At 48.3% G+C, this 69,523-nt stretch overlaps 4 protein-coding genes across 6 annotated transcripts; 1 reads left to right on the forward strand and 3 right to left on the reverse strand.

Annotated features, from left to right (window-relative positions):
• Positions 1-760: 760 nt before the first annotated feature.
• myh6 (myosin, heavy chain 6, cardiac muscle, alpha) lies at positions 761-8,422 on the reverse strand. Its single transcript, XM_075459875.1, has 2 exons — positions 2,537-8,422; positions 761-975 (listed from the first exon to the last, which is right to left on the reverse strand). The coding sequence occupies exon 1, from the start codon at positions 8,353-8,355 to the stop codon at positions 2,557-2,559; it is 5,799 nt and encodes a 1,932-aa protein (XP_075315990.1). The 5' UTR covers positions 8,356-8,422; the 3' UTR covers positions 761-975; positions 2,537-2,556.
• A 2,118-nt stretch (positions 8,423-10,540) lies between these two features.
• LOC142375476 (serine/threonine-protein kinase PAK 6-like) lies at positions 10,541-31,569 on the reverse strand. Of its 2 annotated transcripts, none has more exons than XM_075459501.1 (10): positions 31,242-31,569; positions 26,181-26,245; positions 20,436-20,681; positions 19,828-20,355; positions 16,517-16,891; positions 16,250-16,383; positions 15,497-15,623; positions 15,160-15,285; positions 14,508-14,642; positions 10,541-12,098 (listed from the first exon to the last, which is right to left on the reverse strand). In XM_075459501.1, the coding sequence occupies exons 3-10, from the start codon at positions 20,640-20,642 to the stop codon at positions 11,931-11,933; spliced, it is 1,800 nt and encodes a 599-aa protein (XP_075315616.1). In that variant the 5' UTR covers positions 20,643-20,681; positions 26,181-26,245; positions 31,242-31,569; the 3' UTR covers positions 10,541-11,930. The 2 variants fall into 2 exon arrangements, with proteins under 2 accessions (XP_075315616.1, XP_075315617.1); XM_075459502.1 differs by lacking the exon at positions 31,242-31,569 and adding an exon at positions 27,533-27,808.
• A 1,032-nt stretch (positions 31,570-32,601) lies between these two features.
• On the reverse strand, positions 32,602-49,998 carry bub1ba (BUB1 mitotic checkpoint serine/threonine kinase Ba). 2 transcript variants are annotated; one of them, XM_075458994.1, is made up of 16 exons: positions 49,912-49,998; positions 49,033-49,081; positions 48,723-48,907; positions 48,479-48,567; positions 45,983-46,020; positions 45,782-45,879; positions 43,422-43,450; positions 43,277-43,304; positions 42,625-43,089; positions 41,727-41,864; positions 40,838-40,932; positions 38,084-38,236; positions 37,871-38,007; positions 36,864-37,017; positions 36,674-36,789; positions 32,602-33,306 (listed from the first exon to the last, which is right to left on the reverse strand). In XM_075458994.1, the coding sequence occupies exons 2-16, from the start codon at positions 49,044-49,046 to the stop codon at positions 33,189-33,191; spliced, it is 1,857 nt and encodes a 618-aa protein (XP_075315109.1). In that variant the 5' UTR covers positions 49,047-49,081; positions 49,912-49,998; the 3' UTR covers positions 32,602-33,188. The 2 variants fall into 2 exon arrangements, with proteins under 2 accessions (XP_075315109.1, XP_075315108.1); XM_075458993.1 differs by having other exon boundaries at positions 45,782-45,882.
• Positions 49,999-51,746: 1,748 nt separating this feature from the next.
• On the forward strand, positions 51,747-64,907 carry spint1b (serine peptidase inhibitor, Kunitz type 1 b). The gene is made up of 11 exons (XM_075458995.1): positions 51,747-52,362; positions 56,369-56,529; positions 56,727-56,868; positions 57,143-57,313; positions 57,443-57,478; positions 57,553-57,678; positions 61,349-61,399; positions 61,484-61,654; positions 63,836-63,907; positions 64,250-64,735; positions 64,778-64,907. Exons 1-10 carry the CDS (start codon positions 51,945-51,947, stop codon positions 64,429-64,431), a joined length of 1,530 nt encoding a protein of 509 aa, XP_075315110.1. The 5' UTR covers positions 51,747-51,944; the 3' UTR covers positions 64,432-64,735; positions 64,778-64,907.
• The last annotated feature ends 4,616 nt before the right edge of the window (positions 64,908-69,523 follow it).

The raw sequence follows: 69,523 nt of genomic DNA on the forward strand, positions 1-69,523 counted from the left end.
AGCGGCCCCCATCCAGGTGTGGTGGTCCAGACGGCACCCCACAGCCCCCTCTAGTGGGGGCCCTGGTGCAAGGTTTACATTTTTTACGGAAGCCCTGAGGGACCAAATTTACTTTTTATCTGGTGAAAAAACGCAAATATTTGTTCTAATACGACCGACGGGTTTGGTCTCAGAAACTCACGGATGCTTTCCAGGATGATCAGATATGATTCCATCACTGAGGAAATGATCGGCTGAGGCCATAAAAGCTTTTCTGTATTTATTATCCCTTTTTTTTAATCTTGTGCATCTAAGATCTTTCAAAGTTTATTTTTCTATGAGAGCTAGCCGACACTACAATCATTTATTTTCTTTATTATTTATATATTACTTTCAATTTGTACTATATGAGGAGGTGTGAATATGTTAAATATAAGTTAAAGCTAAATATACTTTTGAGTGTCATTGTTCTGTCATTTTTAAATAAAAATAATTAAAAAAATTAGATTTTTTATTTTATTTTTTTTTAAATAAAAAGTAAAAGCTTTTCTGGTCAGCTGTGTAAATCCTGCCCTGTGATTGGTTATCAGGTGTCCTGCAGAGGTCATAAATGAAAGCAGCAGCAGCTTTGTTTGGCTCTGTAGTTTAAAGCAGTTCAGCTACGGAACTTCCACAGTGACTCAACACTTTAATCACATCCAACCCTGGACTCACTGGAGTTTCCGCACATCAACAAACCGTAACTCTATGAGTAAAAAGTCAACAAAAACAACTTCACACAGATATTTGGAGGCGCTTTAATCAATCGTTAATTATGAAAACTCTTTGATTTTAAGCTTCATCAAATTTAAATGTTCACATGTGTTTTTTCTTTGTTGAGCCACTTAACTCTGAACACTTTGGTCAGCAGGATAACTACACAACAACTACATCTACAGCCAGCCGGGGTGCTGAAATAAGTCCTGGTTCTGGTTCCTCAGCAGCTCCCAGGAACACCTGTCAATCAAACAGATCCAGGAACACCTGTCAATCAAACAGACCCAGGAACACCTGTCAATCAAACAGACCCAGGAACACCTGTCAATCAAACAGATCCAGGAACACCTGTCAATCAAACAGATCCAGGAACACCTGTCAATCAAACAGACCCAGGAACACCTGTCAATCAAACAGACCCAGGAACACCTGTCAATCAAACAGACCCAGGAACACCTGTCAATCAAACAGATCCAGGAACACCTGTCAATCAAACAGACCCAGGAACACCTGTCAATCAAACAGACCCAGGAACACCTGTCAATCAAACAGATCCAGGAACACCTGTCAATCAAACAGATCCAGGAACACCTGTCAATCAAACAGACCCAGGAACACCTGTCAATCAAACAGATCCAGGAACACCTGTCAATCAAACAGATCCAGGAACACCTGTCAATCAAACAGACCCAGGAACACCTGTCAATCAAACAGATCCAGGAACACCTGTCAATCAAACAGATCACACATTTTAAACCCAACAGAAATATCCACAGAAAATAAACTGAAGCTCTAAAAGCTCTGAGCAGCTAAACGTTGGTTTAATCTGAGTTTTAATCTCAGTCTGTCTTCATGGAAAAGATTTCTGTCATCATGTGACCTAAAGATGGTGAAGAGCTGCTTCTCAGTAAGCTGAGTTATTATGACATTTTATCTCAGTTTATGAACATTAAAGGGGAACTCCGGGGCATTTGAAGCGTGTTTCCATTGCTAGAGGTTGTCAAATAGTGATAGTAGGACACAGAGAGGTGCAAATCTGCGCTCCCTGTGTGAAGATCGCTCTGTCCGCACAGCCTGTCATGCGAGGCTAATACGTGGTGGCTAGGGGCAAGCGCTAACCCTTCCACGTAAAACAACAACTTGCACACTGCAGAAACGTCACACCACTTTATAAACCATCCGACAATAAAGTCACAAGCCTATACTCCCATATACAAAACAATTATATTCTCTAGAAAAACTGCGTTCAAGTATTTAAAACATTACAACAATACATGCCCAGTAATATTGTTGTAATGTTTTAAATACTTGAACGCAGTTTTTCTAGAGAAAATAATTGTTTTGTATATGGGATTATTCTCCATCGACTCTTTTGGGCTTTCACGTGCGCGAGCCTACAACCAGCCGGTGAGTTACATGCTGTTTATAAAGTTGTTTGTAACGTCCCCATGCCAGTAATGTGAGAACCATGCATATGGTTTTGATGGTAAGGCTTGTGACTTTATTGTCGGATGGTTTATAAAGTGGTGTGACGTTTCTGCAGTGTGCAAGTTGTTGTTTTACGTGGAAGGGTTAGCGCTTGCCCCTTAGCCACCACGTATTAGCCTCGCATGACAGGCTGAGCGAACAGAGCGATCTCCACACAGGGAGCGCAGATTTGCACCTGTCTGTGTCCTACTATCAGTATTTGACAACCTCTAGCAATGGAAACACGCTTCAAATGCCCCGGAGTTCCCCTTTAAGACAGAGTTTATCTCAGTTTATCTCAGTTTCTGACCCACCCTTATCCTCCCGCACCCACCTGTGGCTCTCCGGGTCTCCTCACTCGTCCAGGACCTTCTTGGACGACCCGTCCCTGGTCTTGGCCCTCAGCTTGTTGACCTGCGACTCGGCGATGTCGGCCCTCTCCTCCGCTTCCTCCAGCTCGTGCTGCAGCTTGCGCACCTTGGCCATGTTGGCGTTGGCCGCCTCCTCGGCCTCCTCGGCCGCGTGCTTGTAGGATTTGACCTTCAGCTGCAGCTTGTCCACCAGGTCCTGCAGGCGCGCCATGTTCTTGCGGTCCTCCTCGCTCTGGTAGCTGAGCTCTTTGGCGCGCCGCTCGTACTTGCGGATCCCCTTGATGGACTCGGTGCCTCGCTTCTGCTCCGCCTCCAGCTCGTTCTCCAGGTCCCTGATGCGGGCCTCCAGCTTCTGGAGCTGCTTCTTGCCGCCCTTCATGGCGATCTGCTCGGCCTCGTCCAGGCGGTGCTGCAGATCCTTGATGGTCTGCTCCATGTTCTTCTTCATGCGCTCCAGGTGGGCGCTGGTGTCCTGCTCCTTCTTCAGCTCCTCGGCCATCATGGCGGCGTCCGTGATGGCCTTCTTGGCCTTCTCCTCGGCGTTGCGGTTCTCATGGATGGCGTCCTCCAGCTCGCTCTGCAGGTGCAGCAGGTCGGCCTCGTGCTTCTTCTTCTGGTTGATCAGGCTGGTGTTCTGGGAGTGCAGCAGCTGCATGCGCTCCGTGGCGTCCGTCAGCTCCTGCTCGGCCAGCTTGCGGCTCCGGTCCGTCTGCTCCAGGCCGGCCCTCAGCTCCTCCAGCTCGGCCTGGATCAGGTTGTTCCGGCGCTCCAGCAGAGCGATGTTCTCCCTCAGGTCGTCGTTGCCGTGCTGGGCGTCGTCCAGCAGCAGCTGGGCGTCCTTCAGGAAGGCTTGGAGGCTCTTCACCTGCTTCTGGGCGTCGGCCGCCTGCCTGTTGGCCTGGCTCAGCTGGATCTCCATCTCATTCAGGTCCCCCTCCATCTTCTTCTTGACTCTCAGGGCCTCGTTTCGGCTCCTGGTCTCAGCCTCCACAGAGGACTGCAGAGACTCCAGCATCCGTTGGTAGTTCCTCTTGGCCTGCTCCATCTCCTCGTCCTTCTCGGCCAGCTTGCGCTCCAGTTCGGCCTTCACTTGGTTGAACTCCAGCTGGCCTCGCAGGATCTTGCTCTCCTCGTGCTCCAGGGAACCTTCGGCCTCTTCCAGCGCCGCCTGGAGCTCGGCCTTTTCCTGCTCCAGCTGCTTCCGGATCTTCTCCAGCTCGTGGGCGCTGCGGCCGCCTTCTCCCAGCTGGTCCGTGAGGTCGGAGATCTCTTCCTGGAGGTTCTTGTTCTCTCTCTTGATCGTCTCGAGCTGATCCAGCGACTCCTCGTAGGCGTTCTTCAGCTTGAAGAGTTCGGTGCTCAGAGACCGAGCCTCCTTCTGGGACGCCTCTAATTCACACTGCGACTCCTCGAACTTCTGCTTCCACTCCACCAGGACTTTGTCGAAGGTTCTTTGCTTTTTGTCCAGCGCCGCTGAGGCCGCGTTGGATCTCTCCAGGTCCAACATGAGATCTTCGATCTCGTTTTGGAGGCGGTGTTTGGTCTTCTCCAGGGACGAGCACTTGGCGTTGACGGCCTCGATGGCCTCCTCGGCCTCCTGCAGCCTCTGGACCAGCTTCTTCTTGGCCTCCTCCAGCTCCTCCGTCCTCTGGATCCCGTCGGTCTCGTACTTGGTCCTCCACGCTGAGACCTCGGTGTTGGACTTGGACAGAGCTCTCTGCAGCTCGGCTTTGGCTTCCTGCTCCTCTTCAAACTGCTCTCGGAGCAGATCGCAGTCGTGGCGGGCGGACTGGACGGCGTGAGCCAGGGCGTTCTTCGCCTTCACTTCCTCCTCCAGCTGCCGCCGTAGATCCTCCACCTGCTGGTTGTAGGAGTTCTTCCCCCTGGTCAGCTGGGAGATCAGACACTCCTTCTCCTCCAGCTGACGCCCGAACTCGCCGTTCTCTGTGAGCAGTTTGGCCTTCTGGGTGGTCAGGTCGTTGACGGCCCGTTGGCCCTCCTCGTATTTACTCTTGTACTCGTTCATGTTGTCCTCCGTGGTGCGGCAGATCTTCTCGATGTTGGACTTGGCCTTCACCACGCTCTCCATGTTGGAGACCAGGTCGTCCAGCTCCAGCTTCAGCTCGCTCTTCTCCTTCTCCAGCTTCTGCTTCACGCGCTGCAGGTTATCGATCTGTTCGCCCAGTTCGGCGACGCTGTCGGCGTGCTTCTTCCTCAGCGAGGCCGCCGTGGCCTCGTGGTGGAGGGTCGACTCCTCCAGATCCCGGCGCAGCTTCTGGAACTCGGCGTCTCTCTTCTTGTTCAGCTCCACCTGGGCGGACGTCGCTCCGCCAGCTTCTTCCAGGCGCTCGCTGATGTCCTCCAGCTCGCGGGAAAGGTCTGAGCGCTGCTTCTCCACCTTCGCCCGGGCGGCGCGCTCCGCGTCCAGCTCCTCCTCCAGCTCCTCGATCCGAGCCTGGTTCTCCTTCAGCTTCTTCTGGAGCTGGACCGAGGCGACCTGCTCGTCCTCCAGCCGGGAAGTCGTCTGGGTGACCTCAAAGTCTTTCTTCTTGAGCCTTTCCTCCAGCTGCTGCTTGTCGTTCTCTAAGTCCATCACACTCTCCTGGGTCAGCTTCAGGTCGCCCTCCAGCTTCCTCTTGGAGCGCTCCAGGTCCATCCGGACCTTCTTCTCCTGCTCCAGGGAGCCCTCCAGATCGTCCACCTGCTGCTCCAACTTGGCTTTGGCTTTGGTCAGACTGTTGGCTTTGTCCTCCTCGCTCTGCAGGTCGTCCAGCGTCTGCTGGTGGGCCTCCTGAAGCGCCTTCTTCTCCTTGCTCAGCTTCAGGATGTTCTCGTCCTGGGAGGCCATCTCCTCCATCAGGTTCTTCACCTTGTTCTCCGTGGCGTGCTTCTCCTTTTCCACCTTGGCTAAAGTCAGCTCCAGGTCATCTATGTCTTTCTTCAGCTCAGAGCACTCGTCTTCCAGCTTGCGCTTCTTGGCCGTGAGGTCTGCGTTCATCTCCTCTTCGTCCTCCAGTCTTTCGGTCATCTCTTTCAGCTTGGCCTCCAGCTGAATCTTGCTCTTGATGAGCTGCTCGCAGCGTTCTTCGGCGTCAGTCAGAGTGTCCTGTTCAGACTGAATCTGCAGAGTCAGATCGTTCTTCTCCTGGAGAAAAGTCACTATTTTCTCCTCCAGCTCCTTCCGTCGTGCTTCGGATTTCTCCAGAGCTTCCTTCAGCTTGTTGAACTCGTCCTTTATGTTGGCCATCTCCTTCTCAGACTCAGCACTCTTCAGCAGGGGCTTGATCTTGAAGAAGAGCTTCATCCAGGGCCAGTTCTTCACACCCAGAAACGAGCGGAGGTTCCACTGGATGACCATCAGGGCGTCCCGGCGCTCCACCAGTTTGGCGAACTGCTCCCTCATAAGGAGCGCTCGGGCGTTAGCCTGAATCCTGGTGATGATCCGTGAGAGTTGCTCATCCCGCATCTCCTCCAGGGTGCCCAGCAGGCCGGCTTTAAAGAAGACTTTGGTATGGCCAAACCTGTACTGAGTGTGGTCGATGTCCAGCGATCCCAGCAGCTTCTCGGCGCTCTTCTTACAGTCGATGAACTGACCCTCAGGGATGGCCGAGGCGTTCAGGATTCGGTATCGCTGCTTGAAGTCGCCGTAGAGGACGCGGTTTGGGAACCCCTTCCTGCAGATCCGGATGCCTTCCAGGACACCGTTACAGCGCAGCTGGTGCATCACCAGGCAATTGTCCATGACTCCGGGAGTTTTTCTGTCGTTGGGAATCAGACAGCGGACAAAGTGGGGGTGGGTGGTCTTCAGGTTGGTCATCAGCTTGTTCAGGTTTTCCCTGTGCAGAGCGGACACCGTTTGGAAGGAGGAGCCCTTCTTCTTGGCTCCTTTGCCTCCTTTGTCTCCGCCGTCGGTTCCCGAGTAGCTTGAAAACAGCACACTCAGCAGCTTCAGAGAGGATTTCTGGAAGAGGCCAACCACAGTTTCATTCAGGGGGTCTTTGTTTTTTACAAGCCAGTTGCCGATGTTGTAGTCCACCGTGCCAGCATAGTGAACCAGGGCAAAATGAGCCTCTGACTTCCCCTTTGCTGCCCTCGGCTTCTCAAACATCTTGTTCTTCCCCAGGTGATTGTCGTAGAGCTTGGCCTTGAAGGTCTGGTCACTGGCTTTGGGAAACATGCATTCTTCTTCCAGAATCGACAGGATCCCCATCGGCTTCTCGATCAGGTCGATGCAGGCCTGGAGGTCCATCCCGAAGTCGATGAACTCCCAGTCGATCCCCTCTTTCTTGTACTCTTCCTGTTCCAGAACGAACATGTGATGGTTGAAGAACTGCTGCAGCTTCTCGTTGGTGTAGTTGATGCACAGCTGCTCGAACGTGTTGAAATCAAAGATCTCAAATCCAGCGATGTCCAGAACTCCTATGAAGTACTGACGGTGCTGCTTGGTGTCCAGAGAGTGGTTGATTCTCACCACCATCCAGTTGAACATCTTCTCGTACACCGACTTCGCCAGAGCCCCAATGGCGTAGTAGACTTGGTCCACGCTCTGGCCCTTGGTGACGTACTCGTTCCCCACCTTGACTCTGGGGTGGCACAGGCCTTTGATGAGGTCTGCGGGGTTCAGCCCCATCAGGTAGGCTGATTTATCCACGGCCTCGGTCCCGTCGGGCTCGGCCTGCTCCTCCCGCTGCTTCTGTTTGAACTTCAGGTTGCCGTAGTGCATGATGGCGCCGGTCAGCTTGTAGACGCCCATCTTCTCCTCGGGGGTGAAGCCGAGCACATCGAAGGCGCTATCCGTGGCTATCAGCTCCTCGGAGTCGTTGATGGAGGCGACCGTCAGCTCTCCCTGGGAGATGTAGGAGTAGTCGTACGGATTGTTGGTGATCAGCAGCAGGTCCAGCAGCTCTGGCTTCTGGTTGGACAGGATCTGGTAGAAGATGTGGTAGTTCCTCTCGGCCTTGAGCTGGAAGGTGACCCGGGACTTCTCCAGCAGGTACGTCTCCACGTCGGCGGATGACAGTTTGCCGCTCGTGCCGAAGTGAATGCGGATGAACTTTCCGAAGCGAGACGAGTTGTCGTTTCTCAGAGTTTTGGCGTTGCCGAAGGCCTCGAGCGCCGGGTTGGCCTGGATGATCTGATCCTCCAGCGTCCCCTTGCTGGCGTCTCTTTTCGCCCCCCCGACCGCGGCGATGCTGGCGAAGTACTGGATGACCCTCTTGGTGTTCACAGTCTTGCCCGCGCCGGATTCTCCGGTGATGAGGACGGACTGGTTCTCCCGGTCCGTCAGCATGTACTGGTAGGCGTTATCGGAGATGGAGAAGATGTGGGGCGGCGCCTCGGTCCTCTTCTTCCCCCGGTAGGCCGCCACCACCTCGGAGTCGTAGACCGGAAGCCACTTGTAGGGGTTGACGGTGACGCAGAAGAGCCCAGAGTAGGTGTAGATCATCCAGGCGGCGTAACGCTCTTTGAGGTTAAACAGCACCGCGGGCTCATGGAGGAAGGTGAACATCGCCATGTCTTCGATTTTATCGAACTTGGGCGGGTTCTGCGGGTGGACGTCGCACTCCTTCACGGTTGCCGTGGTTCCGTCCTCCTTCTTCACGGTCACCGTCGCTCCTTCTTTGCTCTGGATCTGGCCTTTCATGTATTCTACTTTATCGTCCACGACGAAACACTCGGTCTTTATGTCGAAGGCTCTGGTCTGAGCCTCCAGACGCTCCTTGTCCGACTTCCTCAGGAAAGGAGCCGCCTTCCCGAACTCGGCCATCAGAGTGTCGCCCATGGTGGAGGTGCACAGCGGTGAGAGCGACCGGAGAGGACGGGGTTTTCCTGCCGATGCCGGGGAAGAACTGCAGCCTCCTCCCAGAGGACGGACACTTATAAAGGCTTCGGGGGACCAAATTAGGAGATATCTGCTGAACTAAATCTGTCCCTGAGGGCAGATTCTGGACCTTTGGCTGTTACAGTCCATGTAAGGCGCAGCAGAGTTTCACTGCTTATCTTTCTGCTGATAGACTCCACATTTAGACCCCAACGCACCCTCACAGCAGCTCATTACCTCAACTGTCCAATCACTCATCTGAACGGGACACAAGTCACTCATTTATGTAGAATACACTGTTAGAGGTCAGACTGCGTGTGTCCTAAATGATCTGCAGTCTGCAGAGATGATGGTCGATCAGACAGAGGAAACGGTGGAAATCCTTTAGATGGTTAGGACACAAACAAGACCCGATGTGTTAAACTGATGTTTTAAAATGTTTTTTTCACGTTTTTCAATTTTCAAATTCTCAATTCTAAAATGAATGAAAATTAACTTTATTGACTTTCTGTGGTTAGGAGTCCAATTCTGTCTGATGGGAATGAAAACGATGTAAACATGCTGTAAAGATAATGAGCAGCAGATAGAAACCAGGTTCAAGAGAACTGGGTCGTCTTCACCATCGAAGTGTTCGTCCACCGACAAATAAAAAGCTGAAATCAGGATGTTTAGAAACTCCAAAGGCTCAGGGAGAGGCTCCAGAAGCGTCTCAGTTAGTTTTACATTCTCTATAACTGACTGGTTGAACTTTCCTAACTGCTGTGTGAAGGTCTGAGGGAACAGAGCTCATTGTGTATCCTGCAGAAACGATGCACAAAGCAAAGAATGACTTGTTGAGAGACTTTATCATCCAAAGATTCTTTAAGTGTGATGAAAACTCTCAGTTTAAAGGAAAGAAAAAGCAGAGATTCTCATCTACGGTGTGGGTTAGAGTTAGTCTGTGGAAGTTAAGTTTAGCTGTTTTAAACACAAAGGAGTGCTTAAAGGGAGATTAAATACGTTTATACTTTGGATTGCAGGTCGATTTGGTTGTAAACTCATTATTTTGTGTGTATTTTACTACATGTTTGAAATAATCAATTTCAAATTAAATCAAACTATCTAACAAACTTCTTCCTCTTGAATCTGGTAAAACTGATTTTTGTTATTGAATTATTTACCTTCATGTCGTCTCTTCTTTCATTGCATCATAATTCTGATCCACTTTACGTTGATATAAAACAGCTTCTACTTCCTCCACTTTCTTCTTCTTCACCACCCTGAACTTTTCTCTTCTTTTCTTCCCCTTTTACAGCAGAAACATGGCTGTTCTCCTGCAGTATATATATATAAATATATAACAGAAGCTGTGAGGTTAAACTCTGCAGAGTGTGCAGTGATGATCTGAAGTGTTTGTCTCTTTATCTCTGACACTCGGGCATCTTCAGCCTACAAATAGAAACCGTTTTTATCAGCTGCTGTGGAAGCTTCATCCTGCAGCTGCAGCCGTGCACGTGGTTAAAAAGCCTACAGCTGCATTCGTGCACGTGGTTAAAAAGCCTGCAGCTGCAGCCGTGCACGTGGTTAAAAAGCCTACAGCTGCATTCGTGCACGTGGTTAAAAAGCCTGCAGCTGCAGCCGTGCACGTGGTTAAAAAGCCTGAAATCGACTGACGGATTCAGGTTTTATGAGCCCTGGATGTTTGAGCAGGGAAACGTAGTCCTGTAGTCATGTTAAGAGCTTTTATTTTGTAGTTCTGTGGTGAACCTGTTACTGAAGGTGAGGATTAAAGGCTGTTCGAATGTTTCGTCTGGTTCTTTTGTGTCCCTCAGTCAGGAAGAGCCTTGGTTACCCTCGGTTACCTTCAGTTACCCTCGGTTACCTTCAGTTACCCTCAGTTACCCTCGGTTACCTTTGGTTACCCTTTGGTTACCCTTTGTTACCCTTTGTTACCCTTTGTTACCCTTTGTTACCCTCCGTCACACGGGTGTAGAACATGGATGGAAGTTTTTTAAGAGATGAAATGAAGCTGATCAGGAAACATGTTGAGTTCAGACTGACTGACAGGAAGTAAAAACTGGAAGAATCAGCTTCAGATTTAACTTTGTAGAATTAGAGAATCTGATTTTATGTTTTAGTTTGAATCAAACGGAAGAAGAAGAAACCGTTTTAAATAGATTGTTATTTATTCTGCATTTAAAAAACAAGAAAAGCTAAAACAGATCAAAATGTTTTTCAAAATGAAACATCTGTTGGTTTCAACATCGATTCAGGAGGAAATGATCAATACTTCTGATCAGATCAATAAAGAAAATGTGAGAACTTTAGTCTTTGATGCTTCACCTGAGTCTGCGGGCTGCGTTTCCACCTGTTGGGTTCGGGTTAACCCAGCTCCCATAAACCAGAACCAGAGTCTGTCGGAGCAGCTGGCAGGTAAACACGGGTCCAGGTCAAAGTTCACCTGCTGGTGGGAGGGGCTTCCTACAGCCAATCAGAACAGAGCAGAGGACTGATCTGAATCCTGAACTCAGGGGTGAGTCCCTGATGTAAACTCGGGTATGATCCTAGGTGAGTCCCAGCTGTAAACTCGGGTATGATCCTAGGTGAGTCCCAGCTGTAAACTGGGGTATGATCCTAGGTGAGTCCCAGCTGTAAACTGGGGTATGATCCTAGGTGAGTCCCAGCTGTAAACTGGGGTATGATCCTAGGTGAGTCCCAGCTGTAAACTGGGGTATGATCCTAGGTGAGTCCCAGCTGTAAACTGGGGTATGATCCTAGGTGAGTCCCAGCTGTAAACTGGGGTATGATCCTAGGTGAGTCCCAGCTGTAAACTCGGGTATGATCCTAGGTGAGTCCCAGCTGTAAACTCGGGTAGGATCCTAGGTGAGTCCCAGCTGTAAACTCGGGTAGGATCCTAGGTGAGTCCCAGCTGTAAACTCGGGTAGGATCCTAGGTGAGTCCCAGCTGTAAACTCGGGTAGGATCCTAGGTGAGTCCCAGCTGTAAACTCGGGTAGGATCCTAGGTGAGTCCCAGCTGTAAACTGGGGTATGATCCTAGGTGAGTCCCAGCTGTAAACTCGGGTAGGATCCTAGGTGAGTCCCAGCTGTAAACTGGGGTATGATCCTAGGTGAGTCCCAGCTGTAAACTCGGGTAGGATCCTAGGTGAGTCCCAGCTGTAAACTCGGGTAGGATCCTAGGTGAGTCCCAGCTGTAAACTCGGGTATGATCCTAGGTGAGTCCCAGCTGTAAACTCGGGTAGGATCCTAGGTGAGTCCCAGCTGTAAACTCGGGTAGGATCCTAGGTGAGTCCCAGCTGTAAACTCGGGTATGATCCTAGGTGAGTCCCTGCTGTAAACTGGGGTATGATCCTAGGTGAGTCCCAGCTGTAAACTCGGGTAGGATCCTAGGTGAGTCCCAGCTGTAAACTCGGGTATGATCCTAGGTGAGTCCCAGCTGTAAACTTGGGTATGATCCTAGGTGAGTCCCAGCTGTAAACTTGGGTAGTATCCTAGGTGAGTCCCAGCTGTAAACTCGGGTATGATCCTAGGTGAGGCGTTCAGCAGAGCGACATGTGTTTGCGGTGATGCTCAACCAGCGGCACCAGGCAGCGCGGCGGGCCGGCCTGCAGCAGGAACGGGTGCTCCAGCAGGTCGGTGGCGCTGCTGCGCCGCTCAGTGTCACAGGTCAGCATGGCATCCAGGAAGCCCTTCAACACCGGGGACACCTGAGCACAGACACAGGGACATCATCAGAACCTGCAGGGAACACTCAGAACCTCCCAATGCCACCTGCTGGCGATTCAGACGCATCATCAGATATTCATCATCAGCTCCATAAATGAAGCAACCTCGGACATCTGTGCAGACTAAACAGCCAGCGGGCAGAAAACCCGAAACCCGACACCCGATATCCGAAACCCGACTCCCGAAATCCGACTCCCGAAACCTGAGTCCTGACTCCCGAAACCCAACTCCCAATATCCGACTTCTGAAACCCGACTCCCGATATCCGACTTCTGAAACCCGACTCCCGATATCCGAAACCCGACTTCCGAAACCCGACTTCCGAAACCCGACTCCCGATATCCAAAACCCGACTTCCAAAACCCGACTCCCGATATCCAAAACCCGACTTCCGAAACCCGACTCCCGATATCCGAAACCCGACTTCCGAAACCCGACTTCCGTAACCCGAAAACCGACTCCCGAAACCCGACTCCCGATATCCGAAACCCGACTTCCGAAACCCGACATCCGAAACCCGACATCCGAAACCCGATATCCGAAACCCGATATCCGAAACCTGACTTCCGAAACCCGACTTCCGAAACCCGAAAACCGACTTCCGAAACCCGACTCCCGATATCCGAAATCCGAAATCCGAAACCCGATTTACGATATCCGAAACCCGACTTCCGAAACCCGACTTCCGAAATCCGAAACCCGAAATCCGACTTCCGAAACCCGAAACCCGACTTCCGATATCCGAAACCCGACTTCCGAAATCCGACTTCCGATATTTGAAATCCGACTTCCGAAACCCGACTTCCGAAACCCAACTCCTGATATCCGAAACCCGACTTCCGAAACCCGACTCCCGATATCCGAAACCCGACTTCCGACACCCGACTCCCGATATCCGAAACCCGATATCCGAAACCCGAAACCCAATATCCGAAACCCGACATCCGACTTCCGAAACCCGACTTCCGAAACCCGACTTCCGAAACCCGACTTCCGAAACCCGTCTTCCGAAACCCGACTTCCGAAACCCGTCTTCCAATATCCAAAACCCGACTTCCGAAACCCGACTTCCGAAACCCGTCTTCCAATATCCAAAACCCAACTTCCGAAACCCGATATCCGAAACCCGATATCCGAAACCCAACTTCCGAAACCCGATATCCGAAACTCGACTTCCGAAACCCGATATCCGAAACCCAACTTCCGAAACCCGATATCCGAAACTCGACTTCCGAAACCCGATATCCGAAACTCGACTTCCGAAACCCGATATCCGAAACTCGACTTCCGAAACCCGATATCCGAAACTCGACTTCCGAAACCCGATATCCGAAACCCAACTTACGAAACCCGATATCCGAAACCCGATATCCGAAACTCGACTTCCGAAACCTGATATCCGAAACCCGATATCCGAAACCCGATATCCGAAACCCAACTTCCGAAACCCGATATCCGAAACTCGACTTCCGAAACCCGATATTCCGAAACCCAACTTCCGAAACCCGATATCCGAAACTCGACTTCCGAAACCCGATATCCGAAACCCAACTTCCGAAACCCGATATCCGAAACTCGACTTCCGAAACCCGATATCCGAAACTCGACTTCCGAAACCCGATATCCGAAACTCGACTTCCGAAACCCGATATCCGAAACCCAACTTACGAAACCCGATATCCGAAACCCGATATCCGAAACTCGACTTCCGAAACCTGATATCCGAAACCCGATATCCGAAACCCGATATCCGAAACCCAACTTCCGAAACCCGATATCCGAAACTCGACTTCCGAAACCCGATATTCCGAAACCCAACTTCCGAAACCCAACTTCCGAAACCCGATATCCGAAACCCGATATCCGAAACCCGACTTCCAAAACCCGAAACCCGACTTCCGATATCCGAAACCCGACTTCCGATATTTGAAATCCGACTTCCGAAACCTGACTCGCGAAACCTGACTTCCGAAACCCGACTTCCGAAACCCAACTCCCGATATCCGAAACCCGACTTCCGAAACCCGACTCCCGATATCCGAAACCCGACTTCCGAAACCCAACTCCTGATATCCGAAACCCGACTTCCGAAACCCGACTTCCGACACCCGACTCCCGATATCCGAAACCCGACTTCCGAAACCCGACTTCCGAAACCCGACTTCTGAAACTCGACTTTCGAAACCCGACTTCCGATATCTGAAACCCGACTTCCGAAACCCGACTTCCGATATCCGAAACCCAACTTCCGAAACCCGATATCCGAAACCCGATATCCGAAACCCGATATCCGAAACCCGACATCCGAAATCCGAAACCCGATTTCCGAAACCCGACTCCCGACTCCCGAGTGTGTGTGTGAGTGAGTGAGTGTGAGATATTCTTCTGACCCGTTGGATGTTCTTGATGCTCGGTGCTGCCTCGTCTCTCAGCTTCTTCATGGCGATGATGGGTGTGTCGCTGAAATACGGCGGCTCTCCGTCCACCATCTCCACCACCATGATGCCCAGAGACCAGACGTCCACCTGGGAACACAGGACGCCGTTAGAGACGCTGTTCCACTAACGTCTTCCTTGGGCTCTGTGACGTTATATGTGGAGTTATGTTAAATCCTGCATGCTTCCCCGGCTCATCGTGTCCTCGGGCATCTGGAGTTAAACTTAAACTTAAATTATTTCAAAGGCGACATATTCTGCATTTTCTTTCTGAGCTCTTACTGAGATGTTTGAGATAGACTTTGGTCAAAGTACCTGTTGGTTTAAGCTCAGGTGCTCTCTGTCTCAGCCCTGTTTTAACATTCTCCCCACATGGCTCACACCTATTATCATCATTTCACCAACAACCCTCCAGCTCTACATACAGATACAGATAGTTCCACTGTTGGTCACAGAGGGAAATAGTTTAGCATGTAGCTGTAAGCTAGCAGCAGATGCTAGCAAACAATGCTTTCTCATCAGCAGTGATGGACCCAGCCGGGGAATGATCCTTTCTCATATGTGACCCAGGCTGCCGGTTTTATCATTCTGTAAATCTGGATCTCACCTCGGTGCCGTACGGTATTTTGGAGATGACCTCAGGAGCCATCCAGTACGGAGTCCCCACCAGAGACTTCCTCTTTGGGACGTCTTTACTGATCTGAGCGCAGAAGCCAAAGTCTGACAGCTTAATCTGCAGCAAGAAGATGGAGACACAGAGGGAATAAACTGTTTTATTCATTTATTCTTAGCAGCATGTTAGACAGCCATGCGGTTATTTCTGCACTCTGACTCTAATTCACTGTCGTAAACTAATTAAATGAAGAGTTTAAGGTTTAATCCTTAGAGTAATGTAACAGCATTATGCTGATGTCCTCATAAGGACAGAAGAACAGGGATGTTACCCTGCCATCCAGTGTGAGCAGGATGGAGTCGCTCTTGATGTCCCGGTGGATGACGCCCTGAGAGTGGAGGTAGGACAGCGCCTGCAGGACGCCTTCGCACACCGTTGCTATCTGCTCCTCGTCCAACCTGAGGATCACAAAGTGTATCAGACTGTAAAATAGAGCCAAAGTAAAGTGAAAGTACCATTTTAATGAGAAATAGTGTTTATCAGTACCAGCTGAAACAGCCAAACACTTCCTGTTAGCTGCATGAGCTAACGGCCACACACTTCGTGTTAGCTGCGTGAGCTAACGGCCAAACACTTCCTGTTAGCTGAGTGAGCTAACGGCCAAACACTTCCTGTTAGCTGCATGAGCTAACGGCCAAACACTTCCTGTTAGCTGAGTGAGCTAACGGCCAAACACTTCCTGTTAGCTGAGTGAGCTAACGGCCAAACTCTTCCTGTTAGCTGAGTGAGCTAACGGCCAAACACTTCCTGTTAGCTGCATGAGCTAACGGCCAAACACTTCCTGTTAGCTGAGTGAGCTAACGGCCAAACACTTCCTGTTAGCTGAGTGAGCTAACGGCCAAACTCTTCCTGTTAGCTGAGTGAGCTAACGGCCAAACACTTCCTGTTAGCTGCATGAGCTAACGGCCAAACACTTCCTGTTAGCTGAGTGAGCTAACGGCCAAACACTTCCTGTTAGCTGAGTGAGCTAACAGCCAAACATTTTAATTATCTGAAGGTATTGATTTGACTTAAATGAGCTAACCTGGCCTCGCTGATGATGTGGGTGAGAGCGCCGCCCTGCAGGTACTCCATGATGACCCACAGCTCCTCCTCCACCAGAGCGCTGCGGAACATCTCCACCACGTTCGGGTGCCTGTAGTCCCTCATGATCACCACCTGAGACAAACGAGTAGAGCAGTTTGGTCTGAGGTTCGGTTCCGGTAGGTCCACAAGCCCCGCCCCTCTCTATGCCCCACCCTCTCTCTACCCCGCCCCCTCTCTCTGTCCCCCTCTCTATGCCCCCCCTCACCTCATTAAAGAGCAGCTCCCTGCGCTGCTGCTTCCTCAGGTCCATCATCTTCACCGCCACCTGGCGCCCGCTCTGCCGCTCTCGGGCGATGCAGACCACCCCCGTGGACCCCTCACCGATTTTCACAAAGTTCTCCAGAGTCACTCTGGGGTCGCCCGGGTCCACCACCATCTGCAGCGCCGCCTTGAACTGCTCATGGGTCACCTTCTGAGGAGCTGCCTCAGGCCTGGTCTGAGGGGCGGGGCCTGGGGAACCGGCGGGGGAGGGGCGGCCATTGGAAAGACTCGGGTGGAGTGGGTGCTGAGGTAAGCTCCGCCCTGTGAGGGTGGGGGTGCTGGTGGTGTCAGGGGGGGGCAGCAGGGAGCGGGAGGCCAGCTGAGGAGGAGGAGCACAGATGAGGAAGCTGCCACGTGTATCAGGTGTGCCAGGTGTAACAGGTGTGGCAGGTGCAGCATGCGTGGCAGGTGCAAGAGGTGTGTGGCAGGTGTGGCAGGTGTAGCATGTATGGCATGTGTAGGTGTGGCAGTTGTGGCATGTGTAGGTGTGGCAGGTGTGGCATGTGTAGGTGTGGCAGGTGTGGCATGTGTAGGTGTGGCAGGTGTAGGTGGTGTAGAATGTGTAGCTGTGGTAGTTGTGGCATGTGTAGGTGTGGCAGGTGTAGGTGGTGTAGAATGTGTAGCTGTGGCAGGTGTGGCATGTGTAGGTGTAGCAGGTGTGGGAGGTGTAGAATGTGTGGCAGGTGTGGCATGTGAAGGTGTGCCAGGTGTAGCATGTGTGGCATGTGTAGGTGTAGCAGGTGTAGGTGGTGTAGAATGTGTAGCTGTGGCAGGTGTGGCATGTGTAGGTGTAGCAGGTGTGGGAGGTGTAGAATGTGTGGCAGGTGTGGCATGTGAAGGTGTGCCAGGTGTAGCATGTGTGGCATGTGTAGGTGTGGCAGGTGTAGCATGTGTGGCATATGTAGGTGTGGCAGGTGTAGTATGTGTGGCATGTGTAGGTCTAAGAGGTGTAGGTGTGGCAGGTGTAGGTGTGGCAGGTGTAGCATGTGTGGCATGTGTAGGTGTGGCAGGTGTAGCATGTGTGGCGTAACAGGTGTTGCAGGTGTAGAATGTGTAGCTGTGGTAGTTGTGGCATGTGTAGGTGTGGCAGGTGTAGGTGGTGTAGAATGTGTAGCTGTGGCAGGTGTGGCATGTGTAGGTGTAGCAGGTGTGGGAGGTGTAACAGGTGTAGCAGTTGTAGTTGTGGTAGGTGTGGCAGGTGTAGCATGTGTGGCATGTGTAGGTGTGGCAGGTGTGGCAAGTGTAGCATGTGTGGCATGTGTAGGTGTAGCAGGTGTAGGTGTGGCAGGTGTGGCAGGTGTAGGTGTGGCAGGTGTAGCATGTGTGGCATGTGTAGGTGTGGCAGGTGTAGCATGTGTGGCGTAACAGGTGTGGCAGGTGTAGAATGTGTAGCTGTGGTAGTTGTGGCATGTGTAGGTGTAGGTGGTGTAGAATGTGTAGCTGTGGCAGGTGTGACAGGTGTGGCAGGTGTGGCATGTGTAGGTGTAGCCGGTGTGGGAGGTGTAACAGGTGTAGCAGTTGTAGTTGTGGTAGGTGTGGCAGGTGTAGCATGTGTGGCATGTGTAGGTGTGGCAGGTGTGGCAAGTGTAGCATGTGTGGCATGTGTAGGTGTGGCAGGTGTGGCATGTGTAGGTGTAACAGGTGTGGCAGGTGTAGGTGTGGCAGGTGTAGCAGGTGTGGCAGGTGTAGGTGTGCCAGGTGTGGCAGGTGTGGCAGGTGTGGCATGTGTAGGTGTGGCAGGTGTAGCATGTGTGGCATGTGTAGGTGTGGCAGGTGTAGGTTTGGCAGGTGTAGCATGTGTGTCAGTTGTGGCATGTGTAGGTGTAACAGGTGTGGCAGGTGTAGGTGTGGCAGGTGTAGCATGTGTGGCATGTGTAGGTGTGGCAGGTGTAGCATGTGTTGCGTAACAGGTGTGGCAGGTGTAGAATGTGTAGCTGTGGTAGTTGTGGCATGTGTAGGTGTAGGTGGTGTAGAATGTGTAGCTGTGGCAGGTGTGACAGGTGTGGCAGGTGTGGCATGTGTAGGTGTAGCAGGTGTGGGAGGTGTAACAGGTGTAGCAGTTGTAGTTGTGGTAGGTGTGGCAGGTGTAGCATGTGTGGCATGTGTAGGTGTGGCAGGTGTGGCAAGTGTAGCATGTGTGGCATGTGTAGGTGTGGCAGGTGTGGCATGTGTAGGTGTAACAGGTGTGGCAGGTGTAGGTGTGGCAGGTGTAGCAGGTGTGGCAGGTGTGGCAGGTGTAGGTGTGCCAGGTGTGGCAGGTGTAGCATGTGTGGCATGTGTAGGTGCGGCAGATGTAGCATGTGTGGCAGGTGTAGGTTTGGCAGGTGTAGCAGGTGTAGCATGTGTGTCATGTGTGGCATGTGTAGGTGTAACAGGTGTGGCAGGTGTAGGTGTGGCAGGTGTAGCATGTGTGGCATGTGTAGGTGTTGTAGGTGCGGCAGGTGTGGCAGGTGTAGGTGTGGCAGGTGTGGCAGGTGTAACAGGTGTGGCAGTTGTGGCATGCGTGGCATGTGTAGGTGTAACAGGTGTGGCAGTTGTGTAGGTGTGGCAGGTGTAGGTTTGGCACGTGTAGCAGGTGTAGGTGTGGCAGGTGTAGCATGTGTAGGTGTGGCAGGTGTAGGTGTGGCAGGTGTGGCATGTGTAGGTGTAACAGGTGTGGCAGGTGTAACAGGTGTGGCAGTTGTGTAGGTGTGGCAGGTGTAGGTTTGGCAGGTGTAGCAGGTGTAGGTGTGGCAGGTGTAGGTGTGGCAGGTGTGGCATGTGTAGGTGTAACAGGTGTGGGAGGTGTAGGTGTGGCAGGTGTAGCATGTGTGGGTGTGGCAGGTGTAGGTGTGGCAGGTGTAGCATGTGTGGGATGTGTAGGTGTGGCAGGTGTAGGTGTGGCAGGTGTAGCATGTGTGGGTGTGGCAGGTGTAGGTGTGGCAGGTGTAGCATGTGTGGGATGTGTAGGTGTGGCAGGTGTAGGTGTGGTATGTGTAGCAGGTGTGGCATGTGTGGGTGTAACAGGTGTAGCATGTGTGGCATGTGTAACAGGAACAGGTGTGGCATGTGTAACAGGAACAGGTGTGGCAGGTGTAGGTGTGGCAGGTGTAGCATGTGTGGCAGGTGTGGGTGTGGCAGGTGTAGCATGTGTGGCATGTGTAGGTGTGGCATGTGTAGGTGTAACAGGTGTGGCAGGTGTAGCAGGTGTGGGCGGAGTCAGATAATCTGATCGGAGTCATTCATCAGAGCGTGGAACTTAACCTTTAATCTTACCTGGACGTCGTAGGAGGAGTGCGGCCTTCTGGGAGTCTCTCTGGAGGATGAAAGCAGGTCAGGCAGGTGAGGCCCACCTGGTCTCAGTCTCAGGTGACAGGACGTCGGCCTGTGCCTTAGCTCCGCCCCCTCACTGCGGGCACACTGTTCACCTGTGGCAGGTGTGAGGGGCGTGGCCTCAGGTGTGAGGGGCATGGCCTCAGTGCTCACCTGGCAGCTGGACTTGGCTCTGAGCAGCGCTCCGGTCAGTTTGGGGCTGCCGCTCTCGCTGCGCACCTGTCGGATCCGGTCCTGCCAGTAGGTGGAGCCGCCGCCGCCCTTCACGCTGTTGCCGCGGCGCCCGGCCTCCTGGTACTCATACGACTCCTCCGGCAGCTCTCCCAGACGACCCATGGACTGGGCCCGTTTCCGTGCCGACAGGCTGGTGCGGCGCAGAGAGTTGGAGCCGCTGACGGACAGACGACTCATCTCGGAGATCACGTGACTGATGTAGTCGCCATGACCGACGAAGCTGCCGCGGACGATGGTCTAAAGACACAAAGACCGGTCATGTGATCAGAGTCCTCAGGAAACAAACAATAAAACGGGATTAAAATTTGACCTCTGACCTTCTGGGGTTTGAGTTGAAAGTCGGTGATCCTGGAAGGGTCCACCAGGGGGCGTGGCCTCCTCAGCGTGTCGATGACGCTCTGCCACTGCGACGGCAGGCCCACGTAGCGCCCGGTGCTGACGTCGAACGAGGTGTGGACGCGGTGCTGGAAGTCACTCGGCGCAGAGATCTCCAGCCGGTGCTTCTTCTTCCTGCGGCGGAACATCGCCACGGCAACACGGCGGCGGAAGTCAGGTGAGGAGACCTGAGGGAAACAAGGGGAAGCAGAAAGCTGAGCGGCCAAAGAGCAGCAAGACCGACGCTGTTTTTCAGACATGATGAAAACACAGGGAGAGTCCCAGCTCCTCTTCCTGCAGAGCTGAGTCACCTGAGAAGTCACATGACCTCCTCCTGTCAGACAAAAACCCACCAAACAGCCCAGGTTAGAGCTCACCTGTGTGACACTGATCCTGTTTAGTTTCCTCCTCCAACCCAAACATAACATTCACACCTTTCTTTTTTCTTTAATAGTTCACAGACTTTTTGTTTTATTCAAATCCTTTGAAACTGTTTCAGTACAAAAGGATTTACAGAAACTTTGTCTTTGGGGTTAGCACTTCGACCTCCCACTGCAGATACCCTTACACAGGTTCTCCAGGTGTAGAAAGGTAAACAAAGGTGTAGAAAGGTAAATAAAGGAAAACAAAGATGTACGAAGGTAAACAAAGATAAACAAAGGTGTTCAAAGGTGTATGAAGGTAAACAAAGATGTACGGAGGTAAACAAAGGTGTACAGAGGTAAACAAAGATGTACGAAGAAAAACAAAGGTGTACGGAGGTAAACAAAGGTGTATGGAGGTAAACAAAAGTGTACGAAGGTAAACAAAGATGTACGAAGAAAAACAAAGGTCTACAAAGGTAAACAAAGGTGTACGAAGAAAAACAAAGGTGTACGAAGAAAAACAAAGGTGTACGAAGGTAAACAAAGGTATACGAAGAAAAACAAAGGTGTACAGAGGTAAACAAAGATGTACGAAGAAAAACAAAGGTGTACGGAGGTAAACAAAGATGTACGAAGAAAAACAAAGCTGTAAGAAGGTAAACAAAGGTGTACAGAGGTAAAAAAATGTGTACGAAGGTAAACAAAGGTGTACAGAGGTAAACAAAGATGTACGAAGAAAAACAAAGGTGTATGAAGGAAAACAAAGATTTACAGAGGTAAACAAAGGTGTACAAAGGTAAACGAAGGTGTACGGAGGTAAACAAAGGTGTACGAAGGTCAACAAAGGTGTACGAAGGTCAACAAAGGTGTACGAAGAAAAACAAAGGTGTACGAAGGTAAACAAAGGTATACGAAGAAAAACAAAGGTGTACGAAGGTCAACAAAGGTGTACAGAGGTAAACAAAGATGTACGAAGGTAAACAAAGGTGTACAGAGGTAAACAAAGATGTACGAAGAAAAACAAAGGTGTACGAAGGTCAACAAAGGTGTACAGAGGTAAACAAATATGTACGGAGGTAAACAAAGGTGTACAGAGGTAAACAAAGATGAACGAAGAAAAACAAAGGTGTACGAAGGTAAACAAAGGTGTACGAAGGTAAACAAAGATGAACGAAGGTAAACAAAGGTGTACGAAGGTAAACAAAGGTGTACAAAGGTAAACGAAGGTGTACGGAGGTAAACAAAGGTGTACGAAGGTCAACAAAGGTGTACGAAGGTCAACAAAGGTGTACGGAGGTCAACAAAGGTGTACAAAGGTCAACGAAGGTGTACGAAGGTCAACAAAGGTGCACGAAGGTCAACAAAGGTGTACGGAGGTAAACAAAGATGTACGAAGAAAAACAAAGGTGTACGAAGGTCAACAAAGGTGTACAAAGGTCAACAAAGGTGTACAGAGGTAAACAAATATGTACGAAGGTAAACAAAGGTGTACAGAGGTAAACAAAGATGTACGAAGAAAAACAAAGGTGTACGAAGGTCAACAAAGGTGTACAGAGGTAAACAAATATGTACGAAGGTAAACAAAGGTGTACAGAGGTAAACAAAGATGTACGAAGAAAAACAAAGGTGTACGAAGGTAAACAAAGGTGTACAAAGGCAAACAAAGGTGTACAGAGGTAAACAAAGGTGTACGAAGGTAAACAAAGGTGTACGAAGGTAAACAAAGGTGTACAGAGGTAAACAAAGGTGTACGGAGGTAAACAAAGATGTACGAAGGTAAACAAAGGTGTACAGAGGTAAACAAAGATGTACGAAGAAAAACAAAGGTGTACGAAGGTAAACAAAGGTGTACGAAGGTAAACAAAGGTGTACGAAGGTAAACAAAGGTGTACGAAGGTAAACAAAGGTGTACAGAGGTAAACAAAGATGTACGAAGAAAAACAAAGGTGTACGAAGGTAAACAAAGGTGTACGAAGGTAAACAAAGGTGTACGAAGGTAAACAAAGGTGTACGAAGGTAAACAAAGGTGTACAGAGGTAAACAAAGGTGTACGGAGGTAAACAAAGGTGTACAGAGGTAAACAAAGGTGTACAGAGGTAAACAAAGGTGTACGAAGGTCAACAAAGGTGTACGGAGGTAAACAAAGTCTGCCACAGTCTGGTTTTATTCTGGTTTTTGTTCTTAGAGTTTGTGTTCAGTTCAGTTTCCTGTTTTATTTTGAAAGTCAGCTTCCTGTTACTCCTCTTTTAGCACTTCCTGGTTGCGCTTCTCTTAGCTTTGATGTCCTGTCACTATTATTGTCCCTCCATCCTTGGTTTTCAGTCTGGTTCTGATTTTGGGTTTAGTTCATTTTGAGCATTTCTTTAGTTTCCTGCTGAGCAGAACTTTGATTTGGTGAGAAAAATAAAGACTTTTGGTTCCCTTTTTGAACCCTTTTGGGTCCAAACCTCACGCTTTGTTCTGGATTCTCTCAGTGTGAATAAAGCTGAAGCAAACTGGGAGACACAAAGATCAAAAATAGGGGACCAAAACAACCAGAACCGCCAGAACCGCCAGCAGAACACAGATGTTTAACTAACTGACCGGGGTTCTGGTTCCGGTAGGGGTTCTGGTAGAGGTACTGGTAGAGGTACTTGTAGGGGTACTTGTAGAGGTTCTGGTAGGGGTACTGGTAGAGGTACTTGTAGAGGTTCTGGTAGAGGTACTTGTAGAGGTTCTGGTAGGGGTACTGGTAGAGGTTCTGGTAGAGGTACTTGTAGAGGTTCTGGTAGGGGTACTGGTAGAGGTTCTGGTAGGGGTACTTGTAGAGGTTCCGGTAGAGGTTCTGGTAGGGGTACTTGTAGAGGTTCTGGTAGAGGTACTTGTAGAGGTTCTGGTAGAGGTACTTGTAGAGGTTCTGGTAGGGGTACTGGTAGAGGTTCTGGTAGGGGTACTGGTAGAGGTACTTGTAGAGGTTCTGGTAGGGGTACTGGTAGAGGTTCTGGTAGGGGTACTTGTAGAGGTTCCGGTAGAGGTTCTGGTAGGGGTACTTGTAGAGGTTCTGGTAGGGGTACTGGTAAAGGTACTTGTAGAGGTTCTGGTAGAGGTACTTGTAGAGGTTCTGGTAGGGGTACTGGTAGAGGTACTTGTAGAGGTTCTGGTAGGGGTACTTGTAGAGGTTCTGGTAGAGGTACTTGTAGAGGTTCTGGTAGAGGTACTTGTAGAGGTTCTGGTAGGGGTACTGGTAGAGGTTCTGGTAGGGGTACTGGTAGAGGTACTTGTAGAGGTTCTGGTAGGGGTACTGGTAGAGGTTCTGGTAGGGGTACTTGTAGAGGTACTTGTAGAGGTTGTGGTAGAGGTACTTGTAGAGGTTCTGGTAGGGGTACTGGTAGAGGTGCTTGTAGAGGTTCTGGTAGAGGTACTTGTAGAGGTTCTGGTAGGGGTACTGTTAGAGGTTCTGGTAGGGGTACTTGTAGAGGTACTTGTAGAGGTACTTGTAGAGGTTCTGGTAGGGGTACTGGTAGAGGTTCTGGTAGGGGTACCAGTAGAGGTACTTGTAGAGGTTCTGGTAGGGGTACCGGTAGAGGTTCTGGTAGGGGTACTGGTAGGGGTTCTGGTAGGGGTACTTGTAGAGGTACTTGTAGAGGTACTTGTAGAGGTTCTGGTAGGGGTACTGGTAGAGGTTCTGGTAGGGGTACCAGTAGAGGTACTTGTAGAGGTTCTGGTAGGGGTACCGGTAGAGGTTCTGGTAGGGGTACTGGTAGGGGTTCTGGTAGAGGTTCTGGTAGGGGTTCTGGTAGGGGTTTTGGTAGAGGTTCTGGTAGGGGTTCTGGTAGAGGTTCTGGTAGGGGTTCTGGTAGGGGTTTTGGTAGAGGTTCTGGTAAGGGTACCGGTAGAGGTTCTGGTAGAGGTTCTGGTGGAGGTTCTGGTGGAGGTTCTGGTAGGGGTTCTGGTAGAGGTTCTGGTAGGGGTTCTGGTAGAGGTTCTGGTAGGGGTTCTGGTAGGGGTTTTGGTAGAGGTTCTGGTAAGGGTACCGGTAGAGGTTCTGGTAGAGGTTCTGGTAGAGGTTCTGGTAGGGGTTCTGGTAGGGGTTCTGGTAGAGGTTCTGGTAGGGGTTCTGGTAGAGGTTCTGGTAAGGGTACCGGTAGAGGTTCTGGTAGGGGTACCGGTAGAGGTTCTGGTAGGGGTACCGGTAGAGGTTTTGGTAGAGGTTCTGGTAGGGGTACCGGTAGAGGTTCTGGTAGAGGTTCTGGTAGGGGTACTGGTAGAGGTTCTGGTGGAGGTTCTGGTAGATGAGTAGTAACTGTTTGATACTTATTGTTGGATTCTTTATTCAGGGTCCCTGTGCGTCTACCATCAGAATCAGAACCTCCAACGGGTCGGACCCTCAGTGAGAAACATCCCGACCCAAACACCCAGCGCCATGTGGACGAGGCAATGGGTGACGACCTGCCGACCTGAGGGCTGTCAGTGTTTCCCAGGATCAAAGGCAGTCGCTCATCTCGTTAACGAGGTCACGTGACCTGGTTACCCTGGTTACACAACGAGCCTCCGAGGAGATGAACCGACTGAGTGATCGGATCAGGTCATCAGCCAATCAGACGACCCCCCCGCTGTCCTACTTCCTGATCCAGGATCTGAGTTCCTGTTTCAGCCGGCTGGTTGGATCCCAGCAGAGACGGAAAGGATCTCATCCCGTCCTGAATTCTCTTCTTACTGCCCGAGCAGAACTTCTGACCCGCTTACAGGTGGCCCAGAACCTTCCAGAACTCAGCTACCAGCAGAACCTTCCAGAACCTCCCATATTCCACCAGTTCTGGTTCTCAGCCCGATCAGAACCAGGGGACTCTGAGCCCAGAGATCTGGCAACCGGTTTGACTTCAACTGGTTTAACTTTAACCGGTTTGACTTGAACTGGTTTGACTTGAACTGGTTTGACTAACTAGTTTGAATTGAACTAGTTTGAATTGAACTAGTTTGACTTTAACTAGTTTGACTTTAACTGGACGTTGTGATTTATTTCTGATCTTATTCTATTTTTCTTTCCTTGTTTTATTTGATCTTTTCTGAAGCACTTAGAGAGAGGTTCTGAGAGGTTCTGAGAGGTTCTGAGAGGTTCTGAGAGGTTCTGAGAGCTTCTGAGAGGTTCTGAGAGGTTCTGAGAGCTTCTGAGAGCTTCTGAGAGGTTCTGAGAGGTTCTGAGAGCTTCTGAGAGCTTCTGAGAGGTTCTTCCTGTTCATGTCTGCTTTACTGCATCTCAGATCAGCGTTAACAGTGACCTGCTCACCTGGTTCTGGTTCTCTGAAGGCCGGTCTCAAAACGAGGACCAAACACATCACTCACCTGTGTGGATCAGCACCTCCCGTCCTCAGGTAATCCAGGTCCAGATCAGCTGAGTTCACTTCCACCTGAAACCAAACACAGAGACGATGAAGCTCAGAGCGGCTCCCTCCTCCTCTTCATCACCCTTCATCATCTTCGTTTATCTTCCTCCTCCTCCGACCGACCGGATCAGATCGCTGCACATCCTCCTCCACTCCCACTGAGTAAACAGGAGGGGGAGGAGCCACAGGGAGAGGAGCAACAGGAGGGGGAGGAGCCACAGGGGGAGGAGCAACAGGAGGGGGAGGAGTCACAGCTGGACTTTAAACATGACTGATTCAGGAAGTCTCAGGTTCGGTCTGTCACTCCTTCCAGCTGCTTTCCAGCTGTTCATGTTTCAGCCAATCAGGGAGCAGCAGGTAGAAGTCAGCTGGTGTGATTGGCTGACGGAAAACTGACAACAAGGACCAATGATTATGACACGTCTGACTGTGATCACCATCTGTCAGAGTCAGGTTTCAGGTTAGTTTATGTTCCCCACTCGGCCCCCTGCAGGCTGGGAGGGTCCAAAGCCCCAGAACCGTCCATAAAACATCTAAACAAGTCCAGAATCAGTTAAATACTGGACTAAAATCAGATAGAACTAATGTAAAACTGGGCCAGAAGCAGTTTTAAACTGGTCCAAAACCCCAGAACCGTCCATAAAACATCCAAACAAGTCCAGAATCAGTTAAATACTGGACTAAAATCAGATAGAACTAATGTAAAACTGGGCCAGAAGCAGTTTTAAACTGGTCCAAAGCCCCAGAACCGTCCATAAAACATCTAAACAAGTCCAGAATCAGTTAAATACTGGACTAAAATCAGATAGAACTAATGTAAAACTGGGCCAGAAGCAGTTTTAAACTGGTCCAAAGCCCCAGAACCGTCCATAAAACATCTAAACAAGTCCAGAATCAGTCAAATACTGGACTAAAATCAGATAGAACTAATGTAAACTGGGCCAGAAGCAGTTTTAAACTGGTCCAAAGCCCCAGAACCGTCCATAAAACATCTAAACAAGTCCAGAATCAGTCAAATACTGGACTAAAATCAGGTAGAACTAATGTAAAACTGGGCCAGAAGCAGTTTTAAACTGGTCCAAAACCCCAGAACCGTCCATAAAACATCCAAACAAGTCCAGAATCAGTTAAATACTGGACTAAAATCAGATAGAACTAATGTAAAACTGGGCCAGAAGCAGTTTTAAACTGGTCCAAAGCCCCAGAACCGTTGCTAACAGCCGGTGGTTCCTGCTGGTTCCAGAGGACGCTCCACAGGCATGTTGGCCGCAGACCAGCTGCATGTTTTCAGGGTGTGACTCACCGACATACCTGAGGAGTCAAACACTACATGACCAGACAGCTCCGCCATGACGCCTCCGCCTGAAAGCTGCAGCGAGACAGGAGCCGGACTCACAGCCCATAATGAGTCAGGTGACCCAGAGACGGCGCCCTCAGGTGGCCCAGAAACGGCGCCCTCAGGTGGCTGCACCAACCATGTGTTAACGTCAGATCGTCAGAACGTCAGTGTTAACATCTGAAACAATTCCAAAGTTAGCCCAAAACCAACATCTGAAACCAGTCCAAAGTTAGCCCAAAACCAACATCTGAAACAATTCCAAAGTTAGCCCAAAACCAACATCTGAAACAATTCCAAAGTTAGCCCAAAACCAACATCTGAAACAATTCCAAAGTTAGCCCAAAACCAACATCTGAAACAATTCCAAAGTTAGCCCAAAACCAACATCTGAAACAATTCCAAAGTTAGCCCAAAACCACCGTCTGAAACTAGTCCAAAGTTAGCCCAAAACCAACATCTGAAACAATTCCAAAGTTAGCCCAAAACCAACATCTGAAACAATTCCAAAGTTAGCCCAAAACCAACATCTAAAACAATTCCAAAGTTAGCCCAAAACCACCGTCTGAAACTAGTCCATAGTTAGCCCAAAACCAACATCTGAAACCAGCCCAAAGTTAGCCCAAAACCAACATCTGAAACCAGCCCAAAGTTAGCCCAAAACCAACATCTGAAACCAGTCCAAAGTTAGCCCAAAACCAACATCTGAAACCAGTCCAAAGTTAGCCCAAAACCAACATCTGAAACAATTCCAAAGTTAGCCCAAAACCAACATCTGAAACTAGTCCAAAGTTAGCCCAAAACCACCGTCTGAAACTAGTCCAAAGTTAGCCCAAAACCAACATCTGAAACCAGTCCAAAGTTAGCCCAAAACCAACATCTGAAACAATTCCAAAGTTAGCCCAAAACCAACATCTAAAACAATTCCAAAGTTAGCCCAAAACCAACATCTAAAACAATTCCAAAGTTAGCCCAAAACCAACATCTGAAACAATTCCAAAGTTAGCCCAAAACCACCGTCTGAAACCAGTCCAAAGTTAGCCCAAAACCAACATCTGAAACCAGTCCAAAGTTAGCCCAAAACCACCATCTGAAACCAGTCCAAAGTTAGCCCAAAACCACCATCTGAAACCAGTCCAAAGTTAGCCCAAAACCAACATCTGAAACAATTCCAAAGTTAGCCCAAAACCACCGTCTGAAACTAGTCCAAAGTTAGCCCAAAACCAACATCTGAAATCAGTCCAATGTTAGCCCAAAACCAACATCTAAAACAATTCCAAAGTTAGCCCAAAACCAACATCTAAAACAATTCCAAAGTTAGCCCAAAACCAACATCTGAAACAATTCCAAAGTTAGCCCAAAACCAACATCTGAAACAATTCCAAAGTTAGCCCAAAACCAACATCTGAAACAATTCCAAAGTTAGCCCAAAACCAACATCTGAAACCAGTCCAAAGTTAGCCCAAAACCAACATCTGAAACTAGTCCAAAGTTAGCCCAAAACCAACATCTGAAACCAGTCCAAAGTTAGCCCAAAACCAACATCTGAAACAATTCCAAAGTTAGCCCAAAACCAACATCTGAAACAATTCCAAAGTTAGCCCAAAACCAACATCTGAAACAATTCCAAAGTTAGCCCAAAACCAACATCTGAAACCAGTCCAAAGTTAGCCCAAAACCAACATCTGAAACTAGTCCAAAGTTAGCCCAAAACCAACATCTGAAACCAGTCCAAAGTTAGCCCAAAACCACCGTCTGAAACCAGTCCAAAGTTAGCCCAAAACCACCGTCTGAAACCAGTCCAAAGTTAGCCCAAAACCAACATCTGAAACCAGTCCAAAGTTAGCCCAAAACCAACATCTGAAACCAGTCCAAAGTTAGCCCAAAACCAACATCTGAAACCAGTCCAAAGTTAGCCCAAAACCAACATCTGAAACCAGTCCAAAGTTAGCCCAAAACCACCGTCTGAAACCAGTCCAAAGTTAGCCCAAAACCAACATCTGAAACCAGTCCAAAGTTAGCCCAAAACCAACATCTGAAACCAGTCCAAAGTTAGCCCAAAACCAACATCTGAAACCAGTCCAAAGTTAGCCCAAAACCAACATCTGAAACCAGTCCAAAGTTAGCCCAAAACCACCGTCTGAAACCAGTCCAAAGTTAGCCCAAAACCAACATCTGAAACCAGTCCAAAGTTAGCCCAAAACCAACATCTGAAACCAGTCCAAAGTTAGCCCAAAACCAACATCTGAAACCAGTCCAAAGTTAGCCCAAAACCAACATCTGAAACCAGTCCAAAGTTAGCCCAAAACCAACATCTGAAACCAGTCCAAAGTTAGCCCAAAACCAACATCTGAAACCAGTCCAAAGTTAGCCCAAAACCAACATCTGAAACCAGTCCAAAGTTAGCCCAAAACCAACATCTGAAACCAGTCCAAAGTTAGCCCAAAACCAACATCTGAAACCAGTCCAAAGTTAGCCCAAAACCAACATCTGAAACCAGTCCAAAGTTAGCCCAAAACCAACATCTGAAACAATTCCAAAGTTAGCCCAAAACCAACATCTGAAACCAGTCCAAAGTTAGCCCAAAACCAACATCTGAAACCAGTCCAAAGTTAGCCCAAAACCAACATCTGAAACCAGTCCAAAGTTAGCCCAAAACCAACATCTGAAACCAGTCCAAAGTTAGCCCAAAACCATTTAGTAAAAGTCTGTTGCTCACAAGCTTTTATTTTGTAAAAGTCTGTTGCTCACAGGCTTTTATTTTGTAAAAGTTTGTTGCTCACAGGCTTTTATTCTGTAAAAGTCTGTTGCTCACAGGCTTTTATTCTGTAAAAGTCTGTTGCTCACAGGCTTTTATTTTGTAAAAGTCTGTTGCTCACAGGCTTTTATTTTGTAAACGTCTGTTGCTCACAGGCTTTTATTCTGTAAAAGTCTGTTGCTCACAGGCTTTTATTTTGTAAAAGTTTGTTGCTCACAGGCTTTTATTTTGTAAAAGTCTGTTGCTCACAGGCTTTTATTTTGTAAAAGTTTGTTGCTCACAGGCTTTTATTTTGTAAAAGTCTGTTGCTCACAGGCTTTTATTTTGTAAAAGTCTGCTGCTCACAGGCTTTTATTTTGTAAAAGTCTGCTGCTGTCTGCTGTGGAACAGGAAAAGAAAGTAAACGGCGGATCCACCAAACATGGAGAAGGGTACGGAACTTTTACTCGGCCATTTTCATTTTAAAGTTCTTCCAGACGGCGGAGTCGACAGAACCAAAGTCATCTGTAAACTCTGCCAAGTTGAATTGTCTTCTCAGCGTAGTAGTTCCAGTCTAAAATATCACTTAAAGGCAAAACACACAACTGATAGCAGCAAGTCATTCAAGGAAACAGACAGTGGAGCGAGGCTTCTACATAAAAACTACAGAAAGATGCTGATGTTAAAAGTGTGTTTGCACAACAAATGTTATGGCACTTTCATTCATATGGCAGCACATTTAAAATAAAGCTAAATGCTAAAAGCTATACGCTACTTTTGGATTCATTTTTGGATTCTGCGTTCAAATGAGATTAATCGTGATTAATCAGGGAAATCATGATTAATCAGATTAAACATGTTAATGGTTGCCCGGCTCTGGTTAAAAACTCTTCCTGTGAAACAGACTCTCTTCAGAACTCATCACTGAGCGGCAGACAAACACTTACCTGATGCAGGTGAGCCCAGGTGAGCCCAGGTAAACCCAGGTGAGCCCAGGTAAACCCAGGTAGCCGGTCCCTCGCGGCCCGCTCCTCTCCTGCTCGGCTTCGCCTCACCTGGCTCCAGGTGGAGGTGGGCGGAGCTTAGTCTGACGGAACATTTCAGGCTTTACGACTCAGAAACGGACCAGAACCAGAACCGGAGACTTCAGGGGTTTCCTCCCGGATTCCGGTCCCGGGTCAGAGGCTCTGAAACCAGAACAGAGTCACCGGGAGCGGCAGCACGCGCTCCTGCTTCCACGTAGCGATGAGCCGAAGCTGCAGGCTGCAGCACGCGCTGCCCGAGGGCTGCCGAGCACGTGACTCATCACAGGCAGAATGCCTCCATTTACCCCACCTTACCCCACTTTACTCACTTTACTCCACCTCTGATCCCAGCCACGGCTCCAGCTGCTTTAACCTGGAAAATAAGAAGAAGAAACTTATTGAATTTCTTTAACCCTCCTGTTGTCCTGCGGGTCCAAAGTGAGCCACCACCATGTTTAGCTGCAGAAGAAATACCTTAAACTATCTTTTATGACTTTTCCTAAAGGGACCCCATCATTAGAAAAAGTCAGACTTTATTTTTGTTCATGTTTCCATGTGGGCTGCACACCACTAGGGTACAAAGATTGTCTTATGGGGCATTTCTGACCCGTGAATTATAAAAACATTTAAACAGCAGAAAAAAGTTCACTGTTGTTTTTTTTTTACTTTATGTTTATTAAGATTTTCAATTTACAATATAAGTAGAAACAAGAAAAAGAAGAAAAAACAGAACAAAGAAGAAGGTGCACAGACGGAAAAATGTACGCATATATATAAATTACTCAGGGAAAGATGCAACAATATGTATATAAGAGGTAGGTACAGGGTTTAGAGATACTTTAGTTCTATTTATTCTTCATTAGTCTACTCTTCATACCAAAACAGGACGAAAGCATTCTCCCACCCAGCAGACCTGAGAGAGCACATCAGAGAGGGCAGCAGGGGCGCCGCACCCAGCCAGGAATAAAATGAGATGAGAGCAGAGCGGCACTCATTCAGGATGAGCCGTCCATTATAACTGTTTTTAAAACTTTTTTAATTGTTTTTTCAATATAATTAATTCAGAAGTAATTACTTCACATTTCTATAATAGCAATAATAAACCTTTATTATGTAAAAGAAAACTGAGAAAACAAGAAAACTGTTGGTCCAACTGACCAAAAAAAAAAAAGTGTAATCCTGAAAACTGCTGATTGTCTTTTTGTATTGTGTAACAAAAAATACATGATAAAAAATGTATTGAGTTGAGTTGAATAGATCAATAACAGGTGGTTTCATCATACTAAACAGATTTTGGATTTAAAATTCAGTTAAGTTGCTTTATTTTGGGGCTTTGGTAGGGCGGGGCATTTCTGACCCGTAGGACAAAGGGAGGAAACACAGACCGCACAAAGGGTTAAAGTCCCAAACTCAGCTGAACATCTGAGGCCAACTCCTTTATTTTGAGTGGAATGGTCCTTTTCTAAGGCAGGTGCAGAGCGCCCCCCGCTGGCTGGAGGCAGAACTTCAGTTTGGGGGACTCTGATCTCCACGGTCCATTAGACCCAAACATGGAGGACTCCTCCAGAGCACGAACAGATTCTTCCCCAAAGCACCTCACTGAACTGATGATTTTACAGTTATATGAATATATGAAAAAGTTTTTATGTTTTAATATTATTTATTCACGTGAGAGACAGCTGCCGGCAGAGAATTCCTATAATATAAATATGATTCTGATTTTATATTCCCTATAACTCCAAATAAGGAAAATGGGTCCAGGTTCAGACTTTATTTTACATTTTTCACAAACAGATCAGAGACAAAAGAAGGCAGAATATTAAAACAAAAAACAATTAAAACAAAGACAAAAAGATTGGACTGAATGTTTCAGAGAAAAAGTGAAGCGAGCTGCTCCGTCAGCTCCGTCAGCACCGCCGGCGCCGAGCGGCCGCCGGCGTTCAGCAGCGAGTGGAAGAACCTCCTCCACATGCTGGTGTGCAGGTCGCTGCAGGACAGCACAGGGTCTGATTCAGGGTTCAGTTTGAGATTAAATAAGCCAGATTATACAGGAAACATATCTGTTACAGCAGGAGACAATTACTATTTACCGGGCAGGATAAACCCGGTTTAACAGGCTAAATAAACCCGGTTAAACAGGCTAAATAAACCCGGTTTAACAGACTAAATAAACCCGGTTAAACAGGCTAAATAAACCCGGTTAAACAGACTAAATAAACCTGGTTAAACAGGCTAAATAAACCAGGTTAAACAGGCTAAATAAACCCGGTTAAACAGGCTAAATAAACCTGGTTAAACAGGCTAAATAAACCCGGTTAAACAGGCTAAATAAACCCGGTTAAACAGGCTAAATAAACCCGGTTAAACAGGCTAAATAAACCCGGTTTAACAGACTAAATAAACCAGGTTTAACAGGCTAAATAAACCCGGTTAAACAGGCTAAATAAACCCGGTTTAACAGGATAAATAAACCCGGTTTAACAGGATAAATAAACCAGGTTTAACAGGCTAGATAAACCCGGTTTAACAGGCTAAATAAACCCGGTTAAACAGGCTAAATAAACCCGGTTAAACAGGCTAAATAAACCTGGTTAAACAGGCTAAATAAACCCGGTTAAACAGACTAAATAAACCTGGTTTAACAGGCTAAATAAACCCGGTTAAACAGGCTAAATAAACCTGGTTAAACAGGCTAAATAAACCCGGTTAAACAGACTAAATAAACCCGGTTAAACAGGCTAAATAAACCCGGTTTAACAGGCTAAATAAACCCGGCTAAACAGGCTAAATAAACCCGGTTAAACAGGCTAAATAAACCCGGTTTAACAGGATAAATAAACCCGGTTTAACAGGATAAATAAACCCGGTTTAACAGGCTAAATAAACCCGGTTTAACAGGCTAAATAAACCCGGTTTAACAGGCTAAATAAACCAGGTTAAACCGACTAAATAAACCCGGTTTAACAGGATAAATAAACCCGGTTTAACAGGCTAAATAAACCCGGTTTAACAGGCTAAATAAACCCGGTTAAACAGGCTAAATAAACCTGGTTAAACAGGCTAAATAAACCCGGTTAAACAGGCTAAATAAACCCGGTTAAACAGGCTAAATAAACCCGGTTAAACAGGCTAAATAAACCCGGTTAAACAGACTAAATAAACCCGGTTTAACAGGCTAAATAAACCCGGTTTAACAGACTAAATAAACCAGGTTAAACAGACTAAATAAACCCGGTTAAACAGACTACATAAACCCGGTTTAACAGACTAAATAAACCAGGTTAAACAGACTAAATAAACCTGGTTTAACAGGCTAAATAAACCCGGTTTAACAGGATAAATAAACCAGGTTTAACAGGCTAAATAAACCCGGTTAAACAGACTAAATAAACCCGGTTTAACAGGCTAAATAAACCAGGTTAAACAGACTAAATAAACCTGGTTTAACAGGCTAAATAAACCCGGTTTAACAGGCTAAATAAACCCGGTTAAACAGACTAAATAAACCCGGTTAAACAGGCTAAATAAACCAGGTTAAACAGGCTAAATAAACCCGGTTAAACAGGCTAAATAAACCCGGTTAAACAGACTAAATAAACCAGGTTTAACAGGCTAAATAAACCCGGTTTAACAGGATAAATAAAACCGGTTTAACAGGCTAAATAAACCAGGTTAAACCGACTAAATAAACCCGGTTTAACAGGATAAATAAACCCGGTTTAACAGGATAAATGAACCAGGTTAAACAGACTAAATAAACCCGGTTAAACAGACTAAATAAACCCGGTTAAACAGACTAAATAAACCCGGTTAAACAGGCTAAATAAACCAGGTTAAACAGACTAAATAAACCAGGTTAAACAGACTAAATAAACCCGGTTAAAAAGGCTAAATAAACCCGGTTTAACAAGCTAAATAAACCAGGTTAAACAGGCTAGATAAACCCGGTTTAACAGGCTAAATAAACCCGGTTTAACAGGCTAAATAAACCCGGTTAAACAGACTAAATAAACCCGGTTAAACAGACTAAATAAACCCGGTTTAACAGGCTAAATAAACCCGGTTAAACAGACTAAATAAACCAGGTTAAACAGACTAAATAAACCCGGTTAAACAGGCTAAATAAACCCGGTTTAACAAGCTAAATAAACCAGGTTAAACAGGCTAGATAAACCCGGTTTAACAGGCTAAATAAACCCGGTTAAACAGACTAAATAAACCAGGTTAAACAGACTAAATAAACCCGGTTAAACAGGCTAAATAAACCCGGTTTAACAAGCTAAATAAACCAGGTTAAACAGACTAAATAAACCAGGTTAAACAGACTAAATAAACCCGGTTAAAAAGGCTAAATAAACCCGGTTTAACAAGCTAAATAAACCAGGTTAAACAGGCTAGATAAACCCGGTTTAACAGGCTAGATAAACCCGGTTTAACAGGCTAAATAAACCCGGTTAAACAGACTAAATAAACCCGGTTAAACAGACTAAATAAACCCGGTTTAACAGGCTAAATAAACCCGGTTAAACAGACTAAATAAACCAGGTTAAACAGACTAAATAAACCCGGTTAAACAGGCTAAATAAACCCGGTTTAACAAGCTAAATAAACCAGGTTAAACAGGCTAGATAAACCCGGTTTAACAGGCTAAATAAACCCGGTTTAAGAAGCTAAATAAACCCGGTTTAACAGGCTAAATAAACCCGGTTTAACAGGCTAAATAAACCCGGTTAAACAGGCTAAATAAACCCGGTTTAACAGGCTAAATAAACCCGGTTAAACAGGCTAAATAAACCCGGTTAAACAGGCTAAATAAACCAGGTTAAACAGGCTAAATAAACCCGGTTTAACAGGCTAAATAAACCCGGTTAAACAGGCTAAATAAACCCGGTTAAACAGGCTAAATAAACCCGGTTTAACAGGCTAAATAAACCCGGTTTAACAGGCTAAATAAACCCGGTTAAACAGGCTAAATAAACCCGGTTTAACAGGCTAAATAAACCCGGTTTAACAGGCTAAATAAACCCGGTTTAACAGGCTAAATAAACCCGGTTAAACAGGCTAAATAAACCAGGTTAAACAGGCTAAATAAACCCGGTTTAACAGGCTAAATAAACCCGGTTAAACAGGCTAAATAAACCCGGTTTAACAGGCTAAATAAACCCGGTTAAACAGGCTAAATAAACCAGGTTAAACAGGCTAAATAAACCCGGTTTAACAGGCTAAATAAACCCGGTTTAACAGGCTAAATAAACCCGGTTAAACAGGCTAAATAAACCCGGTTTAACAGGCTAAATAAACCCGGTTAAACAGGCTAAATAAACCCGGTTTAACGGTTAAACACAGATTAATACCACGGCTCGTCTCCACTGAAGCGCTCGGCCGTCCACCCGTCGGCGTCCCTCACCGGCACCATCCTGCTTCTGGTCAGGAGGAGATGGACAGTTTCGGCCACGCCCACCAGGTCCACCTGACAGATGGAGATGGTCAGAATCTACAGATCTAAGATGGCGGGGCTACTTTGTCGTGAGCAACAGGCTGTACCAGGTGCGGGGGGGCAGTTGGCTCCAGAAGCCCCAGACTGACGTAGGCTTCAGCTGACGGGAGCTGCTGGACCGACGTCACGTCCTGCTGGAGGTCCAAGTCCACCGAGCGGGACCAGTCCAGAGGGAAGACCCAGTTAGAGACCCGGAAACCTCTGCAGGGGGGACAGAAGAGTTAAAACCTGAGGGTGAAAACCACTGAAACCCCTCCCCCCTGAGGCCCCGCCCCCTGCCCTACATGCCGCAGCAGCTCAGGACTCCTGGGCGCAGCGCTGCATGCAGCAGCTTGCAGAAGCCCCGCCCCCCTGAAGCCCCTCCCCCTGAGGCCCCTCCCCCCTGAGGCCCCGCACCCTGACCTACATGCCGCAGCAGCTCAGGACTCCTGGGCGCAGCGCTGTGTGCAGCAGCTTGCAGAAGCCTCACCCCCATGAAGCCCCTCCCCTTGAAGCCCCTCCCCCTGAGGCCCCGCCCCCTGAGGCCCCTGCCCTACATGCCGCAGCAGCTCAGGACTCCTGGGCGCAGCGCTGCATGCAGCAGCTTGCAGAAGCCCCGCCCCCCTGAAGCCCCTCCCCCTGAGGCCCCGCCCCCTGAGGCCCCTGACCTACATGCCGCAGCAGCTCAGGACTCCTGGGCGCAGCGCTGCATGCAGCAGCTTGCAGAAGCCTCACCCCCATGAAGCCCCTCCCCTTGAAGCCCCTCCCCCTGAGGCCCCGCCCCCTGAGGCCCCTGCCCTACATGTCGCAGCAGCTCAGGACTCCTGGGCGCAGCGCTGCATGCAGCAGCTTGCAGAAGCCCCTCCCCTTGAGGCCCCGCCCCCGGAGGCCCCTCCCCCCTGAGGCCCCTCTCCCCTGAGGCCCCGCCCCCGGAGGCCCCTCCCCCATGAGGCCCCGCCCCCTCCCCTACATGCCACAGCAGCTCAGGACTCCTGGGCGCAGCGCTGCATGCAGCAGCTTGCAGAAGCCCCTCCCCTTGAAGCCCCGCCCCCTGAGGCCCCGCCCCCTCCCCTACATGCCGCAGCAGCTCAGGACTCCTGGGCGCAGCGCTGCGTGCAGCAGCTTGCAGGAGTGCAGCTCAGAGATCAGCCTCAGCAGGCTGATGGCGGTGAAACCGGCCGTCAGCTCACAGGAGACGCACTCCGTCAGCTCCTGGAGACACAGAGTTCATCATTTCATCTGTACTCAGATGTGAACTGTTCATCTGTTCATCTGTTCACAGACTCACTGTCAGGGAGTAACCCGGCGGGGGGGCGTACACCGTGATGCAGCCGTCCTCAAACAGGAAACAGCTGATCAGAGGAAGCCCCTCAGCAGCCGATGAGTTCTTCTTCAGGCGGTTAAACTGATGAAAGTCCCAGGGGACGGGGCAGCTGTCCACCTGCAGCAGGACAACAAAGGAAACCAACGGATCAGTTCATTCAGATCAGTTCAGTTCATTCAGATCAGTTCAGTTCAGTCAGCTCAGATCAGTTCATTCAGATCAGATCAGTTCATTCAGATCAGATCAGTTCATTCAGATCAGTTCAGTTCATTCAGATCAGATCAGTTCAGTTCAGTTCAGTTCATTCAGATCAGTTCAGTTCATTCAGATCAGATCAGTTCAGTTCAGTTCAGTTCATTCAGCTCAGTTCATTCAGATCAGTTCAGTTAATTCAGCTCAGTTCAGTTCATTCAGATCAGTTCATTCAGATCAGTTCAGTTCATTCAGATCAGTTCAGTTCATTCAGATCAGTTCAGTTCAGTTCATTCAGCTAGGATCAGTTCATTCAGTTCAGTTCATTCAGATCAGATCAGTTCAGTTCATTCAGCTCAGATCAGTTCATTCAGATCAGTTCAGTTAATTCAGCTCAGTTCAGTTCATTCAGATCAGATCAGTTCAGTTCATTCAGATCAGTTCATTCAGCTCAGATCAGTTCATTCAGATCAGTTCAGTTCATTCAGATCAGTTCAGTTCATTCAGCTAGGATCAGTTCATTCAGATCAGTTCAGTTAATTCAGATCAGATCAGTTCATTCAGATCAGATCAGTTCATTCAGATCAGTTCAGTTCATTCAGATCAGATCAGTTCAGTTCATTCAGCTCAGATCAGTTCATTCAGATCAGTTCATTCAGATCAGTTCAGTTAATTCAGCTCAGTTCAGTTCATTCAGATCAGTTCATTCAGCTCAGATCAGTTCAGTTCAGTCAGCTAGGATCAGTTCATTCAGATCAGTTAAGTTAATTCAGCTCAGTTCAGTTCATTCAGATCAGATCAGTTCAGTTCATTCAGATCAGTTCATTCAGCTCAGATCAGTTCATTCAGATCAGTTCAGATCAGTTCAGTTCATTCAGCTAGGATCAGTTCATATCAGTTCAGTTCATTCAGCTAGGATCAGTTCATTCAGATCAGTTCAGTTAATTCAGCTCAGTTCAGTTCAGCTCGGTTCAGTTCATTCAGATCAGTTCAGTTCATTCAGATCAGTTCATTCAGCTCAGATCAGTTCATTCAGATCAGTTCAGTTCATTCAGATCAGTCAGCTCAGATCAGTTCATTCAGTTCAGTTCAGTTCAGTTCATTCAGATCAGTTCATTCAGTTCAGTTCATTCAGATCAGTTCAGTTCAGTTCATTCAGATCAGTTGAGTTCATTCAGATCAGTTCAGTTCAGATCAGTTCATTCAGTTCAGTTCAGTTCATTCAGATCAGTTCAGTTCATTCAGATCAGTTCAGTTCATTCAGCTCAGATCAGTTCATTCAGATCAGTTCAGTTCAGTTCATTCAGATCAGTTCAGTTCATTCAGATCAGTTCATTCAGCTCAGATCAGTTCATTCAGTTCAGTTCATTCAGATCAGTTCAGTTCATTCAGATCAGTTCAGTTCATTCAGATCAGATCAGATCAGTTCAGTTCATTCAGATCAGTTCATTCAGCTCAGATCAGTTCAGTTCATTCAGATCAGTTCAGTTCAGTTCAGTTCATTCAGCTCAGATCAGTTCAGTTCAGTTCATTCAGATCAGTTCAGTTCAGTTCATTCAGCTAGGATCAGTTCATTCAGATCAGTTCAGTTAATTCAGATCAGATCAGTTCATTCAGATCAGATCAGTTCATTCAGATCAGTTCAGTTCAGTTCAGTTCATTCAGATCAGATCAGTTCAGTTCAGTTCAGTTCATTCAGATCAGTTCAGTTCATTCAGATCAGATCAGTTCATTCAGCTCAGATCAGTTCATTCAGATCAGTTCAGTTAATTCAGCTCAGTTCAGTTCATTCAGATCAGTTCATTCAGCTCAGATCAGTTCAGTTCAGTCAGCTAGGATCAGTTCATTCAGATCAGTTAAGTTAATTCAGCTCAGTTCAGTTCATTCAGATCAGATCAGTTCAGTTCATTCAGATCAGTTCATTCAGCTCAGATCAGTTCATTCAGATCAGTTCAGATCAGTTCAGTTCATTCAGCTAGGATCAGTTCATTCAGATCAGTTCAGTTAATTCAGCTCAGTTCAGTTCAGCTCGGTTCAGTTCATTCAGATCAGTTCAGTTCATTCAGATCAGTTCATTCAGCTCAGATCAGTTCATTCAGATCAGTTCAGTTCATTCAGATCAGTCAGCTCAGATCAGTTCATTCAGTTCAGTTCAGTTCATTCAGATCAGTTCATTCAGTTCAGTTCATTCAGATCAGTTCAGTTCATTCAGATCAGTTCAGTTCATTCAGATCAGTTCAGTTCAGATCAGTTCATTCAGTTCAGTTCAGTTCAGTTCATTCAGATCAGTTCAGTTCATTCAGCTCAGATCATTCAGATCAGTTCAGTTCAGTTCATTCAGATCAGTTCAGTTCATTCAGATCAGTTCAGTTCATTCAGCTCAGATCAGTTCATTCAGATCAGTTCAGTTCATTCAGCTCAGATCAGTTCATTCAGTTCAGTTCATTCAGATCAGTTCAGTTCATTCAGATCAGTTCAGTTCATTCAGATCAGTTCAGTTCAGTTCAGTTAAATGTGCAGATTCACCTTGATAAAGACGAAGGTATTTTCTGAAGCTCCTTTGAAGACAGAAAAACTTCCTCCATCCACAACTCTGTCGAAGATGTAAAGCACAACGGCCCCTATTGGAGAGAAAAGCAGAATTAAATGCAGGGCAGGAATATTTCTGGTTCATTAGTTTTTCAGCTCAAAGCTCCACCAAAGAGAGGAGAGGATCAGTGCAGCTCCTAAAACCAGCTGCTGTGAACAGAGCTGTACAGCTGTGGCTGAAAAACAGCTGTGTCTGAAAAACAGATGTGGCTGAAAAACAGCTGGGGCTGAAAAACAGCTGGAGCTGAAAAACAGCTGGGGCTGAAAAACAGCTGGGGCTGAAAACAGCTGGGGCTGAAAAACAGCTGGGGCTGAAAACAGCTGGGGCTGAAAAACAGCTGGGGCTGAAAAACAGCTGGGGCTGAAAACAGCTGGGGCTGAAAAACAGCTGGAGCTGAAAAACAGCTGGGGCTGAAAACAGCTGGGGCTGAAAAACAGCTGGAGCTGAAAAACAGCTGGGGCTGAAAACAGCTGGGGCTGAAAAACAGCTGGGGCTGAAAAACAGCTGGAGCTGAAAAACAGCTGGAGCTGAAAACAGCTGGGGCTGAAAAACAGCTGGGGCTGAAAACAGCTGGAGCTGAAAAACAGCTGGGGCTGAAAACAGCTGGGGCTGAAAAACAGCTGGGGCTGAAAAACAGATGTTGTTCTCGGACATTTTGACCAAAACAAGTCACAGAAGTTTCGTTAAGACTTCAGAAACCTTGTGAAAAAATGACTAAATATTTCCCATTTAACAAAGTTCTGCACTTCACTTTGTAATTAATCATTTTGTTTTCAAACTATTAAACCACATCATTATTAAAGAGGCTCAGTCCAGATGTGGTACCCAGGTCTAAGCAGCTGTGCTCCTCCACAGCAGGGAGGGGGCGGGGCTCTGAGTGCAGATCTGGAGAGGAAGTGACATCACAAAGCTCCAACAGTCGGCGCCGAATGTCCAGATGACCAGGATCCACACCGCCTGCAACTGGAGGAGAAACCAGAGCCGGATCAGAGCCGGATCAGAGCCGGATCAGAGCCGGTTCAGAGCCGGTTCAGAGCCGGATCAGAGCCGGATCAGAGCCGGTTCAGAGCCGGTTCAGAGCCGGATCAGAGCCGGATCAGAGCCGGATCGGAACTGGATAAGAGCCGGTTCAGAGCCGGATCAGAGCCGGTTCAGAGCCGGATCAGAGCCGGATCAGAGCCGGATCAGAGCCGGATCGGAACTGGATAAGAGCCGGATCAGAGCCGGATCAGAGCCGGTTCAGAGCCGGTTCAGAGCCGGATAAGAGCCGGATCAGAGCCGGTTCAGAGCCGGTTCAGAGCCGGTTCAGAGCCGGATAAGAGCCGGATCAGAGCCGGATCAGAGCCGGATCAGAGCCGGTTCAGAGCCGGTTCAGAGCCGGTTCAGAGCCGGATAAGAGCCGGATCAGAGCCGGTTCAGAGCCGGATCAGAGCCTGATCGGAACTGGATAAGAGCCGGTTCAGAGCCGGATCAGAGCCGGTTCAGAGCCGGATCAGAGCCGGATCAGAGCCGGTTCAGAGCCGGTTCAGAGCCGGATAAGAGCCGGATCAGAGCCGGATCAGAGCCGGATCAGAACCGGGTCACAGCTGAATTTGAACATTGAAGTCAGGGTTTTCTGTTAAATACATAAAATGCTTTGATGGTTCTTTCTTTAAAACATGGTGGTTTTAAACATTTCTGATGGGAGCAAACAGGTTTTGTGTCTGGAATCGGGGCTCCTTACTAGAGGATGCAGTGTGCTCCGCCTCTTCCTGCTCCTGGTCCAGCTGGTGCTGATCCTGGTCCAGCTGATGCTGGTCCTGGTCCAGCTGGTGCTGCTCCTGGTCCAGCTGGTGCTGCTCCTGGTCCAGCTGGTGCTGCTCCTGGTCCAGCTGGTGCTGCTCCTGGTCCAGCTGATGCTGATCCTGGTCCAGCTGATGCTGGTCCTGGTCCAGCTGGTGCTGCTCCTGGTCCAGCTGATGCTGGTCCTGGTCCAGCTGGTGCTGCTCCTGGTCCAGCTGGTGCTGCTCCGGCGGGTCGACGTCTCCACCCGACAGTCCTCCTGGGGAGTTTAGGGATCCGGCCTCCACGCTGGTCTCCTCAATGGGACTCAGCTTCTCCCTGTTTTTGGAGGCAGGTTTGCGGGACACCGTCGGGGTACTAGAGTCCAGCTGAGTCTGGAGCTCCTGGGAGGCGTCACTCTGGTGACCTGAGAGCAGTCATAGGTGCACACCATGAACACATGACCTCTGGTCCACCAGAAACCAGGAAGCAGACTTCTGATTCAAACTGTTTCAGAGATCAATAGCCTGAACCGAACACCGACAGAATTCACCCAAAGAAAAGTCCCCAAAACATTTGTCAAATTAAACATTAAATCAACAACATTAACTCACCATTGAGGGTTTGGTCCAGGTTTGAGTTCTGGAGTCCGAATCCGACAGGAAGTCCAGTAGGAACAGAAAAAATGACGTAAAACTGATGATTCGGCTCCTAGAAAGTTAAATCTGGATCTGTACAGGTGGATGTAAAGGAACAAACCTGAGAGAGCTCAGAGGGGACGCCAGCACCTGAGGGAGGAAACACAAACAGCTCAGATCAATCCGCCTCTGAAAGTAGTTCCTGCAGTCAGGTGACACGCCTGGAGCCAGGTGACACCCCTGCAGTCAGGTGACACGCCTGCAGCCAGGTGACACCCCTGCAGCCAGGTGACACGCCTGCAGCCAGGTGACACCCCTGCAGTCAGGTGACACCCCTGCAGCCAGGTGACACGCCTGCAGCCAGGTGACACGCCTGCAGCCAGGTGACACCCCTGCAGTCAGGTGACACCCCTGCAGTCAGGTGACACCCCTGCAGCCAGGTGACACGCCTGCAGCCAGGTGACACCCCTGCAGCCAGGTGACACCCCTGCAGTCAGGTGACACCCCTGCAGCCAGGTGACACGCCTGGAGCCAGGTGACACCCCTGCAGCCAGGTGACACCCCTGCAGTCAGGTGACACGCCTGCAGCCAGGTGACACGCCTGCAGTCAGGTGACACGCCTGCAGCCAGGTGACACGCCTGCAGTCAGGTGACACGCCTGCAGTCAGGTGACACCCCTGCAGTCAGGTGACACCCCTGGAGCCAGGTGACACGCCTGGAGCCAGGTGACACGCCTGGAGCCAGGTGACACGCCTGCAGTCAGGTGACACGCCTGCAGTCAGGTGACACCCCTGGAGCCAGGTGACACGCCTGCAGTCAGGTGACACGCCTGCAGTCAGGTGACACGCCTGCAGTCAGGTGACACGCCTGCAGTCAGGTGACACCCCTGCAGTCAGGTGACACGCCTGCAGTCAGGTGACACCCCTGCAGTCAGGTGACACCCCTGCAGTCAGGTGACACGCCTGCAGTCAGGTGACACGCCTGGAGCCAGGTGACACGCCTGCAGCCAGGTGACACGCCTGCAGCCAGGTGACACCCCTGCAGTCAGGTGACACGCCTGCAGTCAGGTGACACCCCTGCAGTCAGGTGACACCCCTGCAGTCAGGTGACACGCCTGCAGTCAGGTGACACGCCTGCAGCCAGGTGACACGCCTGCAGCCAGGTGACACGCCTGCAGCCAGGTGACACGCCTGCAGCCAGGTGACACGCCTGCAGCCAGGTGTGACATGCCTGCAGCCAGGTGTGACACCTGCAGCCAGGTGACACGCCTGCAGCCAGGTGACACGCCTGCAGCCAGGTGACACGCCTGCAGCCAGGTGACACGCCTGCAGCCAGGTGACACGCCTGCAGCCAGGTGACACGCCTGCAGCCAGGTGACACGCCTGCAGTCAGGTGACACGCCTGCAGCCAGGTGTCACGCCTGCAGCCAGGTGACACGCCTGCAGCCAGGTGACACGCCTGCAGCCAGGTGACACGCCTGCAGCCAGGTGACACGCCTGCAGCCAGGTGACACGCCTGCAGCCAGGTGTGACGCCTGCAGCCAGGTGACACGCCTGCAGCCAGGTGACACGCCTGCAGCCAGGTGACACGCCTGCAGTCAGGTGACACGCCTGCAGCCAGGTGACACGCCTGCAGCCAGGTGACACGCCTGCAGCCAGGTGACACGCCTGCAGTCAGGTGACACGCCTGCAGCCAGGTGTGACGCCTGCAGCCAGGTGACACGCCTGCAGCCAGGTGACACGCCTGCAGTCAGGTGACACGCCTGCAGCCAGGTGACACGCCTGCAGCCAGGTGACACGCCTGCAGCCAGGTGACACGCCTGCAGCCAGGTGACACGCCTGCAGCCAGGTGACACGCCTGCAGCCAGGTGTGACGCCTGCAGCCAGGTGACACGCCTGCAGCCAGGTGACACGCCTGCAGCCAGGTGACACGCCTGCAGCCAGGTGACACGCCTGCAGCCAGGTGACACGCCTGCAGCCAGGTGACACGCCTGCAGTCAGGTGACACGCCTGCAGCCAGGTGACACGCCTGCAGCCAGGTGACACGCCTGCAGCCAGGTGACACGCCTGCAGTCAGGTGACACGCCTGCAGCCAGGTGACACGCCTGCAGCCAGGTGACACGCCTGCAGTCAGGTGACACGCCTGCAGCCAGGTGACACGCCTGCAGCCAGGTGACACGCCTGCAGTCAGGTGACACGCCTGCAGCCAGGTGACACGCCTGCAGCCAGGTGACACGCCTGCAGCCAGGTGACACGCCTGCAGTCAGGTGACACGTCTGCAGTCAGGTGACACGCCTGCAGTCAGGTGACACCCCTGCAGCCAGGTGACACGCCTGCAGTCAGGTGACACGTCTGCAGCTCACCTGGCCCCTCGGCTCACCTGGCCCCTCGGCTCACCTGGACCCTCGGCTCACCTGGACCCTCGGCTCACCCGGACCCTCGGCTCACCCGGACCCTCGGCTCACCCGGACCCTCGGCTCACCTGGTCGGGGGGGGAACTGGATCTCCACACAGAGTCCGCTCTCTCCAGAATGCAGGAAGACGTCGTCCTGCAGCCCGTCTGATGACGCCTCTGTGTTCCTGCTGGATGAAGGTGACACCAGGTCACATGGTGAGGTCACATGGTGAGGTCACATGGTGAGGTCACAGATAGAGACACCAGTGTGAGCTGCACGTTTGTTACCCAGCAGGCCTTGCAGCAGCAGGAGGGAGACCTGAGTCCTGAAAGAACATGTGACACCATGACGCCAAGTCACATGATCAGCCTCATTGATCAATAACAGTATTGATTAAATGTAGTACTCACAGTGTCAGCTGTAGTACACAGTGTCAGCTGTAGTATTCACAGTGTCAGCTGTAGTACTCACAGTATCAGCTGTAGTACTCACAGTGTCAGCTGTAGTACTCACAGTATCAGCTGTAGTACACAGTGTCAGCTGTTGTATTCACAGTGTCAGCTGTAGTACTCACAGTATCAGCTGTAGTACTCACAGTATCAGCTGTAGTACTCACAGTATCAGCTGTAGTACTCACAGTGTCAGCTGTAGTACTCACAGTGTCAGCTGTAGTACTCACAGTGTCAGCTGTAGTACTCACAGTATCAGCTGTAGTACTCACAGTGTCAGCTGTAGTACTCACAGTGTCAGCTGTAGTACTCACAGTGTCAGCTGTAGTACTCACAGTATCAGCTGTAGTATTCACAGTGTCAGCTGTAGTACTCACAGTGTCAGCTGTAGTACTCACAGTGTCAGCTGTAGTACTCAGTGTCAGCTGTAGTACTCACAGTGTCAGCTGTAGTATTCACAGTGTCAGCTGTAGTACTCACAGTGTCAGCTGTAGTACTCACAGTGTCAGCTGTAGTACTCAGTGTCAGCTGTAGTACTCACAGTGTCAGCTGTAGTATTCACAGTGTCAGCTGTAGTACTCACAGTGTCAGCTGTAGTACTCAGTGTCAGCTGTAGTACTCACAGTGTCAGCTGTAGTATTCACAGTGTCAGCTGTAGTACTCACAGTGTCAGCTGTAGTACTCACAGTGTCAGCTGTAGTACTCACAGTGTCAGCTGTAGTACTCACAGTGTCAGCTGTAGTACTCAAAGTGTCAGCTGTAGTACTCACAGTGTCAGCTGTAGTACTCACAGTGTCAGCTGTAGTACTCACAGTGTCAGCTGTAGTACTCAGAGTATCAGCTGTAGTACTCAGAGTATCAGCTGTAGTACTCACAGTATCAGCTGTAGTACTCAGAGTATCAGCTGTAGTACTCACAGTGTCAGCTGTAGTACTCACAGTGTCAGCTGTAGTACTCAGAGTGTCAGCTGTAGTACTCACAGTAGTACTCAGAGTATCAGCTGTAGTACTCACAGTATCAGCTGTAGTACTCACAGTGTCAGCTGTAGTACTCACAGTGTCAGCTGTAGTACTCACAGTGTCAGCTGTAGTACTCACAGTATCAGCTGTAGTACTCACAGTATCAGCTGTAGTACTCAGTGTCAGCTGTAGTACTCACAGTATCAGCTGTAGTACTCACAGTGTCAGCTGTAGTACTCACAGTGTCAGCTGTAGTACTCAGAGTATCAGCTGTAGTACTCACAGTGTCAGCTGTAGTACTCACAGTATCAGCTGTAGTACTCACAGTGTCAGCTGTAGTACTCACAGTGTCAGCTGTAGTACTCACAGTATCAGCTGTAGTATTCACAGCATCAGCTGTAGTACTCACAGTGTCAGCTGTAGTACTCACAGCGTCAGCTGTAGTACTCACAGCGTCAGCTGTAGTACTCACAGTGTCAGCTGTAGTACTCACAGTGTCAGCTGTAGTACTCACAGCGTCAGCTGTAGTACTCACAGTATCAGCTGTAGTACTCACAGTATCAGCTGTAGTACTCACAGTGTCAGCTGTAGTACTCACAGTGTCAGCTGTAGTACTCACAGTATCAGCTGTAGTACTCACAGTGTCAGCTGTAGTACTCACAGTATCAGCTGTAGTACTCACAGTGTCAGCTGTAGTACTCACAGTATCAGCTGTAGTACTCACAGTGTCAGCTGTAGTACTCACAGTATCAGCTGTAGTACTCACAGTATCAGCTGTAGTACTCACAGTGTCAGCTGTAGTACTCACAGTGTCAGCTGTAGTACTCAGAGTATCAGCTGTAGTACTCACAGTATCAGCTGTAGTACTCACAGTGTCAGCTGTAGTACTCAGAGTATCAGCTGTAGTACTCACAGTATCAGCTGTAGTACTCACAGTGTCAGCTGTAGTACTCACAGTGTCAGCTGTAGTACTCAGAGTATCAGCTGTAGTACTCACAGTATCAGCTGTAGTACTCACAGTGTCAGCTGTAGTACTCACAGTGTCAGCTGTAGTACTCAAAGTATCAGCTGTAGTACTCAAAGTATCAGCTGTAGTACTCACAGTGTCAGCTGTAGTACTCACAGTATCAGCTGTAGTACTCACAGTGTCAGCTGTAGTACTCACAGTGTCAGCTGTAGTACTCACAGTATCAGCTGTAGTACTCACAGTATCAGCTGTAGTACTCACAGTATCAGCTGTAGTACTCACAGTGTCAGCTGTAGTACTCACAGTGTCAGCTGTAGTACTCACAGTATCAGCTGTAGTACTCACAGTATCAGCTGTAGTACTCACAGTGTCAGCTGTAGTACTCACAGTGTCAGCTGTAGTACTCACAGTGTCAGCTGTAGTATTCTGGTATTTCTTCTTCTTCTCCAGCTCCTGACACAGCTGCTTCTCTTCGTCCTTCAGACATGTCAGCTTTTCTAGACAAACAAACAAACAAACAAACAAACAAACAAACAAACAAACATCTGCTGATCCAAACAAAACTGGAACTTCTCCATTGTTAAGTCATCAGTGAAGGCATCAACATGCGGTCAGCAAATATCTCAGAAACGTTCCACAGTCTGTAACTGACCCTCCATCATCTTCTTCTTCTTCTTCTTCTTCTGGTTGCTTCTCTCGGCTCGCAGCTCCTCGAAGCTCAGCTCCTCGCCGCCTCTCATCAGCTCATCTTTACAGTACGCGCTCCACTGGTTGGCTCCGCCCTCCTCCTGAAGACACGCCTCTGTTTTCAAGTGATCCCTGCTCTGATTGGGCGGCCTGCAGCCAATCGGAGGACAGATGGAGAATTCTTTAATCTGGTCAGTATTGAAACCTTTTCTTATTCGTTTCCAGCAGTTCATTAAATGTGATTATTGATTACTTATTAATAGTGAAACACTCACTGTCGCTCCTCCATCACGGATCAGTCAGACAGGAAGCAGTCAGGCACCACTGAAAGAACCAATAATCAATCTGGAGCATGCGCAGAACGCAAAGTCTGATTCACCACGAGCTTCAGCGTCTACAAGCAGGTTTAGAGTGACTTTAACCCAGTTATCTCGGGCTCTGAATCCCATCCGATCCAGTTCTTAGTCAGATTAAGGTGTCTACATGCACTTAATAACTCAGTCTGATTGTGATTCAGCCAATAATCCGATCCTTTCAGAGCCATGTGACCCCGCTGAGTGTTTAATGACATTTATTTATTCCTGTATTGATCAAAATAATCAGTTGATTCAAAGGAAATGAATCTGTTTTTTACAACTCATTAACAAATGCTCTCTTTCATTGTTGGATAATTGTGTAATAGATTAGATAAAGTTGGGCTTTTTATTCTGAGTTAAATCTCATTTTGTTTTGTGGTTCCGTTTGTTTAAAACATCTGCAGACACTTTGGACCGTTTACTGTTTGAAACCTTATAACCACATTGATTTCTCTTATTTTCAACAGTAAACAATGAATTTCTGAAGAATTACTGACTTAAAGTTTACCAGAGTTCGTTGTTAAAAAATCTCTTTGCTGTTTGTATCTAACCCGGATTAAAGACTGGAATACTCTGTTCCGTGTTCTGGTTTAAACGCCGTTTTAATCTGAACACAGCAATGTTGAGGCTAACTTCTTTGTTAAATCCAAAGGATTCTGAAAGGAGTTCGTTTGCGTTTCAAACCTCGCCTGGCGGACCGTAGAAAAGCATTAAACATGGACAGAAAACTAAAAAAAAGAAGGAAAATAATGTTGAGTTTCATTAAAGCCTCTTTAACTGGTTAAAACTTTTACTCACCTGAGATTAACCAAAAACAAAACTCAGAAAACGCTCCTTTCAAACCACCCGCTTGGAAGCTGTTAGAACTTCCGGTAACAGCTCTGATTTGTCAGTTTGACAGTTCAACGTCACTTCCGTTCTTAGTGTCATGTTACAATAGCGCCTCTGCTGGTCACAGTGGGTACTGCAGGATGACGGTTTGACATCCTTTGACACAAAACTGAGAGAAATCTGCAGTTCTCCAGTTTTTTTAAAGTCATTTAAACACGGACACTCAGATACATTTTTAATAAATATTTATTAAAATATTTTAATATTTTTAATATTATATATATAAAATGTATGAATAAATATATTATATACATATTATATATTAATAAATATATATAAATAAATATTATATATAAATACAATTATATATATATATAAATATTATATATAAATACAATTATATATATATATATATAAATATTATATATAAATAAATATTATACATAAATAAAATTATATGTATATATATATATATATATATATACAAATAAAATTATAAATATTTTCTATACTATTTTATTCTACTCTGTAAACGCACATCCAGAAGATATCGTGCTCTTAAACACAAAGTTAAATGTTCTTTCTTCTTTAATTCATATCAACACACCTTATTGAGCAAATCTTTGTCAGATTTGTACAACTTCACAGTTTCATGATAATATTCTGTTTGGTTTGGTTCTGTTTTCTTATATTCAGATATATTTGAAAGATATGACGGCGCTTCGATGTGAACACTTCAGGAACACTTTTTCTTTTTCTGCTTCTTCCCTCATCTTCAGTCCTGGTACCTGAGCATCTTCAGAGGAATGTGTTTTTCTCTGTTAAGCCACTTAACTCTGAGCTGTGAACCATTCAGGCAGGAAAAAGGCTCCTAACTCAAGGGGTGAACCAGTGTTGTGTCCACATTTTAAACTGGATCTTTAGGCACTTTGTTCCCAGCAGCCTGTCACAGAGACACATCATTTGTTCCCATTTCTTTAGCTGCATCTGTGAAAAACAGCTTCATAGTTTCAACTTTTTTCTACATTTACGTTAAAACTGCTTTCAGTTACCAAAAGAGTCAAATTAATATAAGAAATTCAGTTTTTAAAAGATCCTAATCCCAAAATAATGAATGTTATCACGTCTAAAAGTAGGAAAAAACAGACAATAATAAGAATTATATGTTATTCAACATCAAGAAAAAGTCAATAAGATTCAATTTAAAGCTTAAAAAAGGAATATAAGATATAATCTAATGACTAATTATGGAACAATGAATATAAATGAAATGATTAAACTGCTTTATGCCTCCAGAAATGAATAATCTAGAAGCTCTTTGTGGGTTTCAGACTGGAATTAAGATTTGTTCCCATTTCTTTAGCTGCATGTGTGAAAAACAGCAAAGATAACACAGTGTGACAGACAGAAAACAGGATTTCTGCAGCAACAAGGTGATTCCCAAAGAGCTGTTAGCTGAAAACTGAAAACACAAAATAAAACAAAAATAAAACAGAAAAAACAGAAATAAAACAGAATAAAACAGAAAAAACACAAAATAAAACAGAATAAAACAGAAAAAACACAAAATAAAACAGAATAAAACAGAAAAAACACAAAATAAAACAAAATAAAACAGAAATAAAACAGAAAAAAACACTCCACGCTTTGTTCCCAGCAGCCTGTCAGAGACACATCATTTGTCAGATGATACCACAGTCTGACAGACTCACAGCAGAAACCAGCTGCCACTCCTCTCTGATCACCTGCCCAACAGGCCGCACCTGCGTGACGTCAGAGCCGCGTCAGCTCCTCTGCTCTGTGCGGGGCTGAGTGTTTTTCTTCCTGTCAGTGAGCAGGTGAGGCACACCTGAGCAGCGCGAGGCACAGCTGAGGCACACCTGAGCAGCGCGCGGACAGCAGCTCCAGCTTTCTTAACTCGGACAGAAGTGGACGCGCAGCGGCGCCACGGCCGGACGCGGCGGACAGTTTTCCTCCTGAAACCTTCAGACAGACAGAAAATGCCTCGCTCCTCTTATTCTTCCTCCTCTTCCTCCCTGCCGCCTCTCTTCCTCCTCCTCCTCCTCCTCTCTGCGCGCCGCGGCGGCGCGGCGGAGGACGCTGCCGCCTGCGGCGACGCGTTCCGCGCCGGGGAGGACGACTTCGTGCTGGACGCGGAAGAGGCGTCGCGGGCCGGCGCGGCCCTGCTGGCCACCGCGCGCGTGTCCTCCGGAGCGGAGTGCGAGCTCCGGTGCTGCGGGGACGCGCGCTGCAACCTGGCCCTGATGGAGCCGCGCGCCGCCGCAGCGGAGGAGACGCGCATGTGCGTGCTGTTCGACTGCGTGTACAGGAACCGGTTCGTGTGCCGGTTCGTGAACCAGCAGGGGTACCGGAGCTACATCCGGAGGTCCGTGTACCGGAGGCACCTGAGGGGGCCAGGTGAGTGCACGAGCTGCTGGGGGTGTGCACGAGCTGCTGGGGGAGTGCACGAGCTGCTGGGGGTGTGCACGAGCTGCTGGGGGAGTGCACCAGCTGCTTGGGGAGTGCACGAGCTGCTGGGGGAGTGCACCAGCTGCTTGGGGAGTGCACGGGCTGCTGGGGGAGTGTTTAATGTGGGCTGGGACCAGAACCAGAACCCATCACAGGACCAGCTGAAGATCAGACTCAAAGTCCTCCATCCCGTCCCAGTGCTGTGGGGTTCCTCAGGGTTCTGCTCTGGGCCCACTTCTGTTCCTTTAGCATCTTGTTCTGAGTGATCAGCTGATCAGATCAATAACCTGCTCTGTGAAACTGAAACTGATCACTGATCAGCTGACTGTGATGTCACAGCAGATTTATTCACAAAGAGAAACAGCGGCTGATACTTAGTTATTGTAAAGCTGAGCAGAGAGATGTTAGAGCTGTTCCTGCAGCCAGGATTACAGCATCTGTGGTTAACCAGCTCTGTGATCCTCCTCCTTTCCTGTTACCGCTCTGTCTGCAGTCTCTGTCTGCCCGGATACTCTTTTTTTATATACTTTATTCTTATTAAGTTTTTCAATTTACAAAATAAGAGTAGAAACAAGAAAAAGAAAAACAGAACAAAGAAGAAGGTGCACAGACGGAAAAATGTACGCATATATATAAATTACTCAGGGAAAGATGCAACAATATGTATATAAGAGGTAGGTACAGGGTTTAGAGATACTTTAGTTCTATTTATTCTTCATTAGTCTACTCTTCATACCAAAACAGGACGAAAGCATTCTCCCACCCAGCAGACCTGAGAGAGCACATCAGAGAGGGCAGCAGGGGCGCCGCACCCAGCCAGGAATAAAATGAGATGAGAGCAGAGCGGCACTCATTCAGGATGAGCCGTCCATTTCCTCCATAACGCAGTCAATCTGTTCAAGGAAAAAGTCAGCTTTCCATGTCAAATATTTGCTCCACATTTGCAGCCCACTGCTGGGGACTCTTTCCACGGCCATCTACGCGTAAAAGCTTTCTTACTGGCGACCAACATTATTTTCATCAAATATTTATCAGTAGCACTGATTGTCTTTGTTTTTTAAACTTTATTTTTCTTTCTTTTCAAGTTACAACATCAGTCAGATGTGGCAAAACAATTCAAATACCAGCCGTGCGACCCCATAATTCCCTCCAATAACCAGAGCTAGAAGTACTCATTTGAGTTTTGCAAATGTTCTGAAATGGTTATTTTAGCTTCCTTTTCCCATTTGGGTTTAACATAAAGAGTAGAAGTGCCATTAGATGACTGTAAACAGGAGTACATTTTAGAGATCAGTTTAAGGTTTAGTTTGGATTTATATGCCTCGATCAAAATGTTTATTAAATCAGAACTGGCTTCCTCTGTTGTGCTTCCATCACAGTTAAAATGGGCTCTAACTGAAGGGATCTGAAAAAGTCTTGATTTTCTAAGTGGTTTTTATCCCTTTGTCAGAAATAAGACAGTATGTTGTGATACCTTTGGGAAGCCACTGTTTAAAGCGTCCATCCACCTGGGCAGGTTTAAAATCCTTACTACATACTGCATACTGCATACTGCATACTACATACTGCATACTGCATACTGCATACTACATACTGCATACAACATACTACATACTGCATACTACATACTACATACTACATACTACATACTACATACTACATACTGCATACTACATACTACATACTGCATACTGCATACTACATACTGCATACTACATACTACATACTGCATACTACATACTACATACTGCATACTACATACTACATACTACATACTAATACTACATATTGCATACTACATACTACATACTACATACTGCATACTGCATACTACATACTACATACTGCATACTACATACTGCATACTACATACTACATACTGCATACTGCATACTACATACTACATACTGCATACTGCATACTACATACTACATACTACATACTGCATACTGCATACTACATACTGCATACTACATACTGCATACTACATACTACATACTACATACTACATACTACATACTGCATACTACATACTGCATACTACATACTACATACTGCATACTGCATACTACATACTACATACTACATACTGCATACTACATACTGCATACTACATACTGCATACTACATACTGCATACTGCATACTACATACTACATACTGCATACTACATACTGCATACTACATACTACATACTGCATACTGCATACTACATACTGCATACTACATACTGCATACTGCAAACTGCATACTACATACTACATACTACATATTGCATACTACATACTACATACTACATATTGCATACTACATACTACATACTACATACTGCATACTGCATACTACATACTACATACTGCATACTACATACTGCATACTACATACTGCATACTACATACTACATACTGCATACTGCATACTACATACTACATACTGCATACTACATACTGCATACTACATACTACATACTGCATACTGCATACTACATACTACATACTGCATACTGCATACTACATACTACATACTACATACTGCATACTACATACTGCATACTACATACTGCATACTACATACTACATACTACATACTACATACTACATACTGCATACTACATACTGCATACTACATACTACATACTGCATACTACATACTGCATACTACATACTACATACTGCATACTGCATACTACATACTACATACTACATACTGCATACTACATACTGCATACTACATACTGCATACTACATACTACATACTACATACTACATACTGCATACTACATACTGCATACTACATACTACATACTGCATACTGCATACTACATACTACATACTGCATACTACATACTGCATACTACATACTGCATACTACATACTGCATACTGCATACTACATACTGCATACTACATACTACATACTGCATACTGCATACTACATACTACATACTACATACTGCATACTACATACTGCATACTACATACTGCATACTACATACTGCATACTACATACTGCATACTACATACTGCATACTGCAAACTGCATACTACATACTACATACTACATATTGCATACTACATACTGCATACTACTCGATCAGACAGTATGCAGAGCGTTTACCCACAATGCATTTCGCTCCTGCCCGAGCCGAAATCAGCCGGCCTGAAGCTGATTTCTCTTAAGCTCTAAACTCTGTAAACTTTAGCAACATTTGAAACATTTTCAGGAGAGAAAGTAGTCGTTTAGATCCCCAACGTGTTGAAAACCTGACAAAATACCGGCTGTTTACAATTTTGTTCCCACGAATTCGGCGCTACTAAAGCTAGCCGCAGTGAGCTAACGCACTTCCTGTTATTTTCACAAAATAAAATACCCGTTGCCTTTTATCATAGGGAAAGCCATTACCATACAATTGGTGCTTTTGTTTTGAAAACAGGAAGTGAACCTACCCTCGCTGTAGCTAGCTTGAAACTGCCGTTTTGACAGGAAATGACGATCGGCGACGTCAAGTTACGTTGCATCTTGGGTAGTTTGAGTATGAGTAGTAACCTCATGATGCATACCCAACATTTCAGAGAATCTAGGATGCATCCGGGAACTTAAAAAAGTTAAAGTTAGTTGGAGTAGTAGGAGTAGTAGGCGGTTTCGAACACAGCCCTTCTCTTTAAAGACGTTTAAACCAGGACACCACAGAAGAAGAAAGGTTCAGTAACAGCAGGTTTAACACGGTGTCAGAGGGAAAGTTTCCTTCAACACACGGAAGCTGCGGAGGGTCAGAGACGGTCCTGATGACCTTTGACCCCAGCTGCTTCACCTGTGGGCCTGTTTACCTGGAGGTCAGGCTCCGCCCCCCTCTGTACGGACCGACCTGAGTCATCAGCGGAGTGAAGTAACAGTAACAGTAGATCTGATTCATGTTCAAACCTCTGGAACTCAGAAACCATCTCACTCTGTCCCCAGGTAAACAGGCTCCGCCCATCGTCATCGCAGACCGTGATGTCATCGTTCAGCCCGGAGAGATGGTGACGCTCAATGGCATCGAGAGTCTGGCGCTGGGCGACGCCCAAATCACAGACTACAGCTGGAGTCTGCAGAGCGGAGACGCCAGCATCAAGATGGAGGTCAGAGCTCTTACCTCACACCAGACTCCATTCAAAATGTGTCCGATTTTCAGTCCAGCTTGTTTTTTTAGACAGAACAATCAATGTGGTGTGGCTCACCGAGCAGGTGTGCATTCAGGTGAACCTCCCCTCAGCTCCTGGCTGACTTTAACAGGTTTAACTGTAAAAACTGGTGTTTTTTTAATGGGATTCTATAGAGCACCGAGCTTCCTGACCAGCTGAGGTTGCCCAGCCTAAAGCCCGGACTGTTCGTCTTCAAGCTGACCGTCACCGACTCCAACGGCCAATCAGACGACGCCATGGTCAGCGTCCTCGTCCTCAGCCCGGAGCTGACCAGCTGTGAGTGCTCATGGGAAATGTAGTCCTCTGAATCTGAGTTTATTGATCAGTGTGACAGACAGCAGCTGATCTCAGGTGTTTTCGCTCTGAGGATCCACACCTGCTCCGACCGGTCGGACCAGATTACCTCACACCTGTGCAGGTTGTTGAACTCTTGTGAAACATGTGAGCGTGCAAACACCTGGGCGCGCCCTGCCACCCCCACGCTGTGGGTTTGTGTTTGCTCACCTGCAGAGCAGCAGGGAGTGATGTCATGTACCTGTCCCCCCCTCAGCTTACTGCCTGGCTCCGCCCAAGGTGGGGCCGTGTCGCGCCGCGTTTACTCGCTGGAGGTACGACGCCACAGCAGGCAAATGTGAGCAGTTCACCTTCGGAGGCTGTAAACCCAACAACAACAACTTCCTGTCTGAGAAGGAGTGCGAGTCGGCGTGTAGAGGAGTAACAGGTAACACACACACACACCTGTAACACACACCTGTAACACACACACACACACCTGTAACACACACCTGTAACACACACACACACACCTGTAACACACACCTGCTGATGATTTCTGTGTTTTTGTCCAAAGCGTTGGCCGAGAGGAGTGTCGTTCTTCCTGCTGCTGGTGAGTCCCACAATGCACCTCTTCATATCCGCAGCACGTCAGCATGTTGACGGTGTGTGTTTGTGTGTGTTCAGAGTGCGGCTCGCCGTGTCGTCCTGATCAGCTGACCTGCAGCAACGGCTGCTGCCTGGACCGAAGTCTGGAGTGTGACGGCGTGCAGCACTGCGTCAACGCGTCCGACGAGGACCACTGCAGCAAACGTAACGCACACAGATACACACTTTGGAGCCAAGTTAGGACCACTGCAGTAAACGTAACGCACACAGATACACACTTTGGAGCCAAGTTAGGACCACTGCAGCAAACGTAACGCACAGATACACACTTTGGAGCCAAGTTAGGACCACTGCAGCAAACGTAACGCACACAGATACACACTTTAGAGCCAAGTTAGGACCACTGCAGCAAACGTAACGCACACAGATACACACTTTGGAGCCAAGTTAGGACCACTGCAGCAAACGAAACGCACACAGATACACACTTTGGAGCCAAGTTAGGACCACTGCAGCAAACGTAACGCACACAGATACACACTTTGGAGCCAAGTTAGGACCACTGCAGCAAACGTAACGCACACAGATACACACTTTGGAGCCAAGTTAGGATCACTGCAGCAAACGTAACCAAACAGATGCACACTTTGGAGCCAAGTTAGGACCACTGCAGCAAACGTAACGCACACAGATACACACTTTGGAGCCAAGTTAGGACCACTGCAGCAAACGTAACGCACACAGATACACACTTTGGAACCAAGTTAGGACCACTGCAGCAAACGTAACGCACACAGATACACACTTTGGAGCCAAGTTAGGACCACTGCAGCAAACGTAACGCACACAGATACACACTTTGGAGCCAAGTTAGGACCACTGCAGCAAACGTAACGCACACAGATACACACTTTGGAGCCAAGTTAGGACCACTGCAGTAAACGTAACGCACACAGATACACACTTTGGAGCCAAGTTAGGACCACTGCAGCAAACGTAACGCACAGATACACACTTTGGAGCCAAGTTAGGACCACTGCAGCAAACGTAACGCACACAGATACACACTTTAGAGCCAAGTTAGGACCACTGCAGCAAACGTAACGCACACAGATACACACTTTGGAGCCAAGTTAGGACCACTGCAGCAAACGTAACGCACACAGATACACACTTTGGAGCCAAGTTAGGACCACTGCAGCAAACGTAACGCACACAGATACACACTTTGGAGCCAAGTTAGGATCACTGCAGCAAACGTAACGCACACAGATACACACTTTGGAGCCAAGTTAGGACCACTGCAGCAAACGTAACGCACACAGATACACACTTTGGAGCCAAGTTAGGACCACTGCAGCAAACGTAACGCACACAGATACACACTTTAGAGCCAAGTTAGGACCACTGCAGCAAACGTAACGCACACAGATACACACTTTGGAACCAAGTTAGGACCACTGCAGCAAACGTAACGCACACAGATACACACTTTGGAGCCAAGTTAGGACCACTGCAGCAAACGTAACGCACACAGATACACACTTTGGAGCCAAGTTAGGATCACTGCAGCAAACGTAACCAAACAGATGCACACTTTGGAGCCAAGTTAGGACCACTGCAGCAAACGTAACGCACACAGATACACACTTTGGAGCCAAGTTAGGACCACTGCAGCAAACGTAACGCACACAGATACACACTTTGGAGCCAAGTTAGGACCACTGCAGCAAACGTAACGCACACAGATACACACTTTGGAGCCAAGTTAGGACCACTGCAGCAAACGTAACGCACACAGATACACACATTGGAGCCAAGTTAGGACCACTGCAGCAAACGTAACGCACACAGATACACACTTTGGAGCCAAGTTAGGACCACTGCAGCAAACGTAACGCACACAGATACACACTTTGGAGCCAAGTTAGGACCACTGCAGCAAACGTAACGCACAGATACACACTTTGGAGCCAAGTTAGGACCACTGCAGCAAACGTAACGCACACAGATACACACTTTGGAGCCAAGTTAGGACCACTGCAGCAAACGTAACGCACACAGATACACACTTTGGAGCCAAGTTAGGATCACTGCAGCAAACGTAACGCACACAGATACACACTTTGGAGCCCACAAAGTTAGGACCACTGCAGCAAACGTAACGCACACAGATACACACTTTGGAACCAAGTTAGGACCACTGCAGCAAACGTAACGTACACAGATACACACTTTGGAACCAAGTTAGGACCACTGCAGCAAACGTAACGCACAGATACACACTTTAGAGCCAAGTTAGGACCACTGCAGTAAAAGTAACGCACACAGATACACACTTTGGAGCCAAGTTAGGACCACTGCAGCAAACGTAACGCACACAGATACACACTTTGGAGCCAAGTTAGGACCACTGCAGCAAACGTAACGTACACAGATACACACTTTGGAGCCAAGTTAGGACCACTGCAGCAAACGTAACGCACACAGATGCACACTTTGGAGCCAAGTTAGGATCACTGCAGCAAACGTAACGCACACAGATGCACACTTTGGAGCCAAGTTAGGATCACTGCAGCAAACGTAACCAAACAGATGCACACTTTGGAGCCAAGTTAGGACCACTGCAGCAAACGTAACGCACACAGATACACACTTTGGAGCCAAGTTAGGACCACTGCAGCAAACGTAACGCACACAGATGCACACTTTGGAGCCAAGTTAGGACCACTGCAGCAAACGTAACGCACACAGATACACACTTTTGAGCCCACAAAGTTAGGACCACAAAATGTCCATCCTTTGTCAGGTCGGTCCTCAAACTACAGCAACAACACAACACCGTGCGCAGCAAGGTGACGGCGTACAATCCGACATGATGCACCTTATTATCCATGTAGCTGCTGCGCATTCAGCCGCCATCGCAGCAATAAACCAGCAGAAGAAGAACAGAACTGTGATAATCCAGGACTGTGTTCGAAACCGCATACTACATATTGCATACTACATACTGCATACTCATTGATCAGACAGTATGCAGAGCGTTTACCCACAATGCTTTTCGCTCCTGCCCGAGCTGAAATCAGCCGGCCTGAAGCTGATTTCCCTTAAGCTCTAAACTCTGTAAACTTTAGCAACATTTGAAACATTTTCAGGCGAGAAAGTAGTCATTTAGATCCCCAACGTGTTGAAAACCTGACAAAATACCGGCTGTTTATAATTTTGTTCCCACGAATTCGGCGCTACTAAAGCTAGCCGCAGTGAGCTAACGCACTTCCTGTTATTTTCACAAAATAAAATACCCGTTGCCTTTTATCATGGGGAAAGCCATTACGATACAATTGGTGCTTTTGTTTTGAAAACAGGAAGTGAACCTACCCTCGTTGTAGCTAGCTTGAAACTGTCGTTTTGACAGGAAATGACGATCGGCGACGTGTACGTTACGTTGCATCTTGGGTAGTTTGAGTATGAGTAGTAACCTCATGATGCATACCCAACATTTAGGAGAATCTAGTATGCATCCGGGAACTTCTGCTTACTCAAACTCGCTTACTAACTCAGAAAGTTAGGAGGAGAAGTAGGAGAAGTATGCGGTTTCAAACACAGTAAAATACATTGGTTAGAAAATAACCTTGACATGATTTGAGTTTTTGAACCAGTTCAATACATCTGGGGACCCTGAACCGTCTGCAGATGGTAAAAGTTCAGACTTGGAGTGAGAACCCTCTGCTCATATCTTAAATGTGAGGACAGGGTTTCTCCACAGTCACAGATCTGTACACTTCCGTTCCTTATGATGTTCCCCTGAGCAGATAAAGTTCTGATGTTCTCCTGAGCAGATAAAGTTCTGACTGATCTTCCTCCTCCTCCTCAGTGAACCAGACCTTCAGCCGCCTGCTGAGCATCGACGTGGACAAGAGGAAAGGTCAGTGTGACTCTGAAAGTTAAAATCCAGTAAAAAGCTGGAGTCTCACCTCTTCTTCTTCTTCTTCTTCTTCTTGGTCCTCAGCTCGTTGCACGGAGCCGCCGCGCACCGGCCCGTGTCGGGCGAGTCACACCCGCTGGTACTACGACCCTCTGGACAGGAAGTGCAACCGCTTCACCTACGGAGGCTGCGACGGGAACGACAACAACTTTGAGGAGGATCAGAAGTGCAGCGAGACGTGCAAAGGAGTGACCGGTACGCAACACACACATCTAACCCTAACCCGAACCCTTAGGTTAATCCCTAACCCAAGGAAGTCAGAGAGTCGGAGCAACACCACCAAACGCAGCCTAATAAACTGAGACGGCTGTTTATAAAGAACACAGTCAAACAGAACCGGTCCGGAAGTCCTTATTAAGAGCTGATTAGATTTGTTAGGGAGCCCTGCTCCGATAGCATCTGCTAGCTGGTTCCACCATCATGGAACCGTGTGGACTGAGGCCGCAGAACCTGCCGAGTTTCCTGAGAGGAACGCTGGAGGGTCCAGGGGTCGTCTGGTGGGAATTAAGCCCCGTTTCTACTATGCAGTCCGGTACGGGTCGGTTCAGAACGGTACGGGTCGGTTGGCTTATTTCAGTGTTTCCACTACCACAAAAGCGTACCGGTCCCATGGAACCCGTTACCATGGAACCCGGTCCCATATCTGTAACCCTTCTGCTTGGGGTACCCAGCACACAGGACTGGTTCCAGGCTCTGCTCTCCGGTGTCGGTGAGGAGGCTGTGCAGCGGGAGCTCGATGGCGCTGGGCCAAACCAAAAAGTTTTCCAGCTGATTGAGCAGAAATGTCAGAGAGTGGTTTCACCCGGACCGCGAGCCGGTGTGGCATTAAGCTGAAGAAGCTGGGAGCTGGTTCCACATTATGGATGTAACCCTAACCCACCCCTGAGGGTCTCCTTTGTACAGTGGGAACGCAAGCTGACCCCAAAGAGACCCGACCCGTACCTTTCTGAACCGACCTGTACCGTTCTGAACCACTCGTACCGTTCTGAACCACTCGGACCGTTTGGAACCGACCCGTAGCAGACTGCATAGTGGAAACGAGACTTTAGGGAACAGAAGGATATTATCATCAGCCATGAGAGAGGATAACCAGACTCAAGAGGAAGGGTTAAATTACAAAGAGAAGGGGACCCAGCGCTGCGCCTTGGGGCATCCCTGTAGAAAGGAGATGTTTGCACTTCATGATGCATTACGGTGCGTTCACACCGGAATCGTTCGCGCGACGTGATTACATACAAAGTCAATGCAAAGCCGCGAATAGACGCGGATTCGAGCCGGCGGCGCGATGAGGCGAATGCCGCCGCGCGAGTGAAAAGATGTGAATTCGCGCGAGTTCAAAAAATCCGACTTTGGCGAAATATTCGCGTCAGACAGCCTATCAGTGTTGAGATTCTGGACGACAGTGACATGGAGACAGATGGACAGGCGCTCCGCAGCTGAAATGGAGCGCCTGTAGTTGGTGTCCTGCCGAGAGATCACGGCACCGATCCTCCCGGGCGGGTCATCAAACTGGGTCCTGGTGAGCCTGAAATGCCGCTGAAAGCGGCCGTCATCCAGACGCAAATCCTGGAGAAGGCGGTGGAATTATCCGAGCTGAATGCACCACCGGATGATGTCACTGATCCAGACACGACGGCGTGTGCGTTTCCGACGAATCTCGGACTGCCACAGCAGGTACAAGGACGCGATGGTACTTATATCAGCCATGGTTGATGAGAGAATGAAATGGAAGGAATGGCGCCAAATAGCCCCTCGTTTTTTACCCGCGCGAATGAGGCAAGTAAATTCAATTACACCCGCGGCAACACTCGCGCGAGTAATCGCACCCCGTCCGGTGTGAACGCACCGTTACGGTTAGGGTTAGGAAGTGTCCTCAGTACCGTAGCTTCAGCCAGAGGTCGTGTCCTAACCTGTAAGCCTAACCAACGATGGTGAACCCAGTCAGTGAATACACGGCACTGGGTTCCAACAGCTGTGCCGTCCAACTTCAGAGGTAGAAGAATACTCAGTTTTACTGTGTTTTTCTCTAGTAGCGTTTCACACACGTATGTTACATGTAGTAACAGTAACTCACAGCAGTCCCATATGAGTTAGTTCTATAAAGAGTCACATCAGTTTGTTTAAAGAGACGAGTTTCCATCCAAAGTGAATTTAAAGCCGATTTTTAAATGTGAATTCATAGAAAACGGTTTGCAGTGAATAACCGAGACTTGGTCTGTTAAAGAGTTCACTAAACCTGTTTCCCTCAAAAACTGAGGAATATTCATGGTTTCTTACCTTTTCGGATGCAACATTTGAACATGTGTGAGAGAAGTTGAAGGAAACGTTGTTGAATGGAAACATGAGTGTGAACTTTGATGCCTTCTGTTTCTGCAGAGAAAAACGTATTTTCCAGGGGAATGTTCGACCGTCTTGAGACAGAAGACGAAGACGCCTCAGATGATTCGGGTACATTGACAACATTTTTATATGATCACCTGTAATCTGCAGCCGGGTCAGTTATTATCAAGCAATAAAAGGGACTAAATCCAGACTACTGAGAAGCTAAGTGAGGCTATGTTCTCACTTAGCTTCTAACCCTGTTCTCAGTCACTTAGCTTCTAACCCTAACCCAGCTACAGATCAGAACAGTAATCAGTTGACAGGCCTGCAGTGGTAAATGAGAAGGTACCAGGAGACTGTGGTACCCCAGAAGTGTGTCAGTGCTGCAGGACTGTCAGATCAGATCAGGTTCTGATCAGATAAAGCTGTGCGAGTTGACAGGAAGTGACCTCACTGTCTCCTCTTCAGGCTCCATCGCTGTGGCTGTGGTTCTGTCGGTGGCCATCTTGGCTCTGCTGGCCTTCCTGAGTTACTGCTTCCTGCGGGGGCGCAGGGAACGCTCCCGAAGCTCTGCCACCACAAGCCCCGCCCACGTCCCGCTGTCGGAGCAGGAGACCCTCGTTTATAACAGCACCACCAAACCCGTGTGATGTCACTGTTACCACGACGATCTGCCTGATGTTCTCCTCCAGCTGTGGCTGTCTATCTTCCTGATGTCCTCTGCTGTTTTACACCTGTGATGTCACAGGACGTTAATGATTTCAAACAGTGGGTTTTATTTATGATGTAAACATGAACAGAGTCCACCTCCTGTCCCGGTCTGTGGGTCCGGCGTCCCGAGTGGAGCCAGATCGGACCGGATCAGCTGGTCCGTTCTGCTGGAGTTTATCAGAGTGGAATGTATTTATGAATCAGTGTTTGGGTCTCAGGTATAATTGGTTTGAAGTGTCTCAGGTGTGTTTAATGACCTCTGAGGTGTGTTTAATGACCTCTGAGGTGTGTTTAATGACCTCTGAGGTGTGTTTAATGACCTCTGAGGTGTGTTTTAATGCTGTTTTTAATGTTTGACGTGAATAAATCCAGATGGAAACAGACACAACATCTGTGTGAAGCTTTCATTCCAACAGTTTGAGCCTCAGAGTTTCGTTTGTTTCCACAAAGCTGCAGGATGAATAAAGTTCAGGATAAGAATACAGGATCGGGGAAGTAAAGACTCAGAGATCCCACATTTACCCCCCTTCCTCAAACAGCTGCTCTACCTTTGGACGGCCACTGGATATCTACTTCCTGTCGGGACATCCTGAAACAGATGGAGAGTCGGGATGAAAGCATTGCTTTTGGCCCAGGAATGTACCTGCTGTTGGTTCCAGATCAGAAAGCTGCAGTATACAGGAGACCAGTAGGGGCAGTTTAGGGTTGGTGGGTTAGGGTTGGTGGGCAGTTTAGGGTTGGTGGGTTAGGGTTAGGGTAGGTGGGCAGTTTAGGGTTGGTGGGTTAGGGTTAGGGTTAGGGTTGGTGGGTTGCGGTTTAGGGTTGGTGGGCGGTTAAGGGTTGGTGGGTTAGGGTTAGGGTAGGTGGGCAGTTTAGGGTTGGTGGGTTAGGGTTAGGGTTAGGGTTGGTGGGCGGTTTAGGGTTGGTGGGTTAGGGTTGGTGGGCAGTTTAGGGTTGGTGGGTTAGGGTTAGGGTAGGTGGGCAGTTTAGGGTTGGTGGGTTAGGGTTAGGGTTAGGGTTGGTGGGCGGTTTAGGGTTGGTGGGTTAGGGTTAGGGTTGGTGGGCAGTTTAGGGTTAGTGGGTTAGGGTTGGTGGGTTAGGGTTAGGGTTGGTGGGCGGTTTAGGGATCGTGGGTTAGGGTTAGTGGGTTAGGGTTAGGGTTGCTGGGCAGTTTAGGGTTAGAGGGTTAGGGTTAGGGTTAGGGTTGGTGGGCGGTTTAGGGTAGGTGGGTTAGGGTTGGTGGGTTATGGTTAGGGTTGGTGGGCGGATTAGGGATCGTGGGTTAGGGTTAGTGGGTTAGGGTTAGGGTTGCTGGGCAGTTTAGGGTTAGAGGGTTAGGGTTAGGGTTAGGGTTGGTGGGTTAGAGTTAGGGTTGGTGGGCGGTTTAGGGTTAGTGGGTTAGGGTTAGGGTTGGTGGGCAGTTTAGGGTTGGTGGGTTAGGGTTAGGGTTGGTGGGCAGTTTAGGGTTGGTGGGCGGTTTAGGGTTGGTGGGTTAGGGTTGGTGGGCAGTTTAGGGTTGGTGGGTTAGGGTTAGGGTTCGTGGGTTAGGGTTGGTGGGCAGTTTAGGGTTGGTGGGTTAGGGTTAGGGTTGGTGGGCAGTTTAGGGTTGGTGGGGATGAACATGATGGAACGCTTTGAAGACAAAGTTTTACAGAATCTTCACTCTGTATCTTTGCCACTGCGCAGTCATTAATATGGTTGAGTGGACGGTGCGAATGGTGAGTTTTTTCCAGTCCAAAAATCTGAAATCCGAACATTTGAAACCTAAAAATGAGAATTTGTTTGAGTTAAAGTCATAAACATTCAGGTCTTCACTGTTCATGGATCAAATTTCCCTTCAGTCTCCACACAACAGCCAAAAAGACGAAGCCAAAGCCTGTTCTTTGTTTGTTTCGACAGGCTGAGACTCTTTCCTGATGAAATCTGGTGTTTGTGTCTCCGTCCTTCGACAGGCTGAGACTCGTCTGGTGAGCTCAGCTTGTGTAACCGTGTGTTTAACGGCTCTGGCTCCTCCGGCTTTACAGCGAAGCCACAAATGTCGTCGAGCTTGTTTGTGTCTCATCAGAACATGTAAAGTATCAGTCACCCTGCTACACATTGGAACAGCTTCATTAAGCATGAGCGTGGAGCCGAAGAAGTCCTGAGAGCAGAAGGAGTTCAGGTTCAGGCCCATAAAGGTTTCCTTCTCCAACACTTAGAGACGTTCTGACAGTGAGGACCACAAGTGATGAAGTAAAGTCAAGTCTTTTATTGTCAGATGCACCAGAACTACAGGCGGACTGGGCACTGAAATTCTTAGGACAGGACACCATACAGCAGCTATGATAACAGGACATAACTTGACATGACATAAGTACTCTAACAATAAATAGGCCATATGGATACTGCAAAATATACATTTAACGCTAATTACTAGAGCTATACTGAACATATAATACACATGATAGCCTATGCTAATCTAAAACCTATACTAACCTAGAAACACAAGATAAAGATACAAATTGTGCAATATTGCATGTTGCAGTGCAAACAGCAGTGGAGGTGGGCATGTGTAAAGTCTGCATTATAGTCCATTTAGGAGCCTGATGGCCTCAGGATAGAAGCTGGTGGGTTAGGCTGAAGGATGGTGAACAGTCTGAGGGATGGTGAACAGTCTGAAGGATGGTGAACAGTCTGAAGGATGGTGTACAGTCTGAGGGATGGTGAACAGTCTGAAGGGTGGTGAACAGTCTGAGGGATGGTGAACAGTCTGAAGGGTGAACAGTCTGAAGGATGGTGAACAGTCTGATGGATGGGGAACAGTCTGAAGGATGGTGAACAGTCTGAGGGATGGTGAACAGTCTGAAGGGTGAACAGTCTGAAGGATGGTGAACAGTCTGATGGATGGGGAACAGTCTGAGGAATGGTGAACAGTCTGAAGGATGGTGAACAGTCTGAGGGATGGTGAACAGTCTGAAGGATGGTGAACAGTCTGAGGGATGGTGAACAGTCTGAGGGATGGTGAACAGTCTGAGGGATGGTGAACAGTCTGAGGGATGGTGAACAGTCTGAGGAATGGTGAACAGTCTGAGGAATGGTGAACAGTCTGAGGGATGGTGAACAGTCTGAGGGATGGTGAACAGTCTGAAGGATGGTGAACAGTCTGAGGGATGGTGAACAGTCTGAGGGATGGTGAACAGTCTGCGGGATGGTGAACAGCCTGAGGGATGGTGAACAGTCTGAGGGATGGTGAACAGTCTGAAGGATGGTGAACAGTCTGAGGGATGGTGAACAGTCTGAGGGATGGTGAACAGCCTGAAGGATGGTGAACAGTCTGAGGGATGGTGAGCAGTCTGAAGGGTGAACAGTCTGATGGATGGTGAACAGTCTGAGGAATGGTGAACAGTCTGAGGGATGGTGAGCAGTCTGAAGGGTGAACAGTCTGATGGATGGTGAACAGTCTGAGGAATGGTGAACAGTCTGAAGGATGGTGAACAGTCTGAGGGATGGTGAACAGTCTGAGGGATGGTGAACAGTCTGAGGGATGGTGAACAGTCTGAGGGATGGTGAACAGCCTGAAGGATGGTGAACAGTCTGAGGGATGGTGAGCAGTCTGAAGGGTGAACAGTCTGAGGGATGGTGAACAGTCTGAGGGATGGTGAACAGTCTGAGGGATGGTGAGCAGTCTGAAGGGTGAACAGTCTGATGGATGGTGAACAGTCTGAGGAATGGTGAACAGTCTGAAGGATGGTGAACAGTCTGAAGGATGGTGAACAGTCTGAGGGATGGTGAACAGTCTGAGGGATGGTGAACAGTCTGAGGGATGGTGAACAGTCTGAGGGATGGTGAACAGTCTGAAGGATGGTGAACAGTCTGAGGGATGGTGAACAGTCTGAGGGATGGTGAACAGTCTGAAGGATGGTGAACAGTCTGAAGGATGGTGAACAGTCTGAGGGATGGTGAACAGTCTGAGGGATGGTGAACAGTCTGAAGGATGGTGAACAGTCTGAGGGATGGTGAACAGTCTGAGGGATGGTGAACAGTCTGCGGGATGGTGAACAGCCTGAAGGATGGTGAGCAGTCTGAAGGGTGAACAGTCTGATGGATGGTGAACAGTCTGAGGAATGGTGAACAGTCTGAAGGATGGTGAACAGTCTGAGGGATGGTGAACAGTCTGAAGGATGGTGAACAGTCTGAGGGATGGTGAACAGTCTGAGGGATGGTGAACAGTCTGCGGGATGGTGAACAGCCTGAAGGATGGTGAACAGTCTGAGGGATGGTGAACAGTCTGAGGGATGGTGAACAGTCTGAGGGATGGTGAACAGTCTGAGGGATGGTGAACAGTCTGCGGGATGGTGAACAGCCTGAAGGATGGTGAACAGTCTGAGGGATGGTGAACAGTCTGAAGGATGGTGAACAGTCTGAGGGATGGTGAACAGTCTGAGGGATGGTGAACAGTCTGAAGGATGGTGAACAGTCTGAGGGATGGTGAACAGTCTGAGGGATGGTGAACAGTCTGAAGGATGGTGAACAGTCTGAGGGATGGTGAACAGTCTGAGGGATGGTGAACAGTCTGAGGGATGGTGAACAGTCTGAAGGATGGTGAACAGTCTGAGGGATGGTGAACAGTCTGAGGGATGGTGAACAGTCTGAAGGGTGAACAGTCTGATGGATGGTGAACAGTCTGAAGGATGGTGAACAGTCTGAGGGATGGTGAACAGTCTGAAGGATGGTGAACAGTCTGAAGGATGGTGAACAGTCTGAAGGATGGTGAACAGTCTGAGGGATGGTGAACAGTCTGAAGGATGGTGAACAGTCTGAGGGATGGTGAACAGTCTGAAGGATGGTGAACAGTCTGAGGAATGGTGAACAGTCTGAAGGATGGTGAACAGTCTGAAGGATGGTGAACAGTCTGAGGGATGGTGAACAGTCTGAAGGATGGTGAACAGCCTGAAGGATGGTGAACAGTCTGAGGGATGGTGAACAGTCTGAGGGATGGTGAACAGTCTGAGGGATGGTGAACAGTCTGAAGGATGGTGAACAGCCTGAAGG

This window comes from Odontesthes bonariensis, chromosome 24 (genome assembly GCF_027942865.1).
Source record: "Odontesthes bonariensis isolate fOdoBon6 chromosome 24, fOdoBon6.hap1, whole genome shotgun sequence".
Lineage (NCBI taxonomy): Eukaryota > Metazoa > Chordata > Actinopteri > Atheriniformes > Atherinopsidae > Odontesthes > Odontesthes bonariensis.

Coding starts and splice junctions, on each gene's coding strand:
- spint1b (XM_075458995.1), top strand. CDS start 51,945: ATGCCTCGCTCCTCTTATTCTTCCTCCTCTTCCTCCCTGCCGCCTCTC. Junction 56,869..57,142: donor CAGCCCGGAGCTGACCAGCT/GTGAGTGCTCAT, acceptor TCCCCCCCTCAG/CTTACTGCCTGGCTCCGCCC. Junction 61,655..63,835: donor GACGTGCAAAGGAGTGACCG/GTACGCAACACA, acceptor CTGTTTCTGCAG/AGAAAAACGTATTTTCCAGG.
- myh6 (XM_075459875.1), bottom strand. CDS start 8,355: ATGGGCGACACTCTGATGGCCGAGTTCGGGAAGGCGGCTCCTTTCCTG.
- bub1ba (XM_075458993.1), bottom strand. Junction 38,237..40,837: donor ATACCTTCGTCTTTATCAAG/GTGAATCTGCAC, acceptor GTCCTGCTGCAG/GTGGACAGCTGCCCCGTCCC. Junction 38,008..38,083: donor CGCCGGGTTACTCCCTGACA/GTGAGTCTGTGA, acceptor CTGTGTCTCCAG/GAGCTGACGGAGTGCGTCTC.
- LOC142375476 (XM_075459501.1), bottom strand. CDS start 20,642: ATGTTCCGCCGCAGGAAGAAGAAGCACCGGCTGGAGATCTCTGCGCCG. Junction 20,356..20,435: donor TTCAACTCAAACCCCAGAAG/GTCAGAGGTCAA, acceptor TTGTGTCTTTAG/ACCATCGTCCGCGGCAGCTT. Junction 16,384..16,516: donor GGGAGCTGCTCTTTAATGAG/GTGAGGGGGGGC, acceptor CGTTTGTCTCAG/GTGGTGATCATGAGGGACTA.